The sequence below is a fragment of the Salmo trutta genome, chromosome 10 (assembly GCF_901001165.1).
Source record: "Salmo trutta chromosome 10, fSalTru1.1, whole genome shotgun sequence".
Lineage (NCBI taxonomy): Eukaryota > Metazoa > Chordata > Actinopteri > Salmoniformes > Salmonidae > Salmo > Salmo trutta.
In genome coordinates this window covers 35946522-36017179 of record NC_042966.1, presented here as the reverse complement: position 1 = coordinate 36017179, position 70658 = coordinate 35946522, and the positions used below count along the sequence as shown (strand labels likewise).

The window sequence follows — 70658 nt, the reverse complement described above, 5'->3', positions numbered from 1 at the left end:
ACAGATTTGTATGGGGATTTTTTAAATTATGCTAATTATATTTCCATGGGGGGAAATGGACTCAAGAGGGTTTTAACACAGGCTTAACACCTAAGAAACACTTTATACTTTTTTAAACACTTTTTACACAGGCAAGGCCCTGTTGTTACCTCATATCCCAGCAATAATGCCTTGCATTACGCCTGGGAAGAAAACATTTCAATTTGCTCAATTTGACTCAAACTATTGACTCAAATTTAACATGGCCATTGGCTCAATCTACCCTAAGGCAAACATTTGAAATATATTAGCCCACACAGCTACAAGGATGCACTTCCATGTAGGTTTAGGACCTCATATTGAAGCTTATAGAGGAGCTTGTTTTTTGTACCTAACTTGCTTAAACACTTTTTCCATGTGGTTACTTCCTCCACAAAGTCCATGAAATTATGACCTCTTCCTAAATATTCGGTAAAATTATACATTTTGTGTATGGTTTACTAGAAACAAGGGTGGCTCAACTTACCCCACACTCCCCTATTACACATCAAGATTTAGGTATTAATTCATTCACTTCTCCCTATTATAATCTCTATTTAAAAACCATCTGAGCTGCTTTCACATTGTTATTGATGCCCAGTGCCGTTTGTAATTAGGCTGCGTTTACACAGGCAGCCCAATTCTGATCTTTTTCCACTAACTGGTCTTTTGACCAATCAGATCAACTGTTGAAAAATAGAAAAAGTGATATCATATAAACATGTTTGGTGTGTGTCTGCAGCTTCCAGGGAGGCTGTTTATCATCGGTAAGCCCAGCAGCTATCACCTGGATGGGATCCTGCCCCGCCTTCCGTCCTACGAGAGCGTCCGTAAGAAGGACCGTCAGAGACAGATCCACTCTATGATAGCCGACCGCTTTGGTATCAGCCCCACACAGTCTGAAACGGAGGTCAGTCACTCCTCTGTTCTGGACCTATTTTTATTATGTATTGTTCACTGCCTATATAAAGATCTATTTTGCCATTGATTTATTCAAGCCTTATTTTACCATGTAAGTTGACTAAGAACACATTCTCATTTACATTCAATGAAATTGTGGAAGGATGTTGCAGGGCTCCCTTGTAAAAGAGACCTTGCTCTCAATGGGATTCCCTGTTGAGATCAAGGTCAAATAAAAATGAATATATTCATACATAGAATATTTATTTATTACAGTAAATTTGATCTCATAAAATGTCTCTGTACCTACAGCCTCCTCCGACGTATGAGGAGACGCTTCGCCAGTCCATGATCATCTCCTCTGAAGACCTACAGTCTGTTGAGGCACTTCCCTCAGACCTCCCTCTCTCCACCTCTACCTCCAGCCTTGAACACACAGTGGCAGTAGCCCCGTCACCCTACCACCCTATTCAGAGCCCGACCCAGGAACCCCTCTCTGTCTAGACCAGGAGTTATTTGAGGGCCGGAACACTACTGGTTTTCAACTTCGCATTTTAACTAGAGACTCATGTTTCTACCCTTTGCAAGAGAAAAGAAGACAAATCAACAAAGAAAGAGACATTGTCATGATAATGCATGAGTCAGTTTCACTCAGAGTTTGTCCTCCTGAGACTAACGCTCTCAACTCTGACTGTCTCTGTTGCTGTAGTGAGTGGATTTAACATGACTGTATGCTGTAAATGGCTTGATATCCTGCCACTGGCAATGATATCCTTTATCAGCTAAATAATCAAATCAGCCTACATTTCAAACTCTAGACATGCTCGGGTGTGTGGAAAGAAGATGTCCGCACCTCACAAGCAGACATATTATGCTTCATCACAACGTCCGATGTCGTAGACAACCACAAAACAAGGACATTGTCTCGGGTTGAACGTGTTAATGATAAATCTAAATCTCCTTGTTTCAAAAGAACACCGAGCTGTGAATACCCAGCTACCTGACATGTGATGATGGCGGCTTTGAGTGTAGGGCCAGACCAGAGAGCTGTTGTGGTTGAACACATCACTAATTATTAACACTACTGAGACAGACAATGCCTATGTCCCAAATGGCACCCTAATCCCCATGTAGTGCACTACATAGGAAATAGGGTCCCATTTGAGACACAATCAAAGTGTGTTCACTCAGGAACAGTTGACCAGGGACTGTTTGTCTTAAGCCAGGTCAAACTAACTATGCACAGAGAAACTCTCCATGACCCTGACGTTTTATGACCGTGACGTTCCGTACTTTTTGAAACTGCACTGTCGGTTAGGGGCTCGTAAGTAAGCATTTCACTGTAAGGTCTACATCTGTTGTACTCGGCACATGTGACTAATACAATTTGATTTGATTTACCTCCTGGGCTAAACTGGAATGGGTTTGTCAATGTGTTTAGACTGAGATACGTTATGTAACTATGTAAAACATTCATATTATGTGTGACCCAAATCAAACAAAAAAACATGTGAAAGTAATAGTTAAATAGCTGAAGCAAAAAAATAGGTGAACTAAAGTAGATATAAATTACCTATCCGCTTTTTAAAAAAGTTCACTCTGACCACGTTTCCATCCACATTTTTAATGCTAGTAAAGTCATACCTTATAAAAAAGATTCCAAATCACAACAGCTGTGAAGGAAACAAGAAGTTTCAGTACAATTTTATAAATGCTGACAGATCATTTGTTCGTTCGACATGGTGGGATCTTTTTGTGTCTGTAAAATGTGTTATGCGAGAAATGGCGGTGGAAACTCGTTTATGCACAAATATTGATATAACAACCATCGTATGGAAGTAAACTTGGAGTCACGCGATGACATGGTGTGTGTGGTCCTCCCACTACGACTGGGGAATCCATGCAGTTTATTAGAATACAGATGAAATAAATGATGAACTTCACAGGGGGGTGAAAGTGCATAGTGATGAGCTTGATGCTCCTTACCAATAAATATTGAGGGTCTTATTCTGGTGATTGATGCTTGACTGCCATTTGACAAAAACAAATATTTTTGCTCCTATCCATAATAATCTCATCATGTAGACTAGTATCTACAAGCTGTTGGCTAGAGCGAACGTGCCAAGACCAATGAGCCTGTCCTCCTACAGCTCCCCCCACCAGCCTCCATTGCAGAGTAGGCACATTTACTATTTAACGTAACAGTTTTTTGTGACAAAACGATCAGTAGAAGTGAAAATGCGATGGCAACATATTGAACTTTAGACTTTTATTAAGTACATGAAAACTTAAGCAAAAAAGAAAATTGTGTGTGTACTACGTCATCACCCACTGATTTTTATTTGCAAGAAGTCAGTTTGAATTACACCACTAGTGGGAAAATGTCCATATTTTCTTTATGCAGATTTATTGGATATTCACATGAAAATCTGTCTCAAATTAAATGGAAAACTAGCTAGTGAGACAAATTAGTTCAGATTTGTTGTATTAACTTGACCTATATTCATCTGACAGGATTGCTATCAAACTTACTGTCAAGGTGTCAAAAGGGAACACTCCTGCTGTTCTGTTCATTGACATTTGTTAGAGTTAATTTGTCCGTTTTTCTCTACCGGGCACAAATATGTCCATATCCTAGAATAGATGGTGAGTAACGTCAGCAAAGGGAGTAGCAACCTCATTTTAACCTCTCCCTCTTTGCAGAGTTTCTCTCCCCAAAATCCAATCTTCCCCTAAGCACTTACAAATCTTATAACACAACACGCTCTAAACTACAGCGCTCATCAGTTATTAGAGGGCCTCCATGAGAAGTGTTTTGACAAGCTGTCATGTTGTGGTGAATGTACCAGGGCCTTCGGTATGTATTCCACACTCCCCTGCATTCCACTGGGAGGAGTTAACATACCATCTGTAACTCATACTCTCAAAATAAATGGCACCTAACTCACTCTACAAGTTCTGAGTAAAGTATGATTTGTAAAATACTATAAACATCCTGCCATCACACTGGGCACAGACGTCAGTCCAAATTCTAGTTTTGATTTACATTTGGTGGAGTTGTCAACTACTGTGAATTCAACTACAACAAAACATCTCACCATGTCATTGGATTTAGGTTCAAAGTTTGGCGAAAGACAAATTCACTTACGTTGATTACTTTTTTTCAAATTGAATCAGTTTTACACGTTGATTCATTTTTTGTTGTTGAAATAATGTAGAAACATTGATTCAATCAGTTTTTGCCCAGTGGGATGTCTATTTGGAGTTTTGTTATTCTCCAAAATGGATCAATCCTGGTACGAGCAGAATGTGAATGGGTTTTACACTAAATTCACAGGAAATACAAGTCAACACCCAACGTTTCTTGAACCAGGGTTATCAACACGAAATGATGTGAGGTAGTTGGCTATAAGATAACGCATAGGGCTGTGAGTTAATGATTAAAGAGAGTTCTTTAGAATACAGTCTGCTGCTAAAAAGTGTAATATATTACTTCACTCTGCTTCGCAGGTTCTTTAAAAAAACAAGTTTTGACATTAGCCCTCCGTGGTCTGTACGGAGAAAACGGAGGGGAAACTTGAGCCTTGAGACACCATGTGGTTACTTCAAGAACTATAGACCACATTCACACTTGATACAGGGGTGGTTTTAGATATTGATATTTTCCCAAACGATACTAAAATATTCCCAACAATGAAATACCTTTGGATACACAGGAAATTGTTCTCTTAACTAAGCTTAAAATTCCAACAACAGACTGCTGATGTCATGATTATATATAAAACTTTATTGGATGGAATGACATAGGTGTCTTCTTACAGCACAACAAGTCATAAAGGTGCCTGTTGAATAAACTTTCGACCAGTCACATTTCCAAGAGTGCAGGATCGATGACAACGGTCACCACAGCAACACAGGAAGCTCTGAGGAATTCCCTCGGAACATCCAGAATCCTCACACGCAGTGGCTCAGTTCCACAACATTCACAACAAAGGAGTCCGCGGTTGAACAGAACCTTTCAAATCCAAACTGCCCAGTCCATAGAAAGAGTAGGGTTTATACTTCCACAGAGTGGAATAGGAATGAGTCATCAGTCTTTAGAACATGCCAACCAGTTTGAATTTGCCCTCCTGTTTGTTGGGCACTACGTTGATGAAGGTCTTGTAGAGTACAGTTCCCATGGGCAGCTTGGTGATAACCTTGAAGGTCTCAGAGCTGCGTGGGGCTGGAACATACACCTCCTTAGTGAACCTGACAATGCCGTCCTCCAGGGCATACAGGGTGTTGTTGGTTCCAATCCCCACCTGAAAGAGAGGTGGGGGGAGACAGAAAGAGAGGAGGGGAAGATAGATTAGTTGACAATCAACCAGCCACCTACAGACATTTGAAAGCTTCCAGGGGTGTACTCACTAGGAACCAAACGAAACAGCGAGGGACCTACCTGAATTTGTCCTAATAGAAACATAGTTCTCTTTGGAGTAAACGGTTTCTTTTGAAAAACATTTTGCTATGATGTCGGACTAATGAATACACCCCAGGATATTAACAGTGTGAAACCTTACATGTGCTCCTGGTTGCCACCTCATGAGCCTCTGTGTTGCTAGGATGTTGCCAGCGTGGACAAAGTTCCCTGAAGATGGATGACAACAAAACAGAAGTGTTTGTTAGATAATGCAAACACGAAGTGTGTAGGATCTAATGTTGTCACGATACCAGTATCGCGATATTACGATACCTCATTTTCCATGGCAAAAAGAAAACAAAGCAGAATAAACACTTTGGACTTTCAAAAACGACTGTATGAAATGGTGACAAACTCAGCAAAAAAAGAAACATCCCTTTTTCAGGACCCTGTCGTTCAAAGATCATTCGTAAAAAATCAAAATTCCTTCACAGATCTTCATTGTAAAGGGTTTAAACACTGTTTCCCATGCTTGTTTAATGAACCATAAACAATTAATGAGCATGCACCTGTGGAACGGTCATTAAGACACTACAGATGGTAGGCAATTAAGGTCACAGTTATGAAAACTTAGGACACTAAAGAGGCCTTTCTACTGATTCTGAAAAACACCAAAAGAAAGATGCCCAGGGTCCCTGCTCATCTGCGTGAACGTGCCTTAGGCATGCTGCAAGGAGGCATGAGGACTGCAGATGTGGCCAGGGCAATAAATTGCAATGTCCGTACTGTGAGACGCCTAAGACAGCGCTACAGGGAGACAGGACGGACAGCTGATCGTCCTCGCAGTGGCGGACCACGTGTAACAACACCTGCACAGGATCGGTACATCCGAACATCACACCTGCGGGACAGGTACAGGATTGCAACAATAACTGCCCAACTTACACCAAGAATGCACAATCCCTCCATCAGTACTCAGACTGTCCTCAATAGGCTGAGAGAGGCTGGACTGAGGGCTTGTAGGCCTGTTGTAAGGCAGGTCCTCACCAGACATCACCGGCAACAACGTCGCCTATGGGCACAAACCCACCGTCGCTGGACAAGACAGGACTGGCAAAGGACTCCCTTATGTGGTACCCTTCCTGCAGGCTCATCCTGACATGACCCTCCAGCATGACAATGTTAGTCACATGTCTGTTAGTCACATGTCCGTGGAACTTGTTCAGTTTATGTCTCAGTTGTTGAATCTTGTTATGTTCATACAAATATTTACACATGTTAAGTTTGCTGAAAATAAATGCAGTTGACAGTGAGAGGACGTTTCTTTTTTTTGCTGAGTTCAGTGTGAGACACAGCGTGTGACATAGTGCTATAACTTGGAAAAAAACACGTGATTCTGGGTGACAAAATCAGATGTTTTTTTCCCAACATTAGGACTGATTTCCTCAAGAAAGTCCGATTCATGTTTTGTTTCCTTGCCATGATACCTCTTGAGTATCACGATACTGGTATCGCGACTGTCCTAGTAGGGTGAAAGACATAACATGCACCTCACAGAGATGTCAGAACTAAGCATACTGACAAATAAACAGCATTAACGTAGCTACCATCTGTTTTCTTGAAGCCATATCTGCGACCAGGGCTCTTTCCACCGAGGTTCTTGCTGCTACCGCCTGCCTTCTTGGACGCGAACCGCACCCAGTCCGCAAGAGAGGACTGGCAAGGGAGCAGAAGACCTGCAATTTCATTGAGTTAACATTGTAGTTTGGAAACATTGTAGCAGTCGTAGCAAGGGGATACAATGACTGTCTGGCTTGTATAATGACAGTGGGCTGTTCAATGCCATTTGTGATGCTCATGCAATGCTAGCAACTTCTTTCCAATGTAGATAGATAGCTGTCGGATACACCAGCTGTAGTCCCGACATAACCGATCTCTCAAACTCTAGGCAGCATTCTGCCTTCTCCTTACAGTTCTCAGGCATTCCTTTCACCCACGACTGCCTCCTGTGAACTACAATCGAAAACATATGGCCCTTAACTTTTATCAGTGAGAAACAATCCTTCAAATAAAAGATAGTTACTGTAGCAGTTGTGCACTGATCCACACAGTTATGGAGCCTCCATCCGACGAAACTACACTTCCTGAGTTACACTTACACACAGGTGTTCAGAGCATGCTAGATAGCTAATTAGAACAGGAGGTCGGCTCTTGGCTTCTGTCTGTTTTCTGTAAACAAGTGTTGTAACATGGAGATATGGCTCAGCGGGAATATTAACCCTATCAAGGTATGTATCAATTCAACCTTTTTTTTAACCATACTGCAGGTGATGCATGTTAAGATCCCCGACGCTCGGTTTTTACATTAACAAAACTTCACCGTACAGAGGATGCCTTCGTCCAATGACTTATGTATAATCTAATGGAACTGAGAGTCATGATGAAGAGCTAGACGTGACCGTGCAATCCAATCCCTCGACAGCACGGCCACGCATTATTACATACACAAAAACCGAAATGTTCAAATATAATTTTAAATCAACATTTGTGATAGAAAAGAGAAGTTTAGGTTCAGATTTTCGTCTAATAGAAGGGGCCCTGCTGTCCAGGCATTGGATAGCATGGTCATGTCGGGACTACACTAGTTATTGATAAGCCAAGGGGGCTTTACAGCCTCCCCTTAGGGTTCTCATTGAAGGTATGAACCCCAACTGGCTCACTGTGAATTACAATCTGGACGCTCTGTTAACGTTTAGACACTTTATTAACCATCGCTTGCGATACAGTTCTGGAAACCTTTGGAACTTAACTATAATTAAGTTCCAAAGCAAGAAAGAATTAGGGCTGGACGATATGGTCAAAATAACAGATCCCAGTATCTTTAAAAAAATTGGACGGTGTTTCATGTTTTTGATGAATAAAAGTTGTACATTTGCTTTTTGAGTAGTGAGTGATCCCAGTGCTTTATGAGTAGTGAGTGATCCCAGTGCTTTATGAGTAGTGAGTGATCCCAGTGCTTTATGAGTAGTGAGTGATCCTAGGGTTGCAACACATATATTCTAAATTATTTCAATGGGTCTTTCTCCAGTATAAAACTTATTCTCCAGTATAAAACTGATTGTTTTATGCTGTGCAATTCAACCAAAAATCTGGGTTTGGCCGCAGTAGGCCATCATTGTAAATAAGAATTTGTTCTTAACTGACTTGCTTAGTTAAATAAAGCTTAAATAAAATTAAAATAAATACAAAAGATACACTTACTGTATGCAGGTGAGAAAAGTTGCACCAGGCTGTGTTTTCAATTACTACCTCCAGCAGAGGTGTCACCTTGTGCTCGCATTTCCACTGGACAATTTCATATTTTCAGCTGGAAGCAGGCGTTTGTCAAAACACAGCCGGGTGCGACTTTGATATGTGTATCTTTTTTATTTGAACAATTCTCTTATATGAAAGTTATGTTCCCAAAACCATATTGCAAGCGAGGTGTATTTGCTTTGAGTCAGAGGGTCGGTTTCGCCGGGCATAACCCTTGGGCGGCATATAGGTACGTGGAATGCCTCAATCTATTACACTTTTGCCATTTGAGTCATAAGGGCAAGGACTACACCAGCCGATGATAGTTAACTAACTAAATTATGCAGGACGAACTAGCAGATCCGAACAGATTGTTTACAGCTGCACAACATTCCTGTGTAGCTCAATTCAGGGATGAGAAATGCGTTTTACTCGGAATTGTCCCATTATCCTAACTATTACACAGAATATTAAATTGTGTTACATTTTCTCGGTGTAACAGTTTGGATAATGGGACAATTCGGAGTACAACGCCTTTCTCATCCCTGGATTGAGGTACATTTTTCGACCCATATCCCGCACCGGCTCCGTCTGACCTACTGCAGCTTTAAGCAAGCTGATGACAGACAACGAGCTATTGTTATGCTTGCTTCAAAAACACGTTATCCAGCTAGATAGCTTTATAATAAATACGCGTCATTGGCGTATATTAGTCTAAAGAAGTGTTTCATAGAGGTTTTAATTAACGCAAATAAATGATGATTTGAATATTTTACCTGCTCTGGACTTGAACATCAAGGACGCGAGCGCAGCCATCTTGTTTTACTAGTTACCAGAGCCGCAAAGTCAATAGTCTATATAGTAACAATTCATGAAATCAAAAATTAGCTTTTTGGTCTTAATTTATGGTTAAGCATAAGGTTAGCAGTGTGGTTAGGGTTAAAATCTTATTTTAAGAAAAATGTGTAGAAATCGGCGGGGTTTAGCCGTCATTTTGTGGCTGCGGTTACTAGTGACGACCATGTGTCACATCAAAACCCTCCCGTCAACCACCACAGCCGCGGAACACAAAGTTGTAATGGCAAATCCAGATAAATAGCGAATTACTTTTATTCTTTTAAAAATAAAATATTGAACACATTCTACAATAATGGTTTAATAACAATGTGAGCTAGTTATTTTAAATTACTTTGACAGGTAGCTAAACGTTACTGTAGCTTGCGAGGTTAGTTTTTACCTCCGCAACATTTCTTAGGTAATTAGCTACTGTAACTAAATGTAATAGTATTGTAATGAACAGGCAGGGAGCATGTTTCGAACCCTCGAACTTCAAGCCCGAAGTCCGGCGCGCTATCGACTGTGCCGCAAAAGCATGCTCAAGCGGCAGAGTCGATTTCCGCGCTTATAAACCCAGGGTCATTACAGTATGTAATTAGGCCAGACTATAATACGTCGCGAATGTTACTGTTACAATAATTACTTACAAGTTATTAACTATATAACTAGCTAGCTGCACGACGACGAACCCGTGTATATGGGCAAAGTATGGCATTATAGCCTCGAGAGACCTTTGATGAGATTTAACGGCGGTTGGCATCCAATAAATGTTGCATTACCGCAACTTACTAGACTGGAGTATAACTCCCTTATACTTGAAAAAATAAATACCCTACCACCTAACACTACACTCACAAAAATAAATATATCATAGTCCATTATTTAAATATATTTAGTCCTAATTCAGGCCAACAGCCTGAAATGATGGGACACCACCACTTAACACACCCCATAACTCTTCTGATGTCAAGTCTCGCACACCCAAATACCTCTCTGCAGCTGCCACCACAAACTCTATTTTCTGCGATTTACTCTCCATCCCAGCAGTACAGTTGATAACTATTGCTATAAATGCCAAAAATCCAATCTTACTGGAACGTATATCACTTGTTGGTTTATCCCTCTGTACTGGTACAGCTCTACTACTCCCACCACTCCTTTCAGGATCCCTCCCCCTTGACTCATCTTCCTGTACTTTCTTCACTGCCTCAGCATATGACAACTTCTGCACTACTCTAACCCTGGAAACCTAAACCTGCCTCTCTCGCACGGGACATTTCTGATCCCCAACACCATGGACACCGCTACAATTAACACATACCACTACTTTCCCCAATACTACACATTCCTTTGTCTCATGCCCTTCTGCACACTTCTCACACCTAGGAACCTCCCTCCTACACACTGCTGCCACATGCCAATGAGCTTGACACCTGTAACAACGTAATGTATTCGGCACAAAAACTCATACAGGATAACTTTGTCAGGCAAAGACTCAACATCAAAACTCAAAAGAACAGACAATGACTCTTCAGTTTCCCCACTCACGCCACCCTGTCTCCGCCGCACAAAACGTTGAGCATCAAACACCAGGAATCTGCCCCTTCAGTTGGTCAGCTTTCACATTTACCGCTACCCCAGTAATCACTCCTTTCAATGGCACCCTTTTCTTGAGAGCAAAACAATTCACATCTCCACTTTTTTCAAAAACATCTTTATCTTGACCCTCGGTGCAAGCCTCGGGCTCTGAGAACTTCACCACACCTACCACCTCCGATACTTTGCTCTCATTCACTTCCATTTCTCCTCATGTCTTCAACTCCCTCTGCTTACACTTTCTAACAGTCTTCTTTAACAAACCATCTACCTTTTTTTCTGCCATTTTTTAACTGACTCAAGCTCACCCTCTCCCTCCCTCTCTCTCTTAGACCTCCCCTGCCTCTCTTTTTCCCTTCATTCCTCCTCTGTATTCCAATTATACATCTCCTTATGATAACACTACACTTCTCCTGATGTATATCTTGTTGTTCCTTTCTCAAGGGGTCGTCACAATCTTACAATCAACACGAACCCCTCAGGATGTAGCGCTCAAATTAAATTTTATTGGTCACATACACGTATTTAGCAGATGTTATTGTGGGTGTAGCGAAATACTTGTGTTCCTAGCTCCAACAGTGCAGTAGTATCTAACAATTCGCAACAATACACACACATCTAAAAGTAAAAGAATGGAATTAAGAAATGTATAAATATTACATTGAGCAATGTCAGAGTGGCATTGACTAGAATACAGTAGAATAGAATACAGTATATACATATGAGATGAGTGAAGCAGTATGTAAACATTATTAAAGTGACTAGTGTTCCATTATTAAAGTGACCAGTGATTCCAAGTCTATGTATATAGGGCAGCAGCCTTTAAGGTGCAGGGTTGCGTAACTGGGTGGAAGCCAGCTAGTGATGGCTATTTAACAGTCTGATGGCCTTGAGATAGAAGCTGTTTTTCCAGTCTCTCGGCCCCAGCTTTGATACACCTGTACTGTCCTCGCCTTCTGGATGATAGCAGGCTGAACAGGCCGTGGCTCGGGTGGTTGATGTCCTTGATTATCTTTTTGGCCTTCCTGTGACATCGGGTGCTGTAGGTCTCCTGGAGGGCAGGGTGTTGCTATGGTTTGATTCCACTTCGTGTTCCTGCTGACTAGTTGGAATGTGCAAGTTGGGGAGCAATGTCAGCACAGCAGTTAATGGCCATAGTTAATGGCCATTCACACACATGTCACACGCAAACTGTTGTGTGGAATTGGATTTATGTACACCAATATGCTTTAAAATCTGGCCCGCGGGTGGTTTGGAGTAAAACAATATATTTATTTTAGCAGTGGGAAAATTAACTCGATACACTTTCAAATGACTAAAACCAAATCGAAACTTGGTAGAAATTATAATGGACCTACATTTATACAGTTTCTTGACTGTGTCTAGCTCGCTAATAATCACTGAAATTATAGGTAGACAGTCAGGTAGTATTGAAAATTCCATAAAAGTTGCGTAGAGGACTATCTTTCGCAAATTTTGATGGCGTGGAAATATAACACATTTTCAGTGCAGCCCTCTGTACCTCGTTGAAGACCGAATACTGCCCCAGGGCAAAATGAGTTTGACATCCCTGATTTACACCATGGACACTACATCATTTTTTTTCTAAAGTTAAATCGCTAAACTTTTTGCAGGTATTTTTTCAATTTCATATTAAAGACAATATGGAATCATACACAGTGGGACATTTCTTCCCTATAGACATCAATAATAACAACAGTATTCAAATATGACATTTCCTACCTACAGACATCAACAACAGTATTCAAATATGCCAAGAAAGTGCTGTAAGATGTCATATTGCTGAGTATACCTTTTAAATATTTATATATTTTTTTATCTAGGAACAAAAAGAACAACCAAGAAAGCATAGTCACACAATGATCATGTACATTATTTCATGCTAAACCTCCATAAAAAAGCAGGGCTGTGAAAGACGGGTCCATGGCCTGGGCCAGCAGGGCTGTGAAAGACGGGTCCATGGCCTGGGCCAGCAGGACTGTGAACAGATGGGTCCATGGCCTGGGCCAGCAGGACTGTGAACAGACGGGACCATGGCCTGGGCCAGCAGGACTGTGAACAGACGGGTCCATGGCCTGGGCCAGCAGGGCTGTGAAAGACGGGTCCATGGCCTGGGCCAGCAGGGCTGTGAAAGACGGGTCCATGGCCTGGGCCAGCAGGGCTGTGAAAGACGGGTCCATGGCCTGGGCCAGCAGGGCTGTGAAAGACGGGTCCATGGCCTGGGCCAGCAGGACTGTGAACAGACGGGTCCATGGCCTGGGCCAGCAGGACTGTGAACAGACGGGTCCATGGCCTGGGCCAGCAGGGCTGTGAAAGACGGGTCCATGGCCTGGGCCAGCAGGGCTGTGAAAGACGGGTCCATGGCCTGGGCCAGCAGGGCTGTGAAAGACGGGTCCATGGCCTGGGCCAGCAGGACTGTGAACAGATGGGTCCATGGCCTGGGCCAGCAGGACTGTGAACAGACGGGTCCATGGCCTGGGCACTTCACAGTTGTCGCACCACATAGTACACCAGTACTCCCCACTGTCCTCCTCTGTGAGGTTAAAGATGGTGAAGGTGGCGGCAGTGCTGGAAATGTCCAGTTTGCCCTTCAGATTCTCAGTCACGGGTGTGGTTGGGTGAAGCTAGTCCATGGTGAGTTCTTGCCGTCTGGTTGTCCATCTGTACCACACCACTATGGGGTTCTTTTTTAAATGGTGAGGGAAGTACATGGTGACGTTCTCTCCCTCCAGTGTGAATTCCTGAGTGGGTGGTCTGAGGGTGGACAAGAAACAGTTGGTTGAACGCGTCTTCCCCACAAACACGGAGGAAGGTGTCCCAGGTTATCACATTGACCTTTTACACTGATAATCTCAGTTTTGAAGCTTTTACCTCGGTTGTATCTCAATGTACAGAGGAAGTGAGAGTTAGAGTCATTGCCGGGGTTGGTTTTAAGGAAAGACCGGCCGTTGATCATCATGGTGATCGTGCTGATGGGGATCTCCAAAACTAGTTCCTTGGATAATAAGGCTGTATAAATGAACGGGATATAACCGTACTGTGGAAACGGAACCATGTGATGTTTCTTCACTTACGGTTCCACCCTCACACTGAATCTTGTTAGCTAGCATAATTAGCGGTCAGCTGGTCGAGATGGCTTGTTCTCAGAGGTGTGCTTGTTTTAGCTTGTTTGTATAGCTAAATAAACCTAATATAAAAGCTAGGTTTTAGCCAAAGTTTGAACTGTTTCACGTCTCCACCCGTTACTTTGACATTGTTCAAAGATGTTATTTTCCGCACAAGCTCAGCCATCCACATAGAGATGTATGTGCAATCATTGAACTGGGAACATTTTCACACTGTGAAATTTTACAACATGACTTCACAATCTGAACATGATTGGGGACATTTTCAAACTGGGAAGATTTTTTACATGACATAAAGCAGAGCCATTCACCTTTGCAACCAAATTAGTTTGCTGTGCCTGGTAGCAACCATATTTTTATGGTCACACAAAGTAGTCAGCTGTGAATTCAAAATTAGTAGCCTAGCACTTATTTACATGCCCCAGTTGCATTTGCAACCAATATTTTTTTCTTCCCTGTGTGAATTCATTATGAATGGATTAACGGTTTAGCCTAAAGATTTGATCTGGGCTTTTTTGTTTGTTTTTCCGCTCGTCAAGGTGGAGTTCTGCTAGTTGAGTATATTTAGGAATAGAACTGGTCATGTAATTTTTCTACAAATGTGTTAAATGGAATTCTACACTCTGGTTATACAGTAGGTAGTGACGTTGGCACTTCAAGGTCATGGTTGGATACACACAAACGCACATATACATGTTTCTTGGCATCATTGCATTCATTCCAAACGTTGACACTTCAACAGACATGGCTTTAGAGTCATTTAACAGATGGCCATTCTGTCTCTGAGAGAAATGTATCCTGACAATATAGTATAGTAAATAGAACAAGATAAAGCGATTTAATTGCAATGAATGTATTACAAGTGTTAATACAGCTACATTTTGGGCTATGCCTAAGAGATGCCTCAACTATCATTTAAAGGACATCAAAGTATTCAAAGAAATTACCTTGTCTCATAACTATTCATTACTAAAATACAGTTGTTCAAGCAAACAGAAGATAATCCAGGAAACATTTACAACTATTAGGAAATACACTGAGGCCAGATGCTGCCCTCACTCCTTTTATGTTATCCAGTAGCAGAGGGGTAGAGGTGCAGACTGTAGCCCCTCTTTGACCTCCTGGACCTTGGGTCTGCAGGCTCCCCAACGCTGGTGGTCATAGACTTGGTTAAGTACTTCAGGTGAGGGGCCTGGAGAGGAAGATTTGGTCTGCATCCCAAATGGCACCCTATATAGTGCACTACTTTTGACCAGGGCCCATAGCGTACTGCACTATATAGGACTCTGGTCATAAGTAATGCACTTTGTAGGGACTATGCGACAGTCCCCTTACGGGGGTATTTATAATAGTTTATGGTCCAAAATCCTTCCCATCAGGCTGGTGCACCTGAAGCTACACATGGGGGGGGGGGGGGGGGGGGGGGGTCCAGGTGCGTTTCCTGTCCACCTGGAAGGAATTCGGCAACCAGCTTCCACACCCCATCGCAATCCTAACCTTAACCATTCAGGTAGGCAACGGAAAACAGACCTTAGATCAGTGTTTAGGGGCAACTTCCTCCTCCTCCGGCAGGGCATCAGCCAAGGACTTCCTCCTGTGTCGGAGCAAGGCATTCTGGGTACAGTCGGATACCTGGAATGGTGTGTTTTGATTGGAAGAAGGATCCCCTGGCCTGTGGCTGCTATAGAAGAAAGTCTTCCATTGATTCAATAAACTGAGGCATGCCACAATGCTCCATTCTCACGTACACGTCTCTGCAAAAACTAGAGAGACAATCCTCCAGCTTAAAGGCATTTATTGATGTTGACAGTCCTTGAGCAGAGATATAGCGTTACAAAAATGAGTGCAGCCAACTTGCCCCAGATGGAAGACACAGGATTACTCAATATTTACAGCCTCACTGCACATGCTCAGACTGCCCCAACCAACCACAGATACCATTTATTATATGATCTGATTGGCTCAAATTCTGGCCAATACCTGGCTCTGATTGGCAGTTGGACTATTTTTAAAAAATTATTATTTTACCCCTTTTTCCTCCCAATTTTGTGATACCCAATTGGTAGTTACAGTTTTGTCCCATCGCTGCAACTCGCATACGGACTCGGGAGAGGCTAAGGTGGAGAGCCATGCGTCCTCCGAAACACGACCCTGCCAAGCCGCACTGCTTCTTGCCACACTGCTTCTTGACACACTGCCCGCTTAACCCGGAAGCCAGCCGCACCAATGTGTCAGAAAAAACACCATGCAACTGACGACCGAGGAGTCGCTAGAGCGCAATGGGACAAGGACATTCCAGCCGGCCAAACCCTCCCCTAACCCGGACGACGCTGGGCCAATTGTGAGCCGCCTCATGGGTCTCCCGGTCGCAGCCGGGGATCTAACCCGGATTTGTAGTGACGCCTTTAGCACTGCAGTGCCTTAGACCGTTGCGCCACTCGGGAGGCCCAGTTGGACTCTTAAGACTTTGACGCAGCAGACGGGGTCTGTTACCATTGCCCAATCCCAAATCAACCCCTACCTTTTACGCCCTGTGTAGATATGAAAGGACAGGTAGGTATATGTATGTATGTATGTATGTATGTATATTTTATCTTGACCTTGCCCTCTGATGGGCAAGTTTGAGTTTCCACCATATTGAATACACTTATCCAGACCTTTCAGATCTACCGTGCCTAGGGGGTAGTAGGGGCTGGGGGTTGACTTGGGAGTGTGCACATGAGTCACAGGGAAAGTCTTCAATCACACCCTATTCCCTTTTTAATAGTGCACTACTTTGCAATAGAGTCCCACACTTTAGGGAACTAGGGTGTGAGACTAGGGTGGGAGTAACTTGTGACGCAGACAGCCACTGGTTAAAAAGAGAGCATACAAAACAGAGGAAACCAGGAGCGACGAAAGGACAATTCCATAGGAATTTAAGCTGGTCGTCTATCTTTCTTTTTTTCTCGTCAGTCCTTCCTTCCTTAGTTTTCTAACGTTTCCACAGGTTCCGTTGCTGTGGGTGCGACGCCGAGCGGTTCGAGGAAATGCGGCGCAAGAGAGGTTAGTTTCTGCAGCAGCTCTCTGGCTCTGATATCCACTTCCTGTACCAGCTCTCTGACCCTCACATCTACTTCCTGTTCCCGGATCCAGGATAGGCCGTCATCCACAGCAATGTTGATTGGCGCGCACACCGCCTCCTCCTTTAGCCCGGTCAGATGACATACCCCGACAACTCCAGCCAATCCCAGCAGCACCAGGAGGAGGAGCTTGAAAAGCAGGCCAATGAGAGAACGTCTTTGGGCTTTGGGGGTGGATTCAGCTGCTGCCTTCTTATCTGGAGAGAGAGAAGTGAGTAAGTGACGTTCGGCTGTATAGTCAACACGTGCACGACTGCATTAAAGACAACCTGGAACGCGCCCATTACATACCTGCTGCCATCTGTCCATTCCTCTTTTTCTTCTCCTCCTTTCTCTTATTCTTCTGTTCCTGGATGGCCAAGGCAGCCATGTGAGCGTTGTACTCCTTCCTCTTCCTCTCCTTCCCCTCTGCCTTCTCTCGTTTACGAGCCTCCCTCTCTTTCGCCTCCCTCTCTCTCTGTTTCGTCTCTTTCTTCTTTTCCAGTTCTAATGCCATGGAAGAAAGAAAAACGATGAACATAAGTTTTGATATGTTTCACTCTGTGTTCTTAATGTTTTGTACACTCTCCTGCGTCGAAAATTAACATGTTTGTTGTCTCGTTCAATGATTGCCCAGTGGGGAATAATAATGCTTATTGAATTTAATCAAATTTCTAGCTCTAATCATGGCAAGCTAGATATTACTGACTATCAGCTGCTCTGAGCTAACAATGTTAAAACAGTATGAAATAACACGAGTGAACCCATAGTGAGACGTATGCAGCAAGGACTCCAATCACAGATTACAGAGGGAATACCAGCAACTTCGCAGTCACCGACGTCTTGCCCTTGGGCAAGCTAAATACCTTCTTCGCCCGCTTTGTGCATAATACAGTGCCACCAACGCTGGATGCTCCCGAGGTCTGTGGGCTCTCCTTCTCCGTGGCCGACGTGAGTAAGACATGTTAACCGCGTGATAACCCCCGCAAGACAGCCGTCCCAGACAGCATCCCTAGCCGCATCCTCAGAGCATGCGCAGACCAGCTGGCTGGAGTGTTTACGGACATATTCAATCTCTCCCTATCCCAGTCTGCCTTCCCCACTTGATTCAAGATGTCCACTATTGTTCCTGTACCCAAGAATGCAAAGGTAATTGAATGAAATGACTATCGCCCGGTAGCACTCACTTTGTCATCATGATGTGCTTTGAGAAGCTAGTTAAGGATCATATCACCTTACTTGACACCCTAGACCAGTGGTTCCCAAACTTATGGTCCCATACATCTTCAAACATTCAATCTCCAGCTGCGTATCCCCTCTAGCACCAGGGTCAGCGCGCTCTCAAATGTTGTTTTTTGCCATCATTGTAAGCATGCTACACACACACTATACGATACATATATTAAATATAAGGATGAATGTGAGTTTGTCACAACCCAGCTCGTGGGAAGTGACAAAGAGCTAATATAATAATCAATAATTTTGCTCTTAGCCATCTTACATATAAAACCTTATTTGTTCATCAAAAATTGTGAATAACTCACCACAGGTTAATGAGAAGGGTGTGCTTGAGAGGATGCACATAACTCTGCAATGTTGTATTGGAGAGTCTCAGTCTTAAATCATTTTCCACACAGTCTGTGCCTGTATTTAGTTTTCATGCTAGTGAGGGCCGAGAATCCACTCTCACATAGGTACGTGGTTGCAAAGGGCATCAGTGTCTTAACAGCGCGATTTGCCAAGGCAGGATACTCTGAGTGCAGCCCTATCCAGAAATCTGGCAGTGGCTTCTGATTAAATTCAATTTTCACAGAACCGCTTGTTGCAATTTCGATGAGGCTCTCTTGTTCAGATATCGGTAAGTGGACTGGAGGCAGGGCATGAAAGGGATAACGAATCCAGTTGTTTGTGTCGTCCGTTTCGGGAAAGTACCTGCGTAATTGCGCAACCAACTCACTCAGGTACTTCACTATATCCCATTTGACATTGTCCGTAAGCTTGAATTCATTTGCACACCAAAAAAATCATACAATGATGGAAAGCCCTGTGTGTTGTCCTTGTTAATGCAGACAGAGAAGAGCTCCAACTTCTTAAATCATAGCCTCAATTTTGTCCCGCACAATGAATATAGTTGCGGAGAGTCCCTGTAATCCTAGATTCAGATCATTCAGGCGAGGAAAAAACATCACCCAGATAGGCCAGTCGTGTGAGAAACTCATCCTCATGCAAGCGGTCAGACAAGTGAAAATTATGGTCAGTAAAGAAATCTTTAAGCACGTCTCTCAATTCAAAAAAGCGTGTCAATACTTTGCCCCTTGATAACCAGCGCACTTCTGTATGTTGTAAAAGCATTACGTGGTCGCTGCCCATATCATTGCATAATGCAGAAAATACACGAGAGTTCAGGGGCCTTGCTTTAACAAAGTTAACCATTTTCACTGTAGTGTCCAAAACGTCTTTCAAGCTGTCAGGCATTCCCTTGGCAGCAAGAGCCTCTCGGTGGATGCTGCAGTGTACCCAAGTGGCGTCGGGAGCAACTGCTTGTACGCGCGTTACCACTCCACTAGGTCTCCCAGTCATGACTTTTGCACCATCAGTACAGATACCAACACATCTTGACCACCAAAGTCTATTTGATGTCACAAAGCTGTCCCGTACTTAAAAAATATCCTCTCATGATGTCCTGGTTTCCAGTCGTTTGCAGAAGAGAATGTCTTTCCTAATTGACCCCCCATAACGGACATATACCAGGAGCTGTGCCAGGCCCGCCACGTCTGTTGACTCATCCAGCTGTAACGCATATAATTCACTGGCTTGTATGCGAAGCAGTAATTGTTTCAAAACATCTCCTGCCATGTCACTGATGCATCGTGAAACAGTGTTGTTTGATGAAGACATTGTCTGTATAGTTTTTTGGGGCTTTTCCCCCAGCGTTGTCCCAGCCATATCCGCAGCAGCAGGAAGAATTAAGTCCTCCACAATAGTATGGGGCTTGCCTGTCCCAGCCACTCAGTAGCTCACCATATAAGAGGCTTCTAGTCCCTTCTTATTAATGTTATCTGTTGCTTTTATACGTCTTACTACTCGAAAGTCATCTTTATTCTCGCTACAAAAACTCCCGTGGCTTATTTTTCAAATAGTTATGTTTCGTTTATAAATGTCTGCGCAAGAGTGAAGGTTTCCCACAAGAGAGTAACGGTTAATGTGATTGGATGTTAATTATTTGACTACGCTACCTGTATTTGACATTGTGTTGTTATTTCGCTGAACACTAGATGGTTTAATTTTATTTTTGCCAGTGAAACGAGGCTACTCAGGCAAGAAAAAAACCTCATCCAAATGTATAGCCCCGTTGGAAAATATAAATGTACTGTTTGAAAATGTGAATCACATTTGTATTTGGCATATCGCCGACGGCATTGCGTGAAACGAGGCTAGTTTGGGAATACCTGCCCTAGACCCACTGCAATTTGCATACCACCCCGACCCACGGATGATGCAATCACCATCGCACTGCAAGAATGCTAATCATTGACTATAGCTCAGCCTTCAACACCATAGTACCCTCCAAGCTCATGATTAAGCTCGGAGCCCTGGGTCTGACCCTGCCCTCTGCAACTGGGTCCTGGACTTCCTGACGGGCCGCCCCCAGGTGCCGAAGGTAGGAAACAACACCTGCACCACCCTGATCCTCAACACAGAGGCCCCACATGGGTGCATGCTCAGCCCTCTCCTGTGCTCCCTGTTCACCCATGACTGCGTAGCCATGCACGCCTCCAACTCAATCATTAAGTCTTTAGACGACACAACAGTGGTAGGCCTGATTACCAACAACCACAAGATAGCCTACAGGGAGAAGGTGAGGGCCCTGGAAAATGACCGGAGTGGTGCCAGGAAAATGACCTCTCCCTCAACGTTCACAAAACGAAAGAGCAGATCGTGGACTTCAGGAGACAGCAAAGGGAGCATGCCCCTATCCAAATATACGGGGCCGCAGTGGAGAAGGTGAAAAGCTTCAAGTTCCTCTGCGTACCAATCACTGACTATTTGAAATGGTCCACCCGCACAGTGTGGTGAAGAAGGCGCAACAGAAAAATGCCCGGGACACTATCTGATGTGTGAAGACATTTCACTGCAGCTAACGTAGAAGAAAAAGCTGTGTACATATACAAATACTGTGCCAAATCATATGTGAAGAATGCAACAAAGATGCAGAATCATCTGGCCAAGTGCATAAAGTTCCCTCAGCGCTCACAACCTCTGACAAAAGTCCCTCTACTTCTATTCAAGGTGAAAATGATGAATCAGACACCTTATCGATAGCAACAGCTCATGGTCCTCCTGGAATCAGAAGTTGTTTTGACTCAATGGAGGAACGTAGTCAGAGAAATGCTGATGAATGTCTTGCTCGAGCTGTGTATGCAACTGGTTCACCTCTGATGCTCACAGGCAATGTGTATTGGAAGAGATTTCTGAATGTCCTTCGCTCAGCATACACCCCGCCAACCAGACATGCTTTATCTACTCATTTGCTGGATGCAGAGTTCAACAGAGTTCAAGTGAAGGTCAAGCAAATCATAGAGAAAGCAGACTGTATTGCAATCATCTCTGATGGGTGGTCGAATGTTCGTGGGCAAGGAATAATTAACTACATAATCTCCACCCCTCAACCAGTATTCTACAAGAGCACAGACACAAGGGACAACAGACACACAGGTCTCTACACTGCAGATGAGCTGAAGGCAGTTATCAATGACCTTGGACCACAGAAGGTATTTGTACTGGTGACAGAATGCTGCGAACATGAAGACTGCTTGGTCTAAAGTGGTGGAGTCCTACCCTCACATCACACCCATTGGCTGGGCTGCTCATGCATTGAATCTGCTCCTCAAGGACATCATGGCACTGAAAACAATGGATACACTCTACAAGAGAGTCAAGGAAATGGTTAGATATGTGAAGGGTCATCAAGTTATATCAGCAATCTACTTCACCAAGCAAAGTGAGAAGAATAAGAGCACCACATTGAAGCTGCCCAGCAACACCCATTGGGGTGGTGTTATCATCATGTTTGACAGTCTACTGGAGGGGAAGGAGTCTCTCCATGAAATTACCATATCACAGTCTGCCGATATGGACAGCCCCATCAAGAGGATCCTCCTGGATGATGCATTTTGGGAGAGAGTGGTAATCAGCCTGAAACCTTTAGCAGTAGCCATTGCACGGATTGAGAGAGACAATGCCATCCTGTCTGATGTTCAGACTCTGCTTGCAGATGTAAAAGAAGAGATCTGTACTGCCCTGCCCACTTCACTGTTGCTCCAAGCAGAGGAAACTGCAGTTCTGAAATCCATCAAAAAGCGTGTAGACTTCTGCCTGAAGCCCATACACGCCGCACCATACATGTTGGACCCCAAGTATGCTGGCAAGAGCATCCTGTCTGTATGAGGGCAAGGTTCTTGGCAGTCTGGCGAAGTACACTTCCAAGCAAGGGCTTTGCGATGGAGATGCAATATGGCAGTCGTGCCAACATATCTCATCAGCCACCTGGTGGAAGGGACTTTGTGGATCTTTCCCCTGTTGCCTCCATCATCCTCCAAATCCCACCAACATCAGCCGCCTCAGAGCGCAACTGGTCCTTGTTTGGGAACACACACGCACCAAAGCACGCAACAGGCTGAACAATACGAGGGTTGAAAATTGGTGGCCATCCGGACAAATTTTTGGCTTTTGAGCATGACAACGAGCCATCCTCAACAAGGTTGGAAAGTGACAGTGAAGATGAGGCCTCAGAGTCTGATGTTCAAGAGGTGGACATTGAGGAGGTCCAGTGAGAAGACATGGAAGCCTGAGAGGAAGACAACCAAAGCTTTATTTTCTGGACTATCATTTTACAGATGTTTGTTGAAAACATTTTTTGGGAGATGTGATGGATCATTGGGGATCATTCAATATTTCCTTTATTTTGTTGTTCAGTGAATTCACCCCATGTGAAGAGTCAACTCATTTAATTAAAGTTAAATTCGCAACTAAATTGTTTTTTATATTTCTATTGGAAGGATTTAATAATTTGCAATTATGTCTACTTATGATTAGGTAAAAGGTTTATGTTTCTGGAAAGTTTCCATATCTGAATATTCCCCAAAATGTGCAACACTACACAGCACCCAAGGTCACAGGAAGGCCAAAAGGATCATCAAGGACCTCAGCCACCCGAGTCGCGGCCTGTTCACCCCGCTACCATCCAGAAGGCGAGGTCAGTACAGGTGCATCAAAGCTGGGACCAATAGACTGAAAAACAGCTTCTATCTCAAGGTCATCAGACTTAAATAGCCATCACTAGCCGGCTCCTACCTGGTTACTCAACCCTGCACCTTAGAGGCTGCTGCCCTATGTACATAGACATGGAATCACTGGTCACTTAAATAATGTTAACATACCGTTTTAAATGTATATACTGTATTCTAGTCAATGTCATCCTATTCAACTATTACTGTACATATACTATTCTATCCACGTATTCTTCAGATATACTATATATTCTATCCACATGCTGTCCATAATGTCTATACAGCCTACCACACACACATACATACATACACACACACATTCTATCCACGTATTCTTCAGATATACTATATATTATATCCACATGCTGTCCATAATGTCTATACAGCCTACCACACACACACACACACACACACACACACACACACACACACACACACACACACACACACACACACACACACATTGCTCATCCTAATTTCTTAATTCCATTATTTTACATTTGTGTGTATTGTTAGATACTACTGCACTGTTGGAGCTAAGAACACAAGCATTTCGCTACACCTGCAATAACATCTGCTAAATGTGTATGCGACCAATAGCATTTTATTTGATAACTTCTAGCAATCCTAGGCTATTTCCCAAGTGGCACCCTTTTCCCCCATATAGTGCACTACTTTTGATTAGAGCCCTATGCTTTGGTCAAAAGTAGTGCACTACAGAGGGAAAAGGGTGCCATGTTGGACGCAGGCCCAGACAGATGACCGACCACTGGCAATGGTATTGTAGTACCTACCTTTGTCCTTTAGGAGGCGCCGCTCCCTCTCTTTGTCTACCTCTTCCTGAAGGATCCTCATGTGCTGGAGAACCTACAATCACATTGTAGTTGAAATGACACTGCACCATGCTAGAACCCAACAAACCTCTAGTCCATCTCAACGTCTCCTTCCTCTACCTGTCCTCCTGAGTGGCGCAGCGGTCTAAGGCACTGCATCTCAGTGCTAAAGGTGTCACTACAGACCCTGGTTCGATTTCAGGCTATATCACAACCGGCCATGATTGGGAGCCGCATAGGGCGGTGCACAATTGGCTCAGCGTCATCCGGGTTGGCCCAGTGTTGTCTGGGTTTGGCCGGGGTAGGCCGTCATTGTAAATAAGAATTTGTTCTTAACTGACTTTCCAAGTTAAATAAAAATGTAATCTCTTTCCTGCTTCTTTTAACAATGAAGAAACTTTATCAACTTCCATTGTCCTGCAAGAGTTGCTGAATCTCCTCAACTTCCCTCTGCCTACCTTCCCATCTCTCTCTCCCTCCCAGTCTTACCCTGGCAGCACATTGTTTACACTGTTTCTCATCCAGACAGTCTCCTGCAGCCTTGGCCAGGTTGATTTCCAGAGGGTTGTCCTTCAGATCCAGCCACTTCAGGTTCTGCGCACACAAACACACACGCAGACAAAAGGGGGAAAAAGAAGACTTGAGACTGTGTAAAGTGTTTTCTGCCTTCAACCTCCATCCATATGCCACTGTGGTCGTGTTGAGTTCACCAATTTTACCCAACTCAAAGATAACTGGCTAATTGTAGAGTTTACTGTGTAGTCTTGGTGATGAAAGGCACATATGACTTAATGTTTTTAAAACTGTTTGTAATTAACTGTCTAACAGTAGAATTTTCAGATTGTCGTGAAAGGTTATGGATTGGTTGAGTACAGCCAGCCTTTCCTACTGTTGATGGTTGCATTCAAAGTTTATTCCCAGCTCATTCAAAGAGCTTTAAACATTTTTCAGATTAATATTTGTGTCCACCAAAAATAAATTAACAGTAAATATTGCTATATATTATAGAATTAAGCAGATGACCATATTAATTAATAATAGTAGTAAAACTGTCAGGAGAATACTGGGACTTTTGGGCCCCAGGGGGTGAATACGTTTGGGCTGTCTGTACGCTGAAAGGTCTATTTTTCCTCTATTACATGAGAAGTATCATCACTAAAACATTTTGCCAAGTCAGCAGTATTTCCATACACCCACACATTAAGCCCACTTATTTGGGACTCGTAATTGCTCTGAATAAATTCACTCTAGTTCCAGGTCAAATTTATTTCCAGCAGAATGGCATCAGTGAACATGGGCCTTATATTGTGCTGTAGTTTGCCTGCTAGAACCATTGCTCCAGAAGAGCTTGGGAGGGGAACTAACTACTATACCCAGGCAGCTCTTGGCCAGCAGCATACCACCCAGCATCCCACTGCTGGATTGCCTCTGAAGCTAAGCAGGGTTGGTCCCTGAATGGGAGACCAGATGCTGCTAAAAGTGGTGTTGGAGGGCCAGTAGGAGGCACTCTTTCCTCTGGTCTAAAAAAATATTCAAATGACCCAGGGCAGTGATTGGGGACATTGCCCTATGTAGGGTGCTGTCTTTCAGATGGAATGTTAAATGAGTGTCTTAACTCTGTGGTCACTAAAGATCTAATGGCACTTATCATAAGAGTAGGGGTGTGGCCAGCTTCCAATTGGCTCATTACTATTTCCAGGTCATTGAGAATGTGTTCTCAGCCAACTTACCTGGTAAAAAAAAAAGTTACATGGGTGCCAATGGTTAAGCATGCTAACTCCTTTATTTTCTAATTAAATAGTGGGCAGATCATTGTCTGGTTAATGACTTCAGTATCCTGAGGTCCCTGGCAATTCCCAGTTCTAGTGTGTGTGTGTGTGTATATTACCTACCTTGAGCTGTGAAAAGCTGACTGGCAGAATGGTCAGCTTGTTGTTGTACAGATCCAGGTGTTGCAGGTTGCCAAGGCGACCCAGATCATCAGGTAGAACAGTCAGCTGGTTCTTACTGAGGTCCACCTTGACCAGGTGGCTCAGGCTGCAGAACTCCAGCTGGACACACAGTTATGTACAGTCTGTAATACTCATCTATCCCCCCTCCTACAGCAACATTCCACCGTGGCTTCTATGATCCACAGACAGGAGAATGTCTGTGCAAGTTCAACGCTCAGAGGAAACTCAAGGTACACTAGTGCTGCTAACTCTTACACCCCTCTCCTCCTCTACCCATATACCTCCTGTTAATACACTGTAGCACAACTCCTTGACCATCTGGCTGGGTTGGCTACCATACATTAGTCTTTAAAGAATATCTACTTAAAAAGGCATTAGCCACTTGTCTTCAGAGGAGAGCAACACTGTGCAGGATTTAGTTCCAGTCCAGCACTAACACAACTAACCAAACTGAAGATTGTGGTGACCAGTGTTTGGCTTGGGGGCTGGGGTCATTCAAGGTACTCACCGGCAGGGAGGTGATGTTGTTGCAGGACAGATCCAGGACTGTAACTTTCGGGAAGGCAGCCTGAAAGCACACATACACATAACAGTATGACAACAAGACTACTGCCTATAATACATGTCTTTATAAAAAGTAATGTGTCGTTGTTGGCCTACCAGTTCTTTAACAGGAACTTCAGTGAGGTTACAGAGGCTCAGATCCATCTCGTTGCCATCGATTTTGTCCTTCAGATTCAACACCTTGTTTTTACTCATCCTGAGTTTTGGGTGGGGGGCTGGGGGAGAATACAAAGGATTGTGAAAACAGAAACTTTCAAACATAATTGAATAGGTAACTGACATGTTGAATACCATGGTTGGCTATCTGTAGCCTATCTAGGCAAACAAACTGAGGAAGCATACAGGAGTTAGTTACCGTAAGATACGTTGTTCCAACATTATTATTTTAATGTCATTGCAATTACTTAGTAACTAAGATGACTAGCAAAAAGTTCCACGTTGTTTCTCTTCTAGCGTGCTACAGTTTCTACGTTGGCAGCTAACGTAGTGACAGCGCAGCAAAGTAACCTTTTCTTGGTATGAAAGTACTTACCTGTTTCACTGAGAAATCACCACCGTTTTCAAACGTCTCACACCTTCTATTCCTACTAATAAATACTACAAGAATGGCTACTTTATAGACAGTTGGCCAAAATAGTCGTAGAATGGGATTAAATCGCAGACAAAAATATATTGTGTTTAGGTAGCGAGGCTGCAGTAAATTCTTACAATGAAAGTCCACGTCATTGATAGAAAGAAGCATTTGTGCCAATGACGCGGTATTTCCGAGCATAGCGCCACCTACCGCTCGGAGGAGCAACTGGCAGCATAGTCTACAATACACTTCTTTACTTTCATTATCACATTATAAGACATGAAAAGCATGCACCGTTTATAATAACCAGTTCAGAAGAAACAATGTTGGGTAACATAAGTACTCTTGGGGCGGCAGGTAGCCTAGTGGTTAGATCGTTGGGCCGGTAACTGAAAGATTGCTATATCAAATATCCGAGCTGACAAAGTAAAAATCTGTCGTTATGCCCTTGAACAAGGCACTGTTCCTAGACCGTCATTGTAAATAAAAATGTGTTCTTAACTGACTTGCCTAGTTAATTAAAGGTTACATTTAAAAAATGTATTGCCATTTGAATATGCAAACCTACACATTTATTGATAAAATATTCTATAGATACATGGTATATATTTTATGTACATGAGCAAACACACACGTGCCTTTCAAAACACCCATTGACACCTGCACACGATGAAATAGATGAAAGAACACAAACATCGTTGAACTAATTTAACCACAAATGTAATTACGGGTAAATCTTAAAAGATCTTCTCATAAACCGTCATTCTGATTGACTCGCAACCCAGAAAGTTCATCATTGTCAGTCTCTACTAAGTTTGAAAGCTAAGTGACACTTCAAAAGATGGAAGAGAAAATCACAACTTTCTAAAAAATAAATATTGGGTTCTCAATCAAACCCTAACAACTCAACTTCTCTTCGCTCTACGTCATGTCTGCATTTATGTGTTGTTTTTTGTACCATGCTCATTAGGGACCACAATAGAAATACGTCTCTGACTTTTTCCTGTTATCCCTGTGAAGTTTTTAAAATGTACAGTATGTACACTACATGTTGGTATGTGTTGTTTTTTTACATGTAAATAAACTCAATCAATCAAGTATGTTCATTGTGTCAGCCTCTACTAAGTTTGAAAAAAGCTAAGCAATATGTCAAAATATAGAGAAAATCTCAACTTTTAAAAACAACAAAAATACCCTTATACCTCGACTTCTCTTCACTCTATCCACTTGAAACTGATTGAGTGTATTGAGGGTACTCGTAGGAAGGTGTATGCTGAAACAGCTGTTATCTCAAAAAACATGGAAACACCAGTATGAACCTCATACTGTTAGCATTTATGCTAATGATAAAAATATGTTGTCATGTCCTGAGCATAGTAAGATGTTATTTTCTATGGTAGAGTAGGTCAGGGCGTGACAGGGGGTGTTTTGTGTTTTCTATGTTTTGTATTTCTATGTTTTGGGTTCTAGTTTTCTATTTCTATGTTGTTTTTTGGGGGGGATTCTCTCCAATTAGAGGCAGCTGGTCCTCGTTGTCTCTAATTGGAGATCATACTTAAGTAGTTTTTTTAAGTAGTTTTCTCCACCTTTGTTTGTGGGTAGTTGTCTTCTGTTTAGTTTTCTGTACCTGACAGAACTGTTGGCTGTTTGTTTTCTCTTTGTTATTTTTTCTTTAGTGTTCTGAGTTAAAATAAATATTCATCATGAGCAATCAACACGCTGCGCTTTGGTCCCCTCTCTACGACAGCCGTTACAGATGTCTATGGGTCAGACCCCTTGACTTTTTCCACATTTTGTTACATTACAGCCTTATTCTAAAATGTATTTGTTTTTTCCCCTCATCAATTTACACACAATACTCACCAATGACAAGCAATAACAAGTTTGTAGAAATGTTTGGAAATGTGTAAAAAAATAAAATATAATATTTATATAAGTACTCAGGCCCTTTACTCAGTACTTTGTTGAAGCCCCTTTGGCAGCGATTACAGCCTTGAGTTTTCTTGGGTATGACGCTACAGGCTTGGCAAACCTGTATTTGGGGAGTTTCTCCCATTCTTCTCTGGAGATCCTCTCAAGCCAGCAGCATACCACCCTATATCCCACTGCTGACTTGCTTCTGAAGCTAAGCAGAGTTGGTCCCTGGATGGGAGACCAGATGCTGCTAGAAGTGGTGTAGGAGGCACTCTTTACTCTGGTCTAAAAAAAATATCCCAGGACAGTGATTGGGGACATTGCCCTGTGTAGGGTGCTGTCTTTTGGATGGGATGTTAAATGGGTGTCCTGACTCTGTGTGGCCACTGTGTTCTTGGGGACCTTCAATGCTGCAGAAATGTTTTGGTACCCTTCCCCAGATCTGTGCCTCGACACAATCCTGTCTCGGAGCTCTACGGACAATTCCTTCGACTTCATGGCTTGGTTTTTTCAGTAGGGTCTCTAGATTGTATATATGGTGTCATTTCATGGGGCCCTGAATAATACGGAATGTTGCTGGCCTTTTACTCCACCCATTCCATTGGCTGCCAAATTACATCACAACCCGCTAACCAAACAACAGTCCAGGGAATGCTCACAGAATTAAAGGGCAACTACACTCAAAAATCTAAGTTTCTTAGATTTTTCCTAGACCTCAAAAGTCATCCCCTGGTGTGGTTCACCCTTTATAAAGCACAGGTTTATGTCATATTTGACATAGGGGGTTATGTCACATTTGACATTGGTGATTATGTCACACAGGCAACACTTATGAACCCTTTATAAAGCATGACATACGGTTATAGATTATTTCTAACACATTTATGTAGTATTTATGAATGTGTTATGATGCCTTTATAATCGGCACGTCGTTTAAAACGGGACCATATCACAATTTGTGCCACCCAGAAGTGAGAAACCTACATGCCAAGTATAGACCATATAATGTGTTCTCTACAAGTCCTGTGTGGCTCAGTTGGTAGAGCATGGTGCTTGCAAAGCCAGGGTTGTTTGTTCGATTCCTTCGGGGGGCTCAATACTGAAATGTATTCACTCGCTATTGTAAGAGGTTCAGGATAGGAGCAATGACAAATGCTAATGTAATAGAAAAGAGCAAAAGCTCTGAACTATCTGTTCAGATCCTAATTCTTCATACCTACAAGTCATGGAAAATGTGCTCAAGGAGAAAGCCTCCATTTCTTTGTAGTGATGTGAAACCGAGGCTTTCTGAATGCTTTCACGAAATTGTTCCGAAAACGGTTCGTTACTCAAAGCTTCATTATTTGTTCAGCAATATAGCAACGTGTGAATATCACAGAGACGTTTGTTTCCCTCCACTGTTTTCACTAAAACTTTGTGGTGCAGCGGTAAATCGTTGTAGCTTATAACCAGTTGGAATACCAGGTTTAAATCTTACATCACGCTTCCCTTTTTCGCCTACAACTTTACTATTTTTCCAAAATGAAATCTATGGCATTATTTAGGATGCTTAAGACAGAATCTTATACTATACTAAATAAAACAAATGATTTGAACAACAGTACAATTGTTTGAATTTTTTAAAATTCTAAAACAATGTGCCTTCAACGGGATTCAACCTCATACCCTCACCTCCCTGAATGTTCCATAGTTCTCTACGCCTGGTGTCATAGACGAGACGAAATATAGTCAAAGTAAATCCGGTACTCAAAATAGTATATTATGTTTTGTTTGGTATGGTTATTTAAGATGTTTGGTATGGTTATATAAGATGTTTGGTCAGGGTGGATGGTGGGCATATAACGTGACCGTCTTGCTACCCAAAGGTTGCGGGTTCAAATCTCAACATGGACAACTTTAGCATTTTTGCTAATTAGTACTTTTTAGCTACTTTAGAACTACTTAGCATGTTAGCTGCCTCGGGGCTCCAGTATCATACGTAACATCACTACTTATATGTGGATGGACAATAAAACAATAGACAATAAAACAAACAGTAAATACTACAGTAAAGTCTGCAAAAACACTACAGTAAACGCTATAGTATTTATACAGATGTAGGATCTTCCTTTGAGCCAGTTTGCTACAACAGGAAAATAATCCTGTGTCAAAAAGGAAATGTGGATTATAATTCATGGACATTTTTTTCGGGGTTGATACATTTGTCGTTAGGCAAATCAGGTTCCATTTTGGACGCATCCCATGTTTGCCTGGAGTCACAACACCTTGCTGATCTTGTCAGACACTGACACTACGCAGGGTGTAGTCCGACGTACAGAAGTTACACATTTACACATATGTCAAAGGTCCCAGACTTTAGCTGTATCCCCATTTCCTAATCTCCCTTTCTCACAGTTGTCTCATTCACTGGATGTAAACAAGAAATGGTAAAGGACTTTAGTTCGAAAAACTTTATTTTTTTTTCTTGCAGTTGACATTTTCAATCAGCATTCTACAAAAGTGACCCATGGTCCAGTATACTGTAGGTGAGAGGGATACAGGTAGGAGTGTATGAGCTGACAGTGTGTGAACACTAGCTAACAGAGCTGTAGCCAGCCTGTAGTTGAGGATAAGGAAGAGGGCATCTATAATGTATCTTATAGACTATCTGTGCATCTCAACTGGCACCCTATTCCCCCATATGGATCGCTACCTTCACTGAAAAGGGAATAAGGCTCAGGTCAAATGTAGTGCACAATACAGGGAATTGGGTTCTGGTCAAAGTAGTACACTATATAGGGAATAGGGTGTCATTTGGAGACAATATGACAATACAGAAAGGTCAGAGGGGTGTACCACTATGGGTACTCTTTAGGGATGTGTGGATCTGTGGAGCATACCACTGTGGGTACTCTACAGAGGTGGAGACTGACCTAGACTACCATGCTTTACTCTACAATCGCCTCATGCACCGCAGTGTGTTGCCTAGGTAACAGCAAGAAGTGCATTCCATGTTGGTGTCGTCATCCTTTTTTTTTTACATAGTGTTTTTTTTCTTCTCAAATACCATTATTCATTTCACATATCCACGTAATGAACAACACATTTTTGTTTAAACAAATAAAACACAGAACATGTGACGACATTAACAGTAGAGCATACACTAAAAACAATATAATAGAAAATTAAACAAACTAAAGGTTTTCACAAAATGAGAAGGTTCAGGTTTGTCTATCGAACAGCACAGGTGTTTTTGTAGGGTGATGTGTGTTACTTGTTTACAGGTACAGGTTCTGTATTGCTTTAGTGTCTTTGTGGTAAAGCTCGTTACACCAGTGAGTCAGACTGAGATAATACTGGTGTGTATGACTGTGTGTGTGTGTTAGGAAAGGTGTGCAAGGGACACAGGTGGTAGTTCAAAGTTCAGAGGTCATTCTTCTACAGTTAATAACCCCAAAACAAATCATTACGTTACATTCTCCTCTGAGTGTTACACATCCTCCATGGGCATCGTACATTCTCAGGGACTCCACTCTGTCGTCTTTACAGTTCAGTATCTATCTACCACCGCCATTTTGGATCAAATCCTCCATTCACCACCATGTACAGCAAGTCCAGTTTCTTAGCTAATGAGGCAAGTCCCATTCAGGATAGATCACAGTTGAGTACAGTAGGGCTGATTGGAGACATAAAAGAGCTGCATGCAAAACCAGGGCCAGAGTCTACTGGTTCATGGACCGGAGCTGGCAAGTCGAGTCCAGTACAATCCAGTTTGGTAGTCTAGTGAAGCTAACTGTTGTTTTTATAGTGTTAGATCACTCATTAGAAGGTCAAACAGAAATACATGAATATTAATTAGATTGCAGATCACACTAACCCCTGATTGGTTGGTTGGTAGAGGCAAGGGGAGGAGTCCCAAAGGTCTACCAATGACACGAAACACAAGAAAGCCATTATGACACATTGAGGGGGAGAATGGTCTAACTCTAGCAGTCTCCTTTTTGGACTGTGGATAGGTTAAATCCTCTTCAAGATTTCCCTGTTAGATTTAGATTTAGCAACTGAGATAGATGCTTCTCATCTATTGTCCAGAGCAAGGAGAGGTGCAGGACAGTTCAGTGAGGAGAGGTGCAGGACGGTTTAGTGAGGAGAGGTGCAGGACGGTTCAGTGAGGAGAGGTGCAGGACAGTTCAGTGAGGAGAGGTGCAGGACGGTTCAGTGAGGAGAGGTGCAGGACGGTTCAGTGAGGAGAGGTGCAGGACGGTTCAGTGAGGAGAGGTGCATGACGGTTCAGTGAGGAGAGGTGCAGGACGGTTGGGTTAGGACTGCCTCAGGACATGGGCGTTGGTTGATCAGGTGAGGAGATGCAGGAAGGAAGGCCGAGGTCTACTGCGTAATCATGAGGTTGCGTAAAATGGCTAAAATATCAGTCTGTGCTGTTATGACACTGAAGTCGGAATTGGACGGGTGTGTGCGTGTTACACTATGAGTGGTCCGCGGCGTGGTGTGTGAGGTGTTTGTTTGGGACTCTGGCCATCCCTAGTCTCCGCCCCCTGCTCCTCCAGGTTGATATTACTGGTTGAGGCGTGGTGGGGGAGAGGCTCTAACACTGGCCTATAGCCTCCCAGATACATCAGACCTGAGAGAGAGAGAGAGAGAGAGAGAGAGAGAGAGAGAGAGAGAGAGAGGAGACAAAAACAAAGGATATAAAAGAAAAACATGTTGAGGACTGTTCTATTCTATCACCATCTAGTGGGTGATAATGGTAGTGTCTAAAGTCTGTGGCGGACCAGTCTAACTGGAGGGAAAGGGGTAAAAGGGGATACCTAGTCAGTTGCGCATGCATTCAACCAAAATGTGTCCTCCACATTTAATCCAACCCCTCTGAATCAGAGAGATGTGGGGGGCTGCCTTAAATCGACATCATCGGCGACCAGGGAGCAGTTGTTGTTGGGGGTTAACTGCCTTGCTCAAGGGCAGAACTGCAGATTTTTCCACCTTGCTGGCGCGGGGATTCGAACCAGCGACCTTTCAGTTACTGGCCCAACACACTTAACCGCTAGGCTACCTACCTGGTCATTGCAATGGAGAGTTAAAGTCAGGTCTACTGGGCCACATGCATATTCAATAAGGGACCGATCCCAACTTCAGAAATGTGCTCAAAACACTTTTACCAGATGTGCTTCTCAAGTTGGGATTCGTCCCTGAAAGACAGGAGAGTTACAGTAGCTATATGCAGGGTTTTGTACCAGCCCAGCACCTGATTCAACTAATCAAGGTTTTCTTGAGGATTAGTCAATGATGGATGATTGAGTGCTGGGCTGAAACTAATATAAACTCTGAACACCGTTTGTCTCTCCAGGAGAAAGGTAAGACATCACTGATCTAGATCACACTATGGTTATTTACCAGGTAGCGGTTATTTACCAGGTAGCCAGGTAGTGGTTATTTACCAGGTAGCGGTTATTTACCAGGTAGTGGTTATTTACCAGGTAGTGGTTATTTATCAGGTAGTGGTTATTTACCAGGTAGTGGTTATTTATCAGGTAGCGGTTATTTACCAGGTAGTGGTTATTTACCAGGTAGTGGTTATTTACCAGGTAGTGGTTATTTACCAGGTAGTGGTTATTTACCAGGTAGTGGTTATTTACCAGGTAGCCAGGTAGTGGTTATTCGCCAGGTAGTGGTTATTTACCAGGTAGTGGTTATTTATCAGGTAGTGGTTATTTACCAGGTAGTGGTTATTTACCAGGTAGTGGTCATTTACCAGGTAGTGGTCATTTACCAGGTAGTGGTTATTTACCAGGGAGCCAGGTTGGGGTTATTTACCAGGTAGTGGTTATTTACCAGGTAGTGGTTATTTACCAGGTAGCCAGGTAGTGGTTATTTACCAGATAGCCAGGTAGTGGTTATTTACCAGGTAGTGGTTATTTACCAGGTAGTGGTTATTTAACAGGTAGTGGTTATTTACCAGGTATTTATTTACCAGGTAGTGGTTATTTACCAGGTAGTGGTTATTTACCAGGTAGTGGTTATTTATCAGGTAGTGGTTATTTACCAGGTATTGGTTATTTATCAGGTAGTGGTTATTTACCAGGTATTGGTTATTTATCAGGTAGTGGTTATTTACCAGGTAGTGGTTATTTACCAGGTAGTGGTTACTTACCAGGTAACCAGGTAGTGGTTAGTTAGTGGTTATTTACCAGGTAGTGGTTATTTACCAGGTAGCCAGGTAGTGGTTATTTACCAGGTAGTGGTTATTTACCAGGTAGCCAGGTAGTGGTTATTTACCAGGTAGTGGTTATTTACCAGGTAGTGGTTATTTAGCAGGTAGTGGTTATTTACCAGGTAGTGGTGATTTACCAGGTAGTGGTGATTTACCAGGTAGTGGTTATTTACCAGGTAGTGGTTATTTACCAGGGAGCCAGGTTGGGGTTATTTACCAGGTAGTGGTTATTTACCAGGTAGTGGTTATTTACCAGGTAGCCAGGTAGTGGTTAGTTAGTGGTTATTTACCAGGTAGTGGTTATTTACCAGGTAGTGGTTATTTACCAGGTAGTGGTTATTTACCAGGTAGTGGTTATTCGCCAGGTAGTGGTTATTTACCAGGGAGCCAGGTTGGGGTTATTTACCAGGTAGTGGTTATTTACCAGGTAGTGGTTATTTACCAGGTAGTGGTTATTTACCAGGTTGGGGTTATTTACCAGGTAGTGGTTATTTACCAGGTAGTGGTTATTTACCAGGTAGCCAGGTAGTGGTTAGTTAGTGGTTATTTACCAGGTAGTGGTTAGTTACCAGGTAGCCATGTAGTGGTTATTTACCAGGTAGTGGTTATTTACCAGGTAGTGGTTATTTACCAGGTAGCCAGGTAGTGGTTATTTACCAGGTAGTGGTTATTTACCAGGTATTGGTTATTTACCAGGTAGTGGTTATTTACCAGGTAGTGGTTATTTACCAGGTAGTGGTTATTTACAAGGGAGCCAGGTTGGGGTTATTTACCAGGTAGTGGTTATTTACCAGGTAGTGGTTATTTACCAGGTAGCCAGGTAGTGGTTAGTTAGTGGTTATTTACCAGGTAGTGGTTATTTACCAGGTAGTGGTTATTTACCAGGTAGCCAGGTAGTGGTTAGTTAGTGGTTATTTACCAGGTAGTGGTTATTTACCAGGTAGCCAGTTAGTGGTTAGTTAGTGGTTATTTACCAGGTAGTGGTTATTTATCAGGTAGTGGTTATTTACCAGGTAGTGGTTATTTACCAGGTAGTGGTTATTTACCAGGTAGTGGTTATTTACCAGGTAGTGGTTAGTTAGTGGTTATTTACCAGGTAGTGGTTATTTACCAGGTAGTGGTTATTTACCAGGTAGTGGTTATTTACCAGGTAACCAGGTAGTGGTTAGTTAGTGGTTATTTACCAGGTATTTATTTAATAGGTAGTGGTTATTTACCAGGTAGTGGTTATTTACCAGGTAGTGGTTATTTACCAGGTAGTGGTTATTTACCAGGTAACCAGGTAGTGGTTAGTTAGTGGTTATTTACCAGGTAGTGGTTATTTACCAGGTAGTGGTTATTTACCAGGGAGCCAGGTTGGGGTTATTTACCAGGTAGTGGTTATTTACCAGGTAGCCAGTTAGTGGTTATTTACCAGGTAGTGGTTATTTACCAGGTAGTGGTTATTTACCAGGGAGCCAGGTTGGGGTTATTTACCAGGTAGTGGTTATTTACCAGGTAGCCAGTTAGTGGTTAGTTAGTGGTTATTTACCAGGTAGTGGTTATTTACCAGGTAGTGGTTATTTACCAGGTAGTGGTTATTTACCAGGTAGTGGTTATTTACCAGGTAGTGGTTATTTACCAGGTAGCCAGGTCGTGGTTATTTACCAGGTAGTGGTTATTTACCAGGTAGTGGTTATTTACCAGGTAGTGGTTATTTACCAGGTAGTGGGTATTTACCAGGTAGTGGTTATTTATCAGGTAGTGGTTATTTACTAGGTAGTGGTTATTTACCAGGTAGTGGTTATTTATCAGGTAGTGGTTATTTACCAGGGAGCCAGGTTGGGGTTATTTACCAGGTAGTGGTTATTTACCAGGTAGCCAGTTAGTGGTTATTTACCAGGTAGTGGTTAGTTAGTGGTTATTTATCAGGTAGTGGTTATTTACCAGGTAGTGGTTATTTATCAGGTAGTGGTTATTTACCAGGTAGCGGTTATTTACCAGGTAGTGGTTATTTACCAGGTAGTGGTTATTTAACAAGTGGTTATTTTCCAGTTAGTGGTCAATTAGTGGTTACTTACCAGGTAGCCAGGTAGTGGTTAGTTAGTGGTTATTTACCAGGTAGCCAGGTAGTGGTTAGTTAGTGGTTATTTACCAGGTAGGGTTTATTTACCAGGTAGCCAGTTAGTGGTCAGTTAGTGGTTACTTACCAGGTAGCCAGGTAGTGGTTAGTTAGTGGTTATTTACCAGGTAGTGGTTATTTAACAAGTGGTTATTTTCCAGTTAGTGGTTAGTTAGTGGTTATTTACCAGGTAGTGGTTATTTACCAGGTAGTGGTTATTTACCAGGTAGTGGTTATTTACCAGGTTGGGGTTATTCGCCAGGTAGTGGTTATTTACCAGGTATTTATTTACCAGGTAGTGGTTATTTACCAGGTAGTGGTTATTTACCAGGTAGTGGTTATTTACCAGGTAGTGGTTATTTACCAGGTAGTGGTTATTTACCAGGTATTTGTTATTTACCAGGTAGTGGTTATTTACCAGGTAGTGGTTATTTACCAGGTAGTGGTTATTTACCTGGTATTTATTTAATAGGTAGTGGTTATTTACCAGGTAGTGGTTATTTACCAGGTATTTATTTAATAGGTAGTGGTTATTTAATAGGTAGTGGTTATTTACCAGGTATTTATTTAATAGGTAGTGGTTATTTACCAGGTAGTGGTTATTTACCAGGTAGTGGTTATTTAATAGGTAGTGGTTATTTACCAGGTATTTATTTAATAGGTAGGGGTTAAATACCAGGTAGTGGTTAAATACCAGGTAGTGGTTATTTATCAGGTGGTGGTTATTTACCAGGTAGTGGTTATTTACCAGGTAGTGGTTATTTACCAGGTAGTGGTTATTTACCAGGTAGTGGTTATTTACCAGGTAGTGGTTATTTACCAGGTAGTGGTTATTTACCAGGTAGTGGTTATTTACCAGGTATTTATTTAACAGGTAGTGGTTATTTACCAGGTGGTGGTTATTTATCAGGTATTGGTTATTTACCAGGTAGTGGTTATTTACCAGGTATTTATTTAATAGGTAGTGGTTATTTACCAGGTAGTGGTTATTTACCAGGTATTTATTTAATAGGTAGTGGTTGTTTAATAGGTAGTGGTTATTTACCAGGTAGTGGTTATTTACCAGGTAGTGGTTATTTACCAGGTAGTGGTTATTTACCAGGTAGTGGTTATTTACCAGGTAGCCAGGTAGTGGTTATTTACCAGGTAGTGGTTATTTACCAGGTATTTATTTAACAGGTAGTGGTTATTTACCAGGTGGTGGTTATTTATCAGGTATTGGTTATTTACCAGGTAGTGGTTATTTACCAGGTATTTATTTAATAGGTAGTGGTTATTTACCAGGTAGTGGTTATTTACCAGGTATTTATTTAATAGGTAGTGGTTGTTTAATAGGTAGTGGTTATTTACCAGGTAGTGGTTATTTACCAGGTAGTGGTTATTTACCAGGTAGTGGTTATTTACCAGGTAGTGGTTATTTACCAGGTAGCCAGGTAGTGGTTATTTATCAGGTAGTGGTTATTTACCAGGTAGCGGTTATTTACCAGGTAGTGGTTATTTACCAGGTAGTGGTTATTTACCAGGTAGTGGTTATTTACCAGGTAGTGGTTATTTACCAGGTAGTGGTTATTTACCAGGTAGTGAGCAGTCTACAGTGTCAATAGCGTGAGCCTGTGGTTTTAGTTTAGTGAATATCCTCTGACCTACCAGCTAGCCACAGCTATAGCCATACCTATTCCTCAATGTGCACAGGGCACGAATCCGCATCTGTCCATCCGAAAGGGAGCAGAGAGAGAGAGAGAGAGAGAGGGACATCGAAGAGGATACGGAAAATATGAAATGATGGATAAAGGAGAGAAACAGAGAATAGAACACATTTACGGCACAGAGAATTCAAATACCACAAAGAGAAAAGGTGAGGGGGTGGGTGGGTACAAGGGCGACCAAGGGAGAGCGAGGGACTGGGGTCAGATGTCAATAAGTTGGGAGTTACAGGAATGGGGGGAGCTAAGGCTTCGTCTGTAGTTATTAAAATAGGGGCTGTTCTCAAGTAGCCAGATGTCTAAATCTTTGAGTTCACTCTGCGGCTTGAGCTTTGTAACAAAAAGGCCAGAAAACAGGGACTAATAGTTTGAGAGTTGGTGGCCGCAGAAACATCGGCCATGTTAGAGCGCTACAGAGATAAAGTTAAAGCAACGTTTTTTCACTTGTTTTTGGATACTTGTTGTTCTTGTCAAAAGCAGTACTTGGATCTTGACACACTGCTGTGCACTGGGATTTTCTCTTGAGAAACAAAGCCTTTCACCCCTCCCTCACTGTAACCTGCTTCTGGTCAGCACAACAGAGGGGCACATCTAGCAAGCAAGGGAGAAGCAGAGGAGAGGGAGAGATGGATGGAGGGAGGGATGAGTCGCAGACGATTAGCAAAGCGGCTCGGAACTGGCAGACACTGAACATGAACTTGGAGCTCTGGAATGAACCGGATAGAACACCCACACGTGCTCTCACACACACACACTCATCCACACACACACACACACACACACACACACTCACCCACACACACACTCTCACCCACCCCCCCACACACACACACTCTCTCTCTCACACACGGACAAACAGAACACGGACAAATAGAACACCACAAAAGCTCTCACACACACACACAAATAAAACATGGTCAAACACACACAGTTACATGCAAAGACACACACACACTCTCACATATTCACAATCAGACACACTCACAAACATAAAGACACGCACACAGGAGTTTTCTACTGGGGGAGAGTAGGAAGAGATTACCCGCTATTGAGAAAAACAACAACAGACGACAACCACAACAGTGAAAGAAGGGTGGATGATGAGAAGGAAGCCTCCTGTTCTAACTGCTGAGAAAGACATGCTGTCAGTGTTCGGTATGGATAGATCCCACTGCTGACGCCAATTACAGCCTGATTTAGTCTGGCTCATTCATTCCCTTCCTGCATCTATTTACTGAGCCCTTTGAGATGAAACAACAGTAGTAGACAGACATTTGAAGGGCAAATGTTTACGCTAAACAAATCTTGGCTAGATACATCAGAGCCTCAGCTTTGACTTAAAGCTCTGTAGACCTGTCTGTCTGCCACTTCCTGCCCTCTCCACCTTCTTCTCCCCACTCTACCCTGACTTTTGTTCCACTGTTTTTCCTCTCGTCCATGATCCCTCGCTCACTTCTTATTTCCTTACACTGACACCCCTTTCTCTCCCCATTCGCCCCAGTCTCAGCTCTGGTTGGTCCATGTTCGGTAGGTTGCCACTCACCGGCGAATCGGCAGTCGGGAACCTGCTCATTGTCCAGCCCCCCCAAACAGTGCGTGTCGCAGAGGGCGACGCCCTGATTGTTATTGGCCAACTCTGGACACCTGCTCCGCCCACCTGCAAGCGAGGGCAAAGGTCAAACAACAGCAGCCAGGCACAGCAGGGGACGGGGCCAGGGGTGTAGCTAGTTTTTTGTGTGTGTGTGTGTGTGTGTGTGTGTGTGTGTGTGTGTGTGTGTGTGTAAAGGAGGGCATGGGTGAGATCATGTGATGGTGATGACTAGCATGTGGCTCAGCAGGCTCAGAGGATGCACATGGAAGCTGGCACACGGTGCAGCAGGGACAGATACATGCAAACATACATCATACGCACATGAACATATATAGAGACAGGATTCCTTTGGTTTCCTTATTAACTCATTTATTCATTGTTTGTTATCGTTTATTTAATGCCCACAGCCAATAGCACCACTCCATATTAACACACACGTCTTACTATACTTGTGAGGACTTTTTGGTGACCAACAATTAATTCCCATTCAAAATCTTATTTTCCCTAACCCTAAACCTAACCCTAAAATAGCCTTTTTACAAGTGAGGGCCGGCAAAATATACTCACTTCTCAGAATTTTAGTTGGTTTAGTATTCTTGTGACGACTTCTGGTACTCACAAGTATAATAAAACGTGTACACACACACACACACACACACACACACACACACACACACACACACACACACACACGTACAGTAAAACATGTACACACGCACACACACAATTATAGTAAAATGTGTATACACGCACACGTATAGTAAAACGTGTACACATGCATTCGCACGCACACACATGCAAACCCACTACGACTGGAGAAAAATAAATATTAAGAAGTTGTATACTAGTCAGAACATGCATGGTGATTAAGATGTCACAAACATACACACAAGATACACAAACATGCAGACATACAAGCATTTAAACACACATTCATAAATTACACACACACACACATTCAAACTCTGGGGTGTCACACACATTCAAACTCTGGGGGGGGACACATTCAAACTCTGGGGGGGGGGGGTCACACATTCAGACTCTGGGGGGGGGGGTCACACATTCAGACTCTGGGGGGGACACATTCAAACTCTGGGGGGGGGGGGGACACATTCAAACTCTGGGGTGGGACACATTCAAACTCTGGGGGGGACACATTCAAACTCTGGGGTGGGACACATTCAAACTCTGGGGGGGACACATTCAAACTCTGGGGACACAGAGAGGCAGGGTTAGAGATTGAAGCCCAATTTATCACTTTGGAGTGGAGGAAGAGAGGAGGATGAGGAGATGGAGTATGACTCCACACACACACACACACACACACACACACAGAGAGAGAGAGAGCGAGAGAGACACAGAGAGAGAGAGAGAGAGATGCTCACAGTCACACAAATATACTGTACATACAACTGCATATTAGTGTGTGGAATCTAAGCAGCGCATGCAGAGCACAGCAGGCAAACACACACGCATTGGCAAGCTAACAACCCACACACACACACAGCTGACCTGGATACAAATACTATTTAGGGGATTTCAAGTACTTTCAATGACATTTGGAAGTAAGTATTTAAATACTGTATATTTTATTTGAAAAGACAAGTAGTTGAATATTGGAATGTATTTGGAAATACACTTGGAAAGTATTTTAAAATACTCAAATACACTGACTCAAATATACTCCCATTTAACCCAGGTATTTGAAAATAGTATTTGAAAATACTTTCCAATAGTAGGCTATTTATAGGAAATTGTTTGAAAATCATTTCAATAGAAGTAGGCTCGTTTATGTTGGTCACAGTATTAGAAAATACTCAAATACACATAAAATAGGTATTTGAACCAGGTCTGACTGACACACACACACACACACATGGAGCAAACTGAGCCAAGTGCACAGGTGCAAACGCATGATTTGGGATGATTTCACCGATGGCCAGTATTTTAGCCCACATTTTAATTTACAGTAGAGAGGATCTAGCATGGCACCACTTACAACACCCTGCTATCTCACTAATAACAGTCTTTCTATGGTAGATCAAAGTATAGGGTGCTGTAACAGGGTAGTCAGTCACTAGAATGCCATGTTAGAAAGGACAAAAGTGGCAATGTCGTCAGAATTGATGAGAGTATTGGAGATTATTATTATATATATTTTTTTTATGTAAGGAGGCTTTAAGTTAGGATTAGTGGATAACATTGTATTAGTGGTTAGACTGCCCCATACCTCTGTCCTTTCCAGCATGGCCAAATAGTGAGGAGGATAAAACAGAGGAGTCAGAGGTGAGAGGTCAATAAGAGGTCACATAGTTACCCTGCTCGTGGGAAGGGGAGGGGCAGTCTTCTTCTGTGACATCATTTCCCTGTGAGAAGGAGAGAGAGTTGGATTTATGTTGTATTGTATATTTTATACGTTTTGTATCTATATCCATTCATATAGTTTAGGTACATTCCACCAATTCGGTGCCTTTTGAAAAGTGCAACTTGGGTCCAAAAAAAAATGATTTCATCTAATTTAAAAATTCTGTCACAAAGAGCTTGTTAAGTTCCAAATTAAGTAACAGGGTTGACGATTTCATCTTAAAATCAGCCATAAGTTCCCTTGTGACAGGGGGAATGGAAGCTTGGGTTGTGTGCAACAGGAGTGCCAATTAAATGGAAGCATCACCCACCCCCACATAAAATATATATATATATACTAGCCTGTCTATCTCTGGGTAACAGGGTTGACGTATTAATTCTAGCCTGTCTATCTCTGGGTAACAGGGTTGACGTGTTAATTCTAGCCTGTCTATCTCTGGGTAACAGGGTTGACGTTAATTCTAGCCTGTCTATCTCTGGGTAACAGGGTTGACGTGTTAATTCTAGCCTGTCTATCTCTGGGTAACAGGGTTGACGTATTAATTCTAGCCTGTCTATCTCTGGGTAACAGGGTTGACTTGTTATTCTAGTCTGTCTGTCTCTGGGTAACAGGGTTGACTTGTTATTCTAGTCTGTCTGTCTCTGGGTAACAGGGTTGACTTGTTATTCTAGTCTGTCTGTCTCTGGGTAACAGGGTTGACTTGTTATTCTAGTCTGTCTGTCTCTGGGTAACAGGGTTGACTTGTTATTCTAGTCTGTCTGTCTCTGGGTAACAGGGTTGACATGTTATTCTAGTCTGTCTGTCTCTGGGTAACAGGGTTGACTTGTTATTCTAGTCTGTCTGTCTCTGGGTAACAGGGTTGACATGTTATTCTAGTCTGTCTGTCTCTGGGTAACAGGGTTGACGTGTTAATTCTAGCCTGTCTATCTCTGGGTAACAGGGTTGACGTATTAATTCTAGCCTGTCTATCTCTGGGTAACAGGGTTGACATGTTATGCTCGACCCGCTCAGTTTTCCACCACAAAATAAATATGAAAATGGCCAAAAAGAGTAGAACCAGCTCAACTGATTTAACTTTAAATAATCTAAAAGATACATTGAACAAGGAATAGTTTCACCATATTAAAACGAAAGTTCATTTCACGTAACAGGGTTGACCTTAAAATGAGGGACAGATGTAAATGAATCACTGTGACAGTGCAAGGGATTTTACACTGTCTGGGGTGTTAGGCATAGGTAATGACTCAAAGGTAAAGGCACAGGAGACAGGAACGCGGTGCAAACAAAGAGGCTTTTATTAAGAAAATGAAAATGACATCCTGGCTCTTGCAGAGCTCGACAGGGTCAGACATAAAGTCGACAGGACAAGCCAAACTCTTAAGCGCTGCAAATCATATCGGTCCTGGTCATACCTCACGTGACGTGTGGTCTCCAGAATGCTCTCCCCACAGAGTTAGAGCTGCACACCTTTAAGTCTTTAGGCAGTCAATTAGAGGGCTGCCCCACCCTCGTTAAGGGAACAGTGCTGGCTAGGCTTGGCTCTTCTGCACCACAACCTCTACTAACATTAAATAAATAATCATCTTCAGAAAGGACTTTGTCAAAGCAACAAAATAACTAAGGCTTTACAATGATGGTGAAAATGTTTTGGGGGGGGGATTAAGTGGGTTAAAATCTTCCTAGAAATGACACAGGGTTGACAGAGGGACATGTGAAAATCCTGAATTTTGGCACTTTAGCCTTTATTCATGTTAAAAATCAGATTTATTGAATTCTCCATGTGGTCTATATTAAAGGGCACGACCCTACTACACATGCACTCTTCGTGGAACGACCCTACTACACATGCACTCTTCGTGGAACGACCCTACTACACATGCACTCTTCGTGGAACGACCCTTTACACATGCACTCTTCGTGGAACGACCCTACTACACATGCACTCTTCGTGGAACGACCCTACTACACATGCACTCTTCGTGGAACGACCCTACTACACATGCACTCTTCGTGGAACGACCCTACTACACATGCACGCTTCGTGGAACGACCCTATTACACATGCACTCTTCGTGGAACGACCCTATTACACATGCACTCTTCGTGGAACGACCCTTCTACACATGCACGCTTCGTGGAACGACCCTACTATATATGCACTCTTCGTGGAACGACCCTACTATATATGCATTCTTCGTGGAACGACCCTACTATATATGCACCTCTGAATCCTGCTCGTCTGACACAGCAACTGAGAAGTTCTGTTCTTTTGGTTCCATGGGTAGCTCCTGAGAGAGAGACAAAAAAAGAGGGAGAAAGAAAAAGGGGGGGTTATTCTCTATGTCAGAGATTTCGACTAGCCACTTCTCTAGGTTTTCCATCACTCTCTCCACCCCTGTTCTCCCTCGTCTCACTTCCCCATCCTGCTGTGAGGGTCCCCGGCTCTCCATGGGTGCGTCCTGGTTCTCCTCCCCCTCTGCTTCTCCTCCCTCCTCCCCCTCTACCTCCCCCTCCGGCCCAGCCAGGTAGGATCCGGACATGGAAGACAGGGTGTCAGTGCTGATCTGAGAGTGATGGCTGTGGGACGAAGCCATGGACATGACTGACTGGGCAAGGCTACTGCTCACTTGGTCTGAGAGGGGGAGAGACAGAGAGAAGAAGAGACAATTAACAATGTTTTATAATTTGACACATTTTCTATTGCCCACTGGCCACCCCCTAGCAGCGCCTGCCAGCCCCAGCAGAAAGCTCACCTTCAGGGGAGGTGATGGTGGAGGAGAAAGGTGTTCCAGTACAGGAGGACTGGTCGATGGCTCCAGACGAGGATAGAGTCAGGTTCTCACTCTCTGGAGTTACACCACTCTGGAACAGAGAGCAGACAGAGTAAGGTCAAACACACACACCGGAGACAGACAGGCACCAACACACACACTGTGTCAGTGTACCTCCGGTTGTTGTTTCCGGCGGCAGGCCTGAACTTCTGATTCGCTGCGTTCTGACTTCTCGTCCTCCTCCTCGGGCAGCACCGAAGAATTCTGGGAGAGAGACCTGACACATCCCATAATGTAGCAGTCAGAATCAAAAACACCACAACAAACACTCACAACACTACCTTTGTCCAGAAAGAAAGATATTCTATGAGCTAAACCTTCAAAAGTCCTAGGAAATTAATTCCTATTCAAATGTACAGTATGTTTGTATGCGTTTATGCATCCCAAATGGCACCCTATTTCCCATGTAGTGCACTACTTTTGACCAGGGCCCATAGAGTAGTAGTCAAAAGTAGTGCATTATATAGGGAATTTGGTGTCATTTGGGACACAACCCGTGTCTTCAAGTGTATGCTCCTCTCACTTGGAGCCGCTCTTCTTCAGTTTGAGTCCCTGGCTGGAGTTGGAGTGGTCCAGGGGGGACATGGAGCGTGCCGGGGCGGGGTGGGTCTCACTGCTATAGTGGGGCAGGGTCCCTGAGACGTGGCCCCCAGAGAGGTCCTGCAGAGGGGGGGCCGAGGGAGACACACTCAGGGGCCCGTTCAGAGCCTCCAGGAGAGACACGGCCTCATAACCTGGGGGGATGTGGTCCGACGCCTGGGGGGAACGAAAAAAGGAGATGAGATGTTGCAATACGCTGTATTTAAAAGAAAAAGCTGTGTATGTATATATTATACCGAGTGTTCCTCTGAGTCGGAGGTCTGGGAGGTGATAACGGGGTTAAACCCGGCAGGAGAGAGAGGACTCAGCTTCTTCCTCATGGCTCGGATCTGCAGCAGGGCCCGGAACGCTAAGGACGCATTATAACATGACTAAATGCCCACATCAGTAGCATTCCATTTTTTTGAGTTGAAAGATGGCCAGAGCTTACCCATGATGCTGCACAACAATGTAAGTCAATAAGTAATTGTTTTAGTCAAAGTATGATATATTTGGGCTTGAAGTGACAAAAACTGCACACTTTGTGCAAATCCGTGCCAATGACATTTATTTTACTATGAAATTACCTATAAATTATTTTTAGCCTAAGTTTTTTTTCAGTGCTGGGTTTTATTTGAATGGTACCACCCACCAATATGGCATTGTTTGTTAATCAGAAACACCTACAAAGTTTGCGAGTCGCAGTGAAACTGTTTATGCACCTCCCCCTTTTTTTACCAGAAAATTATCATAATGCATTGGATATTTTGTCAAATGTAACTTATATCTGAGCTAGTCTACATGAAAAAAATATGACCATATTATAGATAGTAAAATTGCATGATATGATTGCATTTTGGAACCCTGCTCCCCTTGTCGCCCTAAGATGAATGGTTTTGCAATGCCCGGGGCCCCGGGTGTGCAGGGTTTGCTCCTTTTTGACCATTCAATTGATCCTAAAGAGACATCTCCACCCACCCGGGGCACCGGGCCATGCAAAACAAACGCGCCCATTGCTTTAATATTTAGGCTCCATATTACTGGAGCTTATATTCTTTCTATTTCTAGGGTGGATTCACGGACGCAGTTTAGATAATGCATTAATATACAGCTGTGCAGTTTAGATAATGCATTGATTTATTTTTATTTATTTATTTTATTTCACCTTTATTTAACCAGGTAGGCAAGTTGAGAACAAGTTCTCATTTACAATTGCGACCTGGCCAAGATAAAGCAAAGCAGTTCGACAACATACAAAAACACAGAGTTACACATGGAGTAAAACAACATACAATCAATGATGCAGTAGAAAAAAATAAGACTATATACAATGTGAGCAAATGATGTGAGATAATGGAGGTAAAGGCAAAAAAATGCCATGGTGGCAGAGTAAATAAAGTATGGCAAGAAAAACACTGGAATGGTAGATTTGTAGTTTGAAGAAAGTTAAAAGTTAAAATATAAATAATATGGTGCAAAGGAGCAAAAATAAATAAAATAAATAAATACAGTAGGGGAAAAGGTAGTAGTTTGGGCTCAATTAAAGATGGGCTATGTACAGGTGCAGAGATCTGTGAGCTGCTCTGACAGCTGGTGCTTAAAGCTAGTGAGGGAGATTAGTGTTTCCAGTTTTAGAGATTTTTGTAGTTCGTTCCAGTCATTGGCAGCTGAGAACTGGAAGGAGAGACGACCAAAGGAGGAGTTGGCTTTAGGGGTGACCAGAGAGATATACCTGCTGGAGCGCGTGCTACAGGTGGGTGCTGCTATGGTGACCAGTGAGCGGAGATAAGGGGGGACTTTACCTAGCAGGGTCTTGTAGATGACCTGGAGCCAATGTGTTTGGCGACGATTATGAAGTGAAGGCCAGCCAACGAGAGCATACAGGTCGCAGTGGTGGGTTGTATATGGGGCTTTGGTGACAAAACGGATGGCACTGTGATAGACTGCATCCAGCTTGTTGAGTAGGGTATTGGAGGCTATTTATAGCTGTGCAGTTTAGATAATGCATTAATATATAGCGGTGCAGTTTAGATAATGCATTAATATATAGCTGTGCGGTTTAGATAATGCATTAATATATAGCGGTGCAGTTTAGATAATGCATTAATATATAGCGGTGCAGTTTAGATAATGCATTAATATATAGCAGTGCAGTTTAGATAATGCATTAATATATAGCGGTGCAGTTTAGATAATGCATTAATATATAGCGGTGCAGTTTAGATAATGCATTGATATTTAGCTAGCTTGCTGAAATTTAAACAGAGAGAACAAAGAATATAGTTATTTGATAATATCCGTGTGCATGTACAAATATTAATGACGTCTGGAATCCGACACAGTTTCATGGAACTATCAAACCGTAAGAGTCAGACAAACGTCAACCCTCAACATGTCAACGACTATAGGCAGGGTTTATCTGTGACTGACCTCGTGACAGGTAGGCTGCTTGTCTCTTTCTGAAAGAATTATTTTCACCTGACTTACAGTGTGCCCGTCTTAACCGAAATGGTGCTCACATAACTTTCATTAGCTTGCAAAAGGTTAGCATGCTAGCTAGTTACACTGACAGCTGACAGTCAATGCCTTATTGGTTTTTATTTCTCTGCTACACTTGAAAATCACCACAACATTTTCCACCCTCCAATTCCTGAACATGTAGTAGCAGCCTGCGTCAGTCTTCGAGGTGGAACCTAAACGAGAATTTCCCCTCTAGGATGGGAATTACTCGAAATAGGTACAGCAACTTCCTCTGAGGTGGACCTTTAAGTATTGATGTGGTGGTCTTATGCATACCAGAGTATGACTTACGAAGATCTTATGTAGCATTATAGACTCACACAGTCTGCAGATGGGGCATCAGTTAGGCTGTTAGTCCCTGTGCCCAAGAACACAAAGGCAACCTGCCTAAATGACTACAGACCCGTAGCACTCACGTCTGCCATGAAGTGCTTTGAAAGGCTGGTCATGGCTCACATCAACACCATTATCCCAGAAACCCTAGACCCACTCCAATTTGCATACCGCCCAAACAGATCTACAGATGATGCAATCTCTCTTGCACTCCACACTGCCCTTTCCCACCTGGACAAAAGGAACACCTACGTGAGAATGCTGTTCATTGACTACAGCTCAGCGTTCAACACCATAGTACCCTCAAAGCTCATCACTAAGCTAAGGACCCTGGGACTAAACACCTCCCTCTGCAACTGGATCCTGGACTTCCTGACAGGCCGCCCCCAGGTGGTGAGGGTAGGCAACAACACATCTGCCACGCTGATCCTCAACACGGGTTCCCCTCAGGGGTGCATGCTCAGTCCCCTCCTGTACTCCTTGTACACCCACGACTGCATGGCCAGGCACAACTCCAACACCCTCATTAAGGCTGCCGACGACACAACAGTGGTAGGCCTGATCACCGACAACGATGAGACAGCCAATAGGGAGGAGGTCAGAGACCTGGCTGTGTGGTGCCAGGATAACAACTTTTCCCTCAACGTGATCAAGACAAAGGAGATGATTGTGGACTACAGGAAAAGGAGGACCAAGCACGCCCCATTCTCATCGACGGGGCTGTAGTGGAGCAGGCTGAGAGCTTCAAGTTCCTTGGTGTCCACATCACCAACAAACTATCATGAACCAAACACACCAAGACAGTCGTGAAGAGGGCACGACAAAGCCTATTCCCCCTCAGGAGACTGAAAAGATTTGGCATGGGTCCTCAGATCCTAAAAAAGTTCTACAGCTGAACCATCGAGAGCATCCTGACTGGTTGCATCACTGCCTGGTATGGCAACTGCTCGGCCTCCAACCTCAATGCACTACAGAGGGTAGTGCGTACGGCCCAGTACATCACTGGAGCCAAGCTTCCTGCCATGCAGGACCTCTATATCAGGCGGTGTCAGAGGAAGGCCCAAGTAATTGCCAAAGACTCCAGCCACCCTAGTCATAGACTGTTCTCTCTGCTACCGCACTGCAAGCGGTAGCGGAGCGCCAAGTCTAGGTTCAAAAGGCTTCTTAACAGCTTTTACCCCCAAGCCATAAGACTCCTGAACAGCTAATCAAACTATTTGCCTTGTCCCCCCCCCCCCGCCCCTCGTTTACGCTGCTGCTACTCTCTGGTTATTATCTATTTTTAGTCACTTTAATAACTCTACCTACATGTACATATTACCTCAATTACCTTGACTAACCGGTGCCCCCGCACATTGACTCTGTACTGGTGCCCCCTGTATATAGCCTTGCTACTGTTATCTTACTGCTGCTCTTTAACTATCTGTTATTTTTTACTTAACACTTATTTTTCTTAAAACTGCATTGTTGGTTAAGGGCTTGTAAGTAAGCATTTCACTGTAAGGTCTACACCTGTTGTATTCGGCACATGTAACAAATAAAATGTGATTTGATTTAACTGAGAATGTATTAGGTATTGCTATGAAGCTCACAAATGCCAACGTATGGCTTACAAAGGTCTTATGTAGCATTATAGACATTATAGACTCACGCAGCCTGCATATGGGGCAGCAGTTGGCCTGGTAGCGGAGAGTGTCGGCGCAGGCATTACAGAGACACAGGTGTCTGCAGGGCAGGATGAGTGTGTCGCGGACATCCGACAGACACACCACACACTCCGCACTGTTATCACTGATCTCATCATCCGCAACCTGGGGACAACATAATCAATCAATCAATTAATACATCAATACATCATTACATTCAGAGAGCAGTATGGTAGCTTGGTCAAACACAGTAAAAATGAGATTTACTGTACATATACTCTAACCCAGTGTGTTTAGGGCATGGACTACTGAACACAGTGCTTTTTGTTCAAAACTTTCAAAGTGACTCTCTGTAGAACTGGTTAGAGCAATGGTTCCCAACTCCAGTCCTCCAGTACCTCCAACAGTGCATAGTTTTATTGTAGCCCCTGACAAAAAAACACCCGATTTAACTTGGCCCTCAATTAGTTAAATCAGGTGTTCACTAGTCCATGTCCTAAACAACCAAATTCTCAACTTGGTACCTTTGATTCTTGGCTGTTGTACTTGTTCTCGATGCCGTAGATCTCCTGAAGAAGGTAACTCACCCCATCCACCTGGAGAAGAAACATGTTGGGGATGAGAGAGAGAAGGTTTCACTATAAAACATCCCAGGAAGGATGGTGAAAGGGGGAGAGAGGGTTTGGAGGAGAAGGGGGGAGGCAATAACAGGCAGGAAAGAGAGGGGGGCAAGATAGAATACAGAGTGAGACAAGAGTGAGACAAGAGAGCGAGCGAGAGAAGACAGAGAGAAGACAGAGAAGACAGCGAGAGAGAGAAGAGAGCGAGAAGACAGAGAGAAGACAGCGAGAAGACAGAGAGAGAGAAGAGAGCGAGAAGACAGAGAGAAGACAGCGAGAAGACAGAGAGAGAGAGAAGAGAGCGAGAGAGAGAAGAGAGCGAGATGAAAAGGACTTGGTGGAAACATACTCACCACTTGTTTCTGTTTCAGAGGTTTGACACAGTAGCTCCCATCCATGTGCTGTGGAACAAACAGTAAATACTTAGCTGACGCTTACAACAATCCAATCCCACTGGACACAGACGGCAATTCAACATCGAGTTTTTACATTTGATTGAGTTGACAACTAACGTGAATTCAATGTGAAATCAACAAACATTTGAAGCATGTCATTGGATTTAGCTTAAAAGTTGGATAAAAAAAAAGACAAACATACGCTGATGACTGAAATCAGTTTTCCACCTTGATTCAATGTTATCATATAGATTTTTGTTGTTGAAATGATGTGGAAACAACATTGATTCAACCAGTTTGTGCCCAGGGGGATACTTTTAAGAGTCAAACATTTCAAAACATGTCAGACAAACATTAAGATACCTAATGAGTAAAAGTTAACATACTTCAACACGTTGTAAATGTAACACTTTACTTACAATCCTACAGCACATCAGACTTAAAGCTCCTTACCTTCTCAAAGGTGGCCAGGAGGACATGGGAGTGACCCATGTGATCTTCCCCCTCGTCTACTGTTGCTTGAACGACCATGGGAAACACATCCTTATCCATGTCAAACAGCAACTAGAAAGAGGGGGAGAGAGAGAGAGAGAGAGAGCGAGACAGAGAGAGGGGGTGGTGGAAAAGAGGGTGAGATAAAGAGAGGTTATACACTGAAAACACACATACTTCGTTAGTAATATGCATAAACACACACACAGACCATACCTCCTCATCGGCCCACTCTGACAAATTGATGGAGTGGGAGGGCAGACAGAACTGCTGACAGACTCCTCTCTTAAAGTGCACCGTCTCTGACTGGAGAGAGCTGTCCTGGGGAATGTAGCTATAGGAGAGATGCAGAGAGTTAGGGAGATAAACACACACACACACACACACACACACACACACACACACACACACACACACACACACACACACACACACACACACACACACTTACATAGGCACTCCATTGTGGAACTCCTCTATAGCTTGATAGTAGATTGTGATGGCCACCTGTGTGTCAGCGTCGAAGGTGAACTCTATGTTGTAACAGGCTTTGCTTTTCCCTGCCACGTCCTCCCCTGGCAGTTTCAGGTCCTCACTACACCTGCCAGCATGCAGAAACACAGCTAGCGTCATCTACACACCGTTACAATAATGTAGTAACAGTATAGGGAGTAAGCTCGGCAACCCACAACCAAGGCTTGTGAAAGCCTCCGGCTAGCTATTTGGTTCTGGGGGGAGAAGTTGAGATGTTGGACTATTGCAATAAAACAGACTACAGATGTAGGATTTTAATTTGAGCCGGTTTGAGACAGGAGGGAAAGAATCCTGAATTATTATGTGGATGTCACAACGTCCACAGAAGGTGGCGCCTCTCCTCGGTCGGGCGGTGCTCGGCGGTCGTCGTCGCCGGCCTACTAGCTGCCACCGATCTATGTTTCAGTGTCTGTTAGTCATGTCTGTTTTTTGGTTGCACCTGTGTCTTGTTTGTCATTAGTGGGGGGGTATTTAGTTCGTCTGTGTTTAGTCAGGATTCGTGCGGGATTGTTCTATGTTACGTGTGGTAGGGGTTGTAATTATTTAACGTAGTTGCATTTGCTACGTATCGTTTAGGCATTAGGGTTGCGGGCTGCACCCCGTCTGTCTTTTAGAGTGGAGCTTTCCTCTCGTCATTTGACTTTTGTGCAACCTGCCTTATATGTGGATTTTGCCCCTTGGCAGTATTAAATTACGTTTGTTCAAACGGAACTCAGTCTCCTGCGCCTGACTCATCCTCCAGTGATTTATCTGCCCGTGACAGTGGATTATAATTAATGGACCTTTTTTGTAGGGGTTGATACATTTTCCTTTGAGAAAATCAAGTCTGACATTTTAAAAGTGGAAATTACAAACTTTAGAAGCCTTTTTAAACCTCGAACACACTACAAGTTTGCATTTCCTGCTGTACAGTAAAATTCTCAGCAACAAAAGGGTGATGCAATTAAGATCTTACATCTGTAACCATAAGTAAAATAATAATGAAGGGGATATAAACTAGAAGTAAATTGTGTGAGAGATACTCACCGTACGAGCCTCAGCGTATCTTTACGGATGTTTATAAGGCTTCGTAGTGTCTTTACTGGCTCCTGAGGAGGCGGTGCCGCATAGGGAAACTGTAAAGGAACCAATCACAAAAAGGTCACATCAATAACAATGACAAAAGCGTCACATGATCTGATCAACTAATCACCAAGCCCTTGATCAGTTGAATCAGGTGGGTTAGCGCAAAGCATTGTCCTGGATATTTCACCTACTTAATAAAACAATGGATACATTTTCTTTCCCCACGTTTATTACTGGACTTTGCACAATCTGAGCGTCTTTCCAGTGTACTGTGTTTTTGTTGCTGACTGTGTAAGAAGAGAGTTGAGTGGGTCAAAAATACAAAATGTCCAACGCTTAACTATTTACTGACATTATGATGTTTGTGTCAGTAACTAAGTTTGTGAGGAAAGACGACACCTGTAGCAAATTAAATCTCCTCCCCTCTCAACAATCAAACAATCTCCTCGCCAGTGAACGGCTGCGTCTATAGTATCCAGATCCTGTTATCCTAATCTGTTGTTGTATTTCTCATCCCTCCACCACCCGTCAGCCATCATCCCTCCACCACCCGTCTCCTCCCTTTTCCTCTGCCCTTCTCCCTATTTTTCAGGGTCCATAATGGGGATTAACTCTGTGCTGAGAAGCAGAGACCACCAGGACTCCCACCCCAACACTCAGTCTTCATCTCCTCTTCCCGATCCATGCAACGACCAAGCAACATCCTCCCCAACCATCAACCTCCACCAACCATCAACCTGCACTCCACCAACCATCATCCTCCCCCAACCATCAACCTGCACTAAACATCATCCTCCCCCAACCATCAACCTGCACTAAACATCATCCTCCCTGAACCATCAACCTGCACCAAACATCATCCTCCCCCAACCATCAACCTGCACTAAACATCATCCTCCCCCAACCATCAACCTGCACCAAACATTAAGCGCCACCAAACATCCTGAGCCATCAAGCTCCGTCAACCATCACGATGCCTCAACCATCCCGAACATCACTTAAATCATCCAGTTTTCCTCTCCATCTTGCAACACCATCTCTGACGACACCTTTCAAGACTCTTCCATTCTACAGCCATCTAACAATCATCCAACCTCATTCCAAGCTCAAATTTATTCTGAATAACATCATTCTACATTCATACCTTGTAACCTTTCCTATATTAAACTATCTCAAATGGATTATGTTGAAGGTGTGGTTTGTACTCCTTTATTCGTCCTGGCACGATCAGGCTGATAACGTGCCATTTTAGAAAACAGGTTTAGTGACCTTGATCTGCAGTTGTTTACTTATTTTAGATGAATGCACTTTTTGTAAGTCATTCTGGATAAGTGTCTGCTAAATGACTGAATGTAAATGTAATAAGTGTCTGCTAAATGACTGAATGTAAATGTAATAAGTGTCTGCTAAATGACTAAATGTAAATGTAATAAGTGTCTGCTAAAAGACTGAATGTACTGTAAAATGTGTATAGAACAACCTTTATGGAACATGCCATCCAGTAAGGAGGGAGGATGTGGTTGGATACCGCTACACCGCTCTTCTGGGGGGAGGTGTGAGTGTGTGTGTGTGTGTGTGTGTGTGTGTGTGTGTGTGTGTGTGTGGTTTCCAGGAAAGGCTCCTGCTGGGGCCAGATGTGTTATAATACGGAATACCGCCCCATTCAAAAACACACACCAGTAGAGTTCTGCTATGGGATCTGAACATGCAAGCACACACTCCCCTCTTCCTCTGTATAGTCTTAATGTGACTCTGTTTTACAGGTAGGGTTGCAAAGCTACCAGTAATTTACCAAAGTTACCGGAATCTTCAGTAATTTTGGTAATTAAACAGAAAATGTGTGGCAATCTATCGTAAATTTGGTAATTTATACTTTAATAACTTTAAAAAAGGTATTAATATATAGTACTCATTTGTTATGTACAGTTGAAGTCGGAAGTTTACATACACTTAGGTTGGAGTCATTAAAACTCGTTTTTCAACCACTCCACAAATTTCTTGTTATCAAACTACAGTTTTGGCAAGTCTGTTAGGACATCTACTTTGTTTATGACACAAGTCATTTTTTAAATAATTGTTTACAGAAAGATTGTTTCACTTGTAATTCACTGTATCACAATTCCAGTAGGTCAGACGTTTACATACACTAAGTTGACTGTGCCTTTAAACAGCTTGGAAAATTCCAGAAAATTATGTCATGGCTTTAGAAGCTTCGATAGGCTAATTGACATCATTTGAGTCAATTGGAGGTGTACCTGTGGATGTATTTCAAGGCCTACCTTCAAACTCAGTGCCACTTTGCTTGATATCATGGGAAAATCAAAAGAAATGAGCAAATACCTCAGAAAACAAATTGTAGACCTCCACAAGTCTGGTTCATCCTTGGGAGCAATTTCCAAATGCCTGAAGGTACCACGTTCATCTGTACAAACAATAGTACGCAAGTATAAACACAATGGTACCACGCAGCCGTCATACCGCTCAGGAAGGAGACGCGTTCTGTCCCCTAGAGATGAACGTACTTTGGTGCGAAAGTGCAAATCAATCCCAGAACAACAGCAAAGGACCTTCAAATCAAAGTTTATTTTTCACGTGCGCCGAATACAACAGTTGTAGACCTTACAGTGAAATGCTTACTTACAGGCTCTAACCAACAGTGCAAAAAAGCTATTCGGTGAACAATAGGTAAGTAAAGAAATAAAACAACAGTAAAAAGACAGGCTATATACAGTAGCGAGGCTATAAAAGTAGCGAGGCTACATACAGACACCGGTTAGTCAGGCTGATTGAGGTAGTATGTACATGTAGGTATGGTTAAAGTGACTATGCATATATGATGAACAGAGAGTAGCAGTAGCATAAAAGAGGGGTTGGCGGGTGGTGGGACAAAATGCAGATGGCCTGGTTAGCCAATGTGCAGGATGTAGTATGTACATGAATGTATAGATAAAGTGACTATGCATATATGACAAACAGAGAGTAGCAGCAGCGTAAAAGAGGGGTTAGGGGGGGTTGGGGGGGGGGGGGCACACAATGCAAATAGTCCGGGTAGCCATTTGATTACCTGTTCAGGAGTCTTATGGCTTGGAGGTAAAAACAGTTGAGAAGCCTTTTTGTCCTAGACTTGGCACTCCGGTACCGCTTGCCATGCGGTAGTAAAGAGAACAGTCTATGACTGGGGTGGCTGGGGTCTTTGACAATTTTTAGGGCCTTCCTCTGACACCGCCTGGTGTAGAGGTCCTGGATGGCAGGAAGCTTAGCCCCAGTGATGTACTGGGCCGTACACACTACCCTCTGTAGTGCCTTGCGGTCGGAGGCCGAGCAATTGCCGTACCAGGCAGTGATGCAACCAGTCAGGATGCTCTCAATGTTGCAGCTGTAGAACTTTTTGAGGATCTCAGGACCCATGCCAAATCGTTTCAGTCTCCTGAGGGGGAATAGGCTTTGTCGTGCCCTCTTCACGACTGTCTTGGTGTGTTTGGACCATTCTAGTTTGTTGTTGATGTGGACACCAAGGAACTTCAAGCTCTCAACCTGCTCCACTACAGCCCCGTCGATGAGAATGGGGCGTGCTCGGTCCTCCTTTTCCTGTAGTCCACAATCATCTCCTTAGTCTTGGTTACGTTGAGGGAGAGGTTGTTATTCTGGCACCACCCAGCCAGGTCTCTGACCTCCTCCCTATAGGCTGTCTCATCATTGTCGGTGATCAGGCCACCACTGTTGTGTCGTCTGCAAACTTAATGATGGTGTTGGAGTCGTGCCTGGCCATGTAGTTGTGGGTGAACAGGGAGTACAGGAGGGGACTGAGCATGCACCCCTGGGGAGCTCCAGTGTTGAGGATCAGCGTGGAAGATGTGTTGCTACCTACCCTCACCACCTGATGGCGGCCCGTCAGGAAGTTCAGGATCCAGTTGCAGAGGGAGGTGTTATGTCCTAGGATCCTTAGCTTAGTGATGAGCTTTGAGGGTACTATGGTGTTGAACGCTGAGCTGTAGTCAATGAATAGCATTCTCACATAGGTGTTCCTTTTGTCCATGTGTGAAAGGGCAGTGTGGAGGGCAATAGAGATTGCATCATCTGTGGATCTGTTTGGACGGTATGCAAATCGGAGTGGGTCTAGGGTTTCTGGGATAATGGTGTTGATGTGAGCCATTAACAGCCTTTCAAAGCACTTCATGGCTACGGACGCGAGTGCTACGGGTCTGTAGTCATTTAGGCAGGTTGCCTTTGTGTTCTTGGGCACAGGGATTATGGTGGTCTGCTTGAAACATATTGGTATTACAAACTCAATCAGGGACATGTTGAAAATGTCAGTGAAGACACCTGCCAGTTGGTCAGCACATGCCCGGAGCACACATCCTGGTAATCCGTCTGTCTCCGCAGCCTTGTGTATGTTGACCTGTTTAAAAGGTCTTACTCACGTCGGCTATGGAGAGCGTGATCACACAGTCGTCCGGAACAGCTGATGCTCTCATGCATGCCTCAGTGTTGCTTGCCTCGAAGTGAGCATAGAAGTGATTTAGCTCGTCTGGTAGGCTCGTGTCACTGGGCAGCTCACGGCTGTGCTTCCCTTTGTAGTCTGTAATAGTTTGCAAGCCCTGCCACGTAAGACGAGCGTGGGAGCCCGTGTAGTGTGATTCAATCTTAGCCCTGTATTGACGTTTTGCCTGTTTGATGGTTCGTCACAGGGCATAGCAGGATTTCTTGTAAGCTTCCGGATTAGAGTCCCGCACCTTGAAAGCGGCAGCTCTACCCTTTAGCTCAGTGCGAATGTTGCCTGTAATCCATGGCTTCTGGTTGGGACGACGTTCTCGATGCACTTATTGATAAAGCCAGTGACTGATGTGGTGTACTCCTCAATGCCATCGGAAGAATCATGTTCCAGTCTGTGATAGCAAAACAGTCCTGTAGTGTAGCATCTGCTTCATCTGACCACTTTTTTATAGATCGAGTCACTGGTGCTTCCTGCTTTAATTTTTGCTTGTAAGCAGGAATCAGGAGGATAGAGTTGTGGTCGGATTTACAAAATGGAGGGCAAGGGAGAGCTTTGTACGCGTCTCTGTGTGTGGAGTACTGGTGATGTAGAATTGTTTTCCCTCTGGTTGCACATTTAACATATTGATAGAAATTTGCTAGAACTGATTTAAGTTTCCCTGAATTAAAGTCTCCGGCCACAAGGAGTGCCGCCTCTGGGTGAGTGGTTTCCTGTTTGCTTATTTCCCTATACAGCTGACTGAGTGTGGTCTTAGTGCCAGCATCTGTCTGTGGTGGTAAATAAACAGCCAGGAAAGTATAGCTGAAAACTCTCTAGGCAAGTAGTGTGGCCTGCAATTTATCACAATATACTCTAATTCAGGCGAGCAAAATCTAGACTTCCTTAGATTTTGTGCACCAGCTGTTGTTTACAAATATGCACAGACCGCTGCCCCCCCCCCGTCTTACCGGAGTGTGCTGTTCTATCTTGCCGGTGCAGCGTATATCCCGCTATCTGAATATCCATGATTCTGTGAAACATCGATTTTGTGAAACATAGGAAATTAGTTTTTGATGTCCCGTTGGTAGGATATTCGTGATCGTACCTCGTCTAATTTATTGTCCAATAAACTTGCACGTTGGCGAGTAGTATTGACGGTAACAGCAGCTTTCCCACTCGCCTTCTCCGGGTCCTGGCGAGGCATCTGGCTCTTTGTCCTCTGTACCTGCGTCGCTTCCTCTTGCAAATAACGGGGGTGTCGGCCCTGTCGGGTGTTTGGAGAATGTCCTGTGCGTCCTCCTTGTTGTAGAAAAAAATATTTGTCTAATCCGAGGTGAGTGATCACTGTCCTGATATCCAGAAGCTCTTTTTTGCCGTAAGATACGGTGGCAGAAACATTATGTACAAAATAAGTTACAAATAACGTGAAAAAAAACACATAATAGCACAATTGGTTGGGCGCCCGTAAAAATGCTGACCATTTCTTCCGCCGCCATTTTAATATCACCTTGTGAAGATGCTGGAGGAAACAGGCACAAAAGTATCTATATCCACAGTAAAACGAGTCCCATATCGACATAACCTGAAAGGCCGCTCAGCAACGAAGAAGCCACTGCTTCAAAACCGCCAAAAAAAGGCAGACTACGGTTTGCAACTGCACATGGGGACAAAGACCGTACTTTTTGGAGAAATGTCCTCTGGTCTGATGAAACAAAAATAGAACTGTTTGGCCTTAATGATCATCGAGATATATATATATATATATATATATAGCAAGGAGGCCTACAAACCTGACTCAGTTACACCAACTCTGTCAGGAGGAATGGGCCAAAATTACCCAACTTATTGTGGGTAGCTTGTGGAAGGCTACCAGAAACATTTGACCCAAGTTAAACAATTTAAAGGCAATGCTACTAAATACTAATTGAGTGTATGTAAACTTCTGACCCACTGGGAATGTGATGAAAGAAATAAAAGCTGAAATAAATCATTCTCTCTACTATTATTCTAACATTTCACATGCTTAAAATAAAATGGTGATCCTAACTGACCTAAGACAGGGACTTTTTACTAGGATTAAATGTCAGGAATTGTGAAAAACTGAGTTTAAATGTATTTGGCTAAGGTGTATGTAAACTTCAGACTTCAACTGTATGTGTCCATATTGTCCATGACTTTCTAGTAGATAGACCATATGGTTCAAGAGAAAAGAGCCTAATTAATGAAAAAAACATCAACAATGGCATTATTTTCAATTAACTCTTCAACTTCTTCCAACTATTGACTTTTATTCACAACTGCCACCAGTTTGACCACAAAACATTGATAACAAATACATCTTGTTTTAGTCAAATAAAAGTGCGTAAAAAAAGGATATTATGCTGAAATGCTCATATTAAACACCAATGGTATTCATTAACTTTATGGTTTATATTTAAGATCATGTTTTAAAGCTTTGTCATTCTATTTGTTTATTTTTAAATGATGTTATTTAATGATGTGATATAATTGACATGTGATAAGGCCACACAGAGGGCCAGAGATAATTACAGATATCTGTGATAATCTAAAATACCCAAAAGGGTCACTACATGTCTTGTGAGATTACTTCAAATCCTTGAAAGATAGCAAAATTCTGGTAGTTTACTGGTAAACTTTGAAAGTTTCCAGTAATATACTATCCTTTTCCAACCATAATTACAGCAGTAAGCTGCTGTCTAAATCCCCAACATCACAGGCCTGTGTACTTCCAGTCGCACGCACGTACACACACACACAGCTGTACAAATCCAGAGTAGGGGTCAATTTCATTTCAAATGCACTAGACCTGTGCTGCAGATCACAGTTAACAACTCTGGGAGAGAGGAGAGAGATGTAGTGAGTGGGGAAGAGAGATGTGGCTCTATATTGCCATCTGCTTAGAGAGGGCAGGATGGCTTATATAACGGAATTTGAGAGAGACAGGGAGACAGAGAAATAGAGAGACAGAGATAGATATCCTGTGTGGCTCGGTTGGTAGAGCATGGTGCTTGCAATGCCAGGGTTGTGGGTTTGATTCTCCTCATGGGAGACCAATACGAAAATGTATGCACTCACTACTGTAAGTCACTCTGGATAAAAGCTTCTGCTAAATGACTAAAATGTAGAGAGAGCAAAACACAGAGAGAGAGAGAGAAGAACAGCGAGAGAGAAAAACGGCAAGGATTTCAAATACCTGAGTTATTTGCATGGGAGTGTATTGCCAAGTGTATTTCTAAATACATTCCAATATTCAACAACTTGCCTTTTAAAATAAAAAATATGTGAATACTTACTTCCAAATGTCTTTGAAAGTAATTTAAATACCTTAAATAGTAAATAGTATTTGAACCCAGGTTTAGTGTAGTGTAGTTTAGTGTGAGAAGCAGTACCGCCACTGGTCTCATTCCCAGGAAGTTGAGGTCGGTGTTCTCTCCGAATAGGTATCCCTCGGGGTGGGTGGAGTCAAACTTCTCCCCGCCCATGATGAAGTGGTTGGCAAAGTAGCTTCCTGTAGGGAACAAGAAGAGGGAGTGAGCAAACCTGATTGCAATACACACACACTATAGCCCAATTAGGTTTCTCCCCTTTTACTTGAACAGAGGACAGTTAAAGGAGCTCACCGAGCTAGGACAAGGTGTTCCAACCCTGGTTCTAATCTTAGCCAATGGGGGGGAGAAACAGATAGGGAATAGGTACAGTAGACATTGCCTCTGAGCACTGATTTTATATCGGAAATGTCTTTGTCCCCCTATTTGCTAAGATTACGGTTTGAGGTAATGTAACTGATCTTAGATCTGTGGTTAGGGGGGGCAACTTCTATCTCGAGTGTCTTTCTACACAGTAAAGTAATGTCTGGTAAACTGCAGACTAGGGTTGGCTGGTCTGAATCAACGTAGCTGTTCTGGCTGTTTCCACCCGTGTTTTCAACTCAGAAATAAAAATAAATAGATGATTCTGATAAGGAACAAAACACCTTTTCTGTGACACTGCCTGGTGGAGAAATAATTAGAATGTATGTTTTGAAAGGGTCATAGAAAGGCAGACAGCCAGATACCATTCAAATTATAATCAGCTGTAGGGAATGTAAGCCTATCAACTGCCCTTGAATGCCCACTGTGTGTATTTCTGCACACACACACAACACACACAACACACACACACACACACACAAACACACGCGAAGCTGAGGCTGAGCAATCCAAGTAGAGATCCCAGGCCAGGCCATAGCTACTCAGTAACGGTGATGGAAGTGGTTCGGTGAACAACGCTCAAGTGATGAGCCACCTTGCCTTAGACCTTAAGGCTTGTGCTAGCTCCCTAGGCTAATTCATAGGCTTTAGCTCAGCATGCTAACACAGTCTTATACCACTTTCTTAAAAAATAAAAAAATTCTCTCTTCTTAACTGCAATGACTGATCTGTCATGACTGGATGGGTGAAAGCAGGGGCGCAACTTTTACTGGGGACGGGGGGGACATTGTCCCCCCCAGTTTTATCATTGGAATGTGATACAAAAGGAGGCAAAGGTGTGCTTTAGGACCATGTTGATGCCTCCAAGCGGTCGGGTAAACTGTTTTGGAGTGTTTATCCAGCTGGATTTTAAAAAATATTATAAAAATGATGTCCCCCCCACTTCTAAAACCAAATTTGCGCCGCTGGATGAAAGTATGCGTATGAGAATCCAAACTGAATGCAGATCATTTGGGAGGATGGGTATTAACAATAAAGATTTTAATTTATTTAATTTCATTGTCCTCCAAGTGTTGCTGAATAGCCACTCTTCTTCAGTTTGCGCTTAAATTTATGCACCTTAGTTGGAGAGCGAGGTAGCGGCAGTGATCCTTTCCCTTTGCACTATAAGGATAGCCAGAAACAGGGTTTGAGTCTGGAATGGCACCCTATACCCATAGTGAACGATGGGCCCTGGTCAGAAGTAGCGCAGTTAAGAAGGGTGCCATTTTTTGACATAACCAGTGACAAAGCCAGACACACTCCTCTACATAATCTAAGGACCTGCAGCCAGACGCACTCCTCTACATAATCTAAGGACCTGCAGCCAGACGCACTCCTCTACATAATCTAAGGACCTGCAGCCAGACGCACTCCTCTACATAATCTAAAGGACCTGCTGCCAGAGATTCAGATGCAGTAGAATGGCAGGCAGGGAGTCTAGTTACACTGGCTGTCTCTGTGTCCTTGGATATCAACCCTCCTCCACACACACATCCGTTACCACTCATGTTGTATCTTCAACCTGGCATAAGGGCAGGGTTCGATTTACAGGGCCATAAATAAACAGATTTTAAATCGGTCATTTGAAAAATGTAAGTGGACGCTTTAATGTCAAATATTGTCTAGGTAATAATTAAGTACCTTACTATGATTGGTCTCAACTAAAATGGTCAAAAACAAACAAAAAGAGCTTCTTAGCAAGAGCCATTTCTCAAGCAAGAATTTGGGGAGTGGTCTGAGAGGGGAGGGGAAAACTGAAAATTAGATATTATTGGCAGAGAGGTTTGGAACTCTCTTTCTTACTGGTCTATTAGTGAATTTAACACATGGTGATTTAACCATGGAAGGCCAAAACTCCATCCCACCAAAACAGGTTGAAATTTCAGGAGGTATTTTCAAACAGCTCTTACACCACAAAGGGTATATCATCATGTTCACAATTTCACCGTATTATTCCTACCTCATATTATGGAAAAGTATATAAAACGCAAGAAAAATCATGTTTTTGACTGCAACGGGCCTTTAAAATATAATTATATTCAACAATCTGGCTTGTACAACTCATGACAGGAAACTATCCTGGTAAACTCATTTATGCCTGACATAGAATTCAATGTGGGGTTTCCAGGCTAGGTTCGGTCCTATTCATGAGTGTGCTGTCGCCTATGAGGCACAGGCACCACTTACCAGATTTCGGTGGATAGCGGTACACCGAGTTGGACGGTATATCGACCTCTTCCACTCCTGCATTTTGTCTGCTGGTCAAAGCTCCCATTTCCACAGAAAATTAAAGCTGAAATTAACGTACATACCAAGAAAACATTCGCTATTCTCAAAAATCTCTATTGTCTGCCGTTTCCATTGTTATTCTTGGTTTATGTCCTTGGTTCCCTGCCGGTATCAGACGTAGCCTAGTTGTTGTGCTCGTTCTGGGGATTAGTTGTTGTTATTGCTGCTTTATCCAAAGCCCCGTGGGACTGTCACTGTTTGTTTAGAGGCAGAAAAGCAACAACCGCGTCCCTTTAACAGCAAAGCTATGTATCCATTCACTTAGCGACGCATTCTCCTCTCCACTGCAGCGCTTTTCGGGGAGGAAAACGAGGTCTCTCCCTATGTAGCGCCGTATAACGGTCCCCTCGACATCTTTTCTGTTTGTTCTCTCCCGTTTGTAAGGCCGTGCGGGGATGCGGATGGCTATATGTGCTTGGACTCTCGGTGCTCCAACTGTCAAAGAACGAATCTAATGGTGGCTACCCATGACGTCAGGCACAAATCCGGACTATGGGTTTTGCGCAGTACAATTCAGCAGGCAGGCAGCTCCCGGTTCGCTATAACGTGACCTTCCCCAAATGTGGGAACGAATCACTGCAATGCTGCAGCAGATGATGGCTTAATAATGCAATGTATAGTGACTGTTACAACGACATGCAGAGCTGCGTAATTATATCTATAAAATTAAAATGGGTCTTTGAAATTTGGACAGAAATAGAGAATGTAGGCTACACGCATAATTATTGATAGGCAATTTGGCAAGTATAGGCTTGTATCTGAACTGAACAGTGAAAACAATATTAGAAACTGATAACATACCACGTAGGCTAGATAGCTACAACGTTGCAGCCTATAATGTGCAAACTGTATGTTTTTTGTTTTGTATAACCTAACGTAGCAGGCGTAAAATACACTTGAACAATGTTGCTATTTCCACCTTGACATGATCAGTGAGCGTTAAGTGTCGTACTACTCCAGTCCTGTGTGGGGCGCTGTAGCGCACTGGGAGTAGTACTGAACCCGCACACACAGAAAAAGGAAGCTCTGGCGCCGCCATTTCACGTGCAACGAGTTGAGAGAACGGTGTGTGAGGTAGACCTGGAAATCGGCAAAACAACATCGAATTTCACACAAAAAAAATAACGATTTTAATCAGAAAACAAGTCCCGAATTGTCTGTTTTCGATTTATTTTTTTTAATCGTCTGGCTGTTTCATATTGAGGAGCAAAGATGAGCTACGGAAGGCCCCCGCCCGATGTCGAGGGTATGACCTCGCTCAAAGTGGACAATCTCACCTACCGAACCTCTCCTGAGACACTACGACGAGTTTTCGAGAAGTACGGCCGGGTGGGAGACGTTTACATCCCCCGCGATCGGTACACTAAGGAGAGCCGCGGGTTCGCTTTCGTGCGATTCCACGATAACCGCGACGCTGAAGACGCAATGGACGCGATGGACGGGGCCTTGCTTGACGGGCGGGAACTGCGAGTCCAGATGGCTCGCTATGGCCGTCCACCAGACTCTCACTTCGGGCGCCGAGGCGGCGGTGGACCCCCAAGGAGGCACGGAGGCTACGGTCGCAGGAGCAGGAGGTAAGTTATTGATGTTCAGTTATGTTTTTTTTTTTTTTTTTACATTTTGTATTCAAACTAGCAATTGTTGTAACTACAGCAACGATGACGTAACTGGCCAAGTTCAGTCAAAGCTAATCTGTTGTTGTACAGATCTAACGACGTTACAAACGTTGAGCAATTAAACATTTTAATTATGGGTTAACCAAGATTAAAGTCCAGTGTTTCCACATTTTTATGAAATATATGAAGTAATTTTCCGTTAATAAAAAAAAAAAATTAAGTACCGTAAAACTTACATTTGTAACCCATGCGTTTATTTGCTAAAATCACTGAAAACAACAGGCGTTTATTAGAGATGGCATTTATTTGAGCCAGGTGTCTATTTCCTTAATGCACACGGGGTTTTCCTCATTTGCTTAGTTAATTGTTTAATTACAGCATTCACTTCCAGCATTTTTATACATTTTGTAATCACTTATCATTTACATACTGTGCTAGATTTATTTTGGTTTAGTAACGTTTGTCTCTAAAATAAAAATAAATCCTGACTGCAATTTCGGTTGTTGTTACTTTCGCAAGCCCTGTTTGTGCTTGCGATTTAGTTACCAGTTCTCTGCTGTTAGCAGCCAATGGCTAGCAGTTTCTTACTGCCAATTAAAATGATTGCAATTTGAGTCATAACTAAATTATTTAATTAAACAATACATTTCGACCTGGGTGTTTTATTTGCTGAAATGTGTGCCGTTACCTGTTTGACAGTGTGTTGGAGTGGTGTGGGCATATACCGCCGTTAAAAATATTAACGCAAGTAGATCGCTGATTGGTTAACTAATCCTCAGGATGACATCATCCTCTGAGGAAATGGCCATTTTTGTTTCAGATACAATTTTGAGGTGGGGTTTTAGATGTTTTTTTTTATGATTTGGCCACAAATAAAAGTATAGGATGCATCAACATTATTTGGGTAGGAGTTTTTTTTTATTGAAATTGTTTTTCACTGGACCCCTACTTTAAACTAAAGCTAACTGGCTGGGAAGTTAAGCATTTGCATGGGTTTTTGTCTAGTGAAGTAGTTTGTTTACTTTTTGTAAAGAGCTAGGTACCATGTTTTCAGTTGAGTTTGTGAGTTGCAAAAGGATAGGGACTTGTTTAACCCGCGTTGCAGTTCATTTCTCTAGGTAAAGATTTGTCCATGTTTCTCCTCTCCCCCCAGTCGTTCGGCCAGCCCTCGTCGGCGCAGACGCAGTCGTTCCCGGAGCAGGAGCCGCTCCCGTGGCCGTGACTACAGCCGCTCCCGGTCTCGTTCCTACTCTAGATCCCGTTCCAAGTCCCGCACCCCCCGCAAGAGCAAGTCCCCATCTCGATCGAGATCCCGCGGTGCTTCCAGGTCCCGCAGCCCGGCTTCCAACAGAGGCTCCAAATCCAGGTCGACGTCCAAGAGCAGGCCCAAGTCCCCCGAGGACAACGGAACCGACTCCTAGTAACAACAGCTCCAACCCGGAGCCATTAAAACGGTACACAAGGAAGGGGAGAAGGGGTGTGACCATCACATATATGTAAGGATGGTTTGGTTCGTGTAGGAGAGACTACAGGGTAGGTTTTAAGTTCAGTTGGACAGTCTTCTGCAGCCTTGACAGTCTCTGATATTGAGTGTGACATTTTAGTCTTGTTTAGTCACCAGTGTTGCAGCGTACCAGTCAAGACTGCAGAATCCTGACCCTGGGTTGTTGCAGGGGAAACTGTACGATTGTAAACTAGGTTTTAGAACCAGTTCAGAAAGTAGTGCACACATCAAGTAACATGCAGTTGCAGGGTACAAAAGTAAAGTCAGGAAATAAAGCTGGATATCTGTACACTTGAATGCTTGTATTCAAGTGTGTGGGTGTCTACCAATGTTTTACATCCAATCAAACTGACACATCAGCCAACATTAGGATTTTATCTACATGGAAGGTCAGAAGTAAAGTAGGCTAAAATTGTTTACAATATTTATAAAATGGGCTTATTATTTTTGAGATGCTATATTTATGGCGGGGTGCTAAAATCAAACATTCGTTTACCTAAATGTGGAATTCTCTCCTCCAAGCTGCGGTCCTCTTGTCAAACAGAGAGGTGGGGGTGTGGCAGAGATGGCAGTGTGAGAGCAGTTAGTGTGGTGTGACGCGACCCGCCCATGTGACCTGCCTGTTGCTGAGTTGGTGGGTGCGATGGCGGTTGCTATGGAGCAGGTCGTCAATGGCGACGCGTGGTCCGTGCTGTCAGTTGGTGAGGTGTGAGGTGGTGGTGAGGTACGGAACTTTCACAGGACCACAGACAGAATTCTGCTGGCTGTACCGCTGTGTCTGTGGTCTCACTGGTGAAGGAGGGAGGACCCCAAGGTTTGTTGTCCAATAAATGCCTGAGTAAAAATAAGCAAAAAATGGTGGTATTAAGAGGTAGCTTTGGGTTGGGGGCCCTTGGAGTGTGAAGACGACCAACAGGGACTGACGCTGTTGGGAACTTATTTCCTACCCACAAGGGAAAGGGTCAGTTCTATACCAGTAACATGGACAATTGACATGTTAAATCGCCATTTAAAAACAAACCGACAAGTCCTCGATGGAATGGTCCATCTGTACATTTGACTTTAGATTGCCACAACTAGACAATCAACTGTTCTCAAACTAGCAGCGTATCATTTGACTGCCACCAACACAGCTTGTTTTTTCTTTCCAGGTGAGATATGATGGAGACTTCTTCTCTGCGGACGCCAACCAGATCATAAGTCTGCCAGTGGACACCTCTCTATGCCCCACAGAATACTGACCAAAAGGTTATTGCGACTTGGTCTAAAATGATTTATTTGGTTTCAGTTGCCCAGAAAGACTCTACTGTATATTTACCAAGGTGATGTAACTCCCATGACTAGAGTAGAGGACATGTTTTGTGAGGTGAATACTGGATTTTGTCTTATTGTTAGTGCTGGTTTGTTGCAATTTTGTTAATAAAACATTTTATGGTGAAGTAGCTACAGCTTTTCTAATTATTTAGTAGTCTTTTATTCTCTACAGACAGATTGTTTTTTGAGTTAACGGTGTTTTTTCTTTTGCAGAGTTGATTTTAGCAAAGGGAGAGTGACTAGTCCCTAAATATTTTCCATTTTTTCTAAGCAAAACCAGTAACGTGTAGAGGGAAATGAAAAGGAACAATAATAAGCCAATATTGTATTGAATGTCACGTGTTATGTAATTGGTTAACCTGCCATCAGTGGCTATTTTATTTTTTTGCATTACGTATGTATACAATATCTTTTTTTTTTCTTGCCGTTTCTCTGTTATAAGTTTGCTTTCCTGTGAATTCTAACCCTCCTCTCTTGTTATCTTTTGTGCATTAGGCGCAGTTGTGTAGCAGTTGAGTATTGCTGGTTAGCTGTTAAGGTGCGATGCAGTGCTGATGGTGAGGTGGCAGTGCAGTGGCTGGCGGGGGTGTTGCGGTACCCTGTGAGTGCCCGGTGCAGTTGTCGCCCGGCGCTCGTCTTGGTGCTACTGCTGCCGTTTGCCTTGTTCTGGTTTGTAAGAGTCAATCACAGCTGTGGTGGTAGATCTGATCACGCCATCTCTCCCCATGTGTTGTTCTCATATGGTCTCTTCCCATTCCTGATGTACAAATACACTCCTCTTTCCCATTCTCTCTATCCCAACCCTAGCCTGGTGGAACCAGCCTGATCGCTGCGTTTTAACGTTTGTTCGATCAAGCTTGTTCCACCAGGCTATCCCAAACCCCCCTCCAACTGGTTTAGTCCCTCTGTTGTGAGCTGGTTGTACATTGTTGATGGAAGAGTCTTATGGCTCGATAGGGGAGGGTTTGATGAAGGGCATTCCACTAGCTTAACAAATGAATCTGTGTGTACCCTCCCAAATGTCTTGTAACTGCTTTAGGTGAATGCTAATAAACATTTGTGGATAATTTGATTCATTATTTTGTTACGAGATCTGCCCTAACAGCCCTTGAGCCCATCGGTAATGGTGACTTGGCTCCTTCACAGCTAGCCAATACCCATTAAGGGATTTTCAAACTAGATTCCTCATGAGTTGTTACGGCATACTACAGTTTTAGCAATTCTACACTTCTGAAAATAGAAAAACATGTTTGTAATATTGTTTAGTCAATGAATGTATTGTTACACCTTGAATGAAGCTAATGGCCA

General features: G+C 43.2%; 5 protein-coding genes across 17 annotated transcripts in view; 2 read left to right on the top strand and 3 right to left on the bottom strand.

The window, feature by feature from the left end:
• Positions 1 to 2425, top strand: part of LOC115201666 (uncharacterized) — a 12388-nt gene extending 9963 nt beyond the window's left edge. Inside the window, exons 4-5 of the mRNA XM_029765481.1 lie at positions 761 to 928; positions 1231 to 2425. Of these exons, the coding sequence (XP_029621341.1) occupies positions 761 to 928; positions 1231 to 1422 (360 nt within the window). The 3' untranslated portion in view covers positions 1423 to 2425. The remainder of the gene's footprint in view (positions 1 to 760; positions 929 to 1230) is intronic.
• Positions 2426 to 4684: 2259 nt separating this feature from the next.
• LOC115201665 (39S ribosomal protein L27, mitochondrial) lies at positions 4685 to 9660 on the bottom strand. 2 transcript variants are annotated; one of them, XM_029765480.1, is made up of 4 exons: positions 9391 to 9660; positions 6928 to 7056; positions 5481 to 5548; positions 4685 to 5222 (listed from the first exon to the last, which is right to left on the bottom strand). In XM_029765480.1, exons 1-4 carry the CDS (start codon positions 9428 to 9430, stop codon positions 5016 to 5018), a joined length of 444 nt encoding a protein of 147 aa, XP_029621340.1. In that variant the 5' UTR covers positions 9431 to 9660; the 3' UTR covers positions 4685 to 5015. The 2 variants fall into 2 exon arrangements, with proteins under 2 accessions (XP_029621340.1, XP_029621338.1); XM_029765478.1 differs by lacking the exon at positions 9391 to 9660 and adding an exon at positions 7292 to 8339.
• A 7469-nt stretch (positions 9661 to 17129) lies between these two features.
• LOC115201662 (leucine-rich repeat-containing protein 59) lies at positions 17130 to 27978 on the bottom strand. The gene is made up of 8 exons (XM_029765474.1): positions 27466 to 27978; positions 27030 to 27148; positions 26878 to 26937; positions 26310 to 26468; positions 24907 to 25011; positions 24379 to 24451; positions 17607 to 17801; positions 17130 to 17512 (listed from the first exon to the last, which is right to left on the bottom strand). The coding sequence occupies exons 2-8, from the start codon at positions 27126 to 27128 to the stop codon at positions 17160 to 17162; spliced, it is 1044 nt and encodes a 347-aa protein (XP_029621334.1). The 5' UTR covers positions 27129 to 27148; positions 27466 to 27978; the 3' UTR covers positions 17130 to 17159.
• Positions 27979 to 31856: 3878 nt separating this feature from the next.
• On the bottom strand, positions 31857 to 65566 carry LOC115201661 (E3 ubiquitin ligase RNF157). 8 transcript variants are annotated; one of them, XM_029765469.1, is made up of 19 exons: positions 64815 to 65565; positions 62286 to 62404; positions 54363 to 54451; positions 53254 to 53403; positions 53019 to 53136; positions 52764 to 52874; positions 52269 to 52316; positions 51820 to 51891; positions 51301 to 51460; positions 47054 to 47166; positions 46741 to 46973; positions 46332 to 46434; positions 46140 to 46248; positions 45801 to 46018; positions 45609 to 45674; positions 43339 to 43387; positions 40974 to 41087; positions 39400 to 39434; positions 31857 to 34039 (listed from the first exon to the last, which is right to left on the bottom strand). In XM_029765469.1, the coding sequence occupies exons 1-18, from the start codon at positions 64900 to 64902 to the stop codon at positions 39400 to 39402; spliced, it is 1995 nt and encodes a 664-aa protein (XP_029621329.1). In that variant the 5' UTR covers positions 64903 to 65565; the 3' UTR covers positions 31857 to 34039. The 8 variants fall into 8 exon arrangements, with proteins under 8 accessions (XP_029621329.1, XP_029621331.1, XP_029621327.1 ...); XM_029765470.1 differs by having other exon boundaries at positions 33996 to 34039; positions 39375 to 39434; XM_029765471.1 differs by lacking the exon at positions 39400 to 39434 and having other exon boundaries at positions 46014 to 46018; positions 64815 to 65564.
• Positions 65567 to 65911: 345 nt separating this feature from the next.
• LOC115201663 (serine/arginine-rich splicing factor 2) lies at positions 65912 to 70417 on the top strand. Of its 5 annotated transcripts, none has more exons than XR_003879784.1 (3): positions 65912 to 66490; positions 67686 to 68760; positions 69188 to 70417. XR_003879784.1 is itself a non-coding variant. In XM_029765477.1 (3 exons), the coding sequence occupies exons 1-2, from the start codon at positions 66129 to 66131 to the stop codon at positions 67951 to 67953; spliced, it is 630 nt and encodes a 209-aa protein (XP_029621337.1). In that variant the 5' UTR covers positions 65912 to 66128; the 3' UTR covers positions 67954 to 67986; positions 68559 to 70417. The 5 variants fall into 5 exon arrangements, 3 of the variants coding, with proteins under 3 accessions (XP_029621337.1, XP_029621335.1, XP_029621336.1); XR_003879785.1 differs by having other exon boundaries at positions 67686 to 69284; positions 69846 to 70417; XM_029765477.1 differs by having other exon boundaries at positions 67686 to 67986; positions 68559 to 70417.
• The last annotated feature ends 241 nt before the right edge of the window (positions 70418 to 70658 follow it).

Excerpts from the sequence above, each read along its gene's own strand:
- LOC115201665 (XM_029765478.1), bottom strand. The coding sequence starts at position 7,349 with ATGTTTTCGATTGTAGTTCACAGGAGGCAGTCGTGGGTGAAAGGAATG. Across the intron at positions 5,549-6,927 it reads TGGCTTCAAGAAAACAGATG|GGAACTTTGTCCACGCTGGC; the intron begins GTAGCTACGTTA and ends ATCCATCTTCAG. Across the intron at positions 5,223-5,480 it reads GGTGGCAACCAGGAGCACAT|GTGGGGATTGGAACCAACAA; the intron begins GTAAGGTTTCAC and ends CCTCTCTTTCAG.
- LOC115201662 (XM_029765474.1), bottom strand. The coding sequence starts at position 27,128 with ATGAGTAAAAACAAGGTGTTGAATCTGAAGGACAAAATCGATGGCAAC. Across the intron at positions 26,938-27,029 it reads AAGTTCCTGTTAAAGAACTG|GCTGCCTTCCCGAAAGTTAC; the intron begins GTAGGCCAACAA and ends GTGTGCTTTCAG. Across the intron at positions 24,452-24,906 it reads GTAAACAATGTGCTGCCAGG|GTTCTCCAGCACATGAGGAT; the intron begins GTAAGACTGGGA and ends ATGTGATTGTAG.
- LOC115201661 (XM_029765466.1), bottom strand. The coding sequence starts at position 64,902 with ATGGGAGCTTTGACCAGCAGACAAAATGCAGGAGTGGAAGAGGTCGAT. Across the intron at positions 51,461-51,819 it reads ACAACAGCCAAGAATCAAAG|GTTGCGGATGATGAGATCAG; the intron begins GTACCAAGTTGA and ends TGTTGTCCCCAG. Across the intron at positions 41,088-43,338 it reads CTCCCCTTCCCACGAGCAGG|GTGGGCGGAGCAGGTGTCCA; the intron begins GTAACTATGTGA and ends CCTCGCTTGCAG.
- LOC115201663 (XM_029765477.1), top strand. The coding sequence starts at position 66,129 with ATGAGCTACGGAAGGCCCCCGCCCGATGTCGAGGGTATGACCTCGCTC. Across the intron at positions 66,491-67,685 it reads TACGGTCGCAGGAGCAGGAG|TCGTTCGGCCAGCCCTCGTC; the intron begins GTAAGTTATTGA and ends CTCTCCCCCCAG.